Below are 72,089 nucleotides of genomic sequence, written 5' to 3' on the forward strand. Positions count from 1 at the left end.
AGACAACAATTTCTAAGTTTCTTTATTTTTTATCTATATATTTAATCCGATATTGCCGTTATTTATAGTAAAACATATAGTAAACCACAGTACTTTGAAAATACATATATTTATTGTTATAATATTGTCATTTCATTGTTAATAGTAAAGCAATATATACGATAGTACTTTGAATTTAGAAAACTATATCTGATTCTAATGAGTAGACCGTATTTTTACCTGCGTTGGTGTTCAATATTGAAACAGACTATAACATAACTTCAAAGAACTTCCTACATAACTGCCTTCCTTTGTCTTTACCAGTGTTTGGGGAATGAGCCTTAGTCAGAAGCTAGGTATCAGGTTTAATCCGGTGTCTCCAAAAACTGAAAATCCAGGTATTTTTTTTTAGGGACAAACGGGATTTCTTTACACGGCGGTCTAATTAGACGCCAAAGACCATTATCGCTCTCAACTATTAATACCGAAATCCAGATGCTGTCGACCCATTTTCTGTAAGTTTCGTTATATGAATATCTTATTGTCATACTAATATTAAGAGAAATTTCCATTACTTAACTGAAAAAAATCAAACTGATTTATAAAAAAAAAAAAAAAATCATAAAGCGGAAGCCCTGGAAATTATGCAGTCCGGAACTTCTATTTTTATCAGTCTCTGAGTCTGTTTATTATACAAGGCTAATGTACTTCCGGTATGTTTCACTGGACCTTGTGGCTGTATGTTTCGCAAGGTTTTTTCTCGCATGGACAGAGTGTAAAAGGAATGCGATGCTGGTATGGGTTTAATTTTTCTTGAAATAGTGTTTGTAGTACATATAAATTGTTAAACTGCAATCGAAATAGCATGGTACTTGTGAATTGCAATGTAGATGTACTGACATGAATCAAGTTATCTCCCCTATCAATATTAATTGCTATTATCTCCCCTGTTAGGCACAATCTTGTAACTTGAAAGATTAGACACTCAAAGTAGGTCAAAATTCCACTCAGATAATACAAGTTGTAGCAATGACCAGTCTCAAATTATATATCTAGGGGAATTATTTTTATCCCCATTTCTTTAAGACAGAATCGGACATTAGAGTCTATATATATATTCAGGTAACGTTAACGTTATATGGTTTAAGCTTGACTGGTAAATGACGGTGTTTTAAAAAAAAAAAGACATGTTATATAGGCCTAGTACTAGAACGCACGCAGCACAAATAAATAAGAACGGTATCGCTAAGTGTTTTGCGATACATTTAAAGTAAATATTTCTAATTTCATCCTTCTTGAACATAACTGGATGTTGAAAATGTACCCCTGATTGTGTAAATAACTGTATACATGTATATATCTGTATATATTCCTTTTCCATGTTTTTTTCCCTTCCAGTTTCTGTCGATGTTCAATTGTTTATATGCATGACAAATTGACAATACAAAAAAAAAGTGTCTCCCAGCTATCATTCTTACCGTTGAAATTCACCATATATATAAATACAAGTAACATAATGAAAAAAAACCAATGCATGTATATATATATACATGTATATATATGCATTTAAAATGGTGTACTTTCTCCATCTTTTGTAGCTTTCCACGTTTTTATGTGAAATTATAAACCTTATATACATTGTATGTGTAGGAGCCATAAACTCATGTAGAAGTATATACGTAATAATTGTGAAAAAGTCATGATTTGGGACTTTTAGTGACACAGATCAATTCCCATATTTGACTGCATGTATTCATGTAAGCATCACTTAAACAGCTTTTAGAGATCTAGAGATGTTGGAGTTGTTTTAGTATATAGCCTTTCTCATATGGTGCCCCTGTACACATGTACATAATATTAATGTACATAGCTATCTTCTTTTATAATTCACAATGAAATACATTCTGCACTAACAGAAACATATACTAAATATATATTCCAGTCTTTAAGTAAATCAGCTTATAATTAGTGTACATTCCTGAGAAAAAAACGGGCAGTATTAGTTTTAAAATATGTAAAGGTACATAAATTTGCATGTATATATATATATACATTCATTTCTATACATGTCTGAATAACAACACAAGAAAGATGTTGAAATTGTATCATTGATTTGTCGACTTTAAGTATTAATACATATATATAGGTACAGTTTTTATACTTAACAGCTTATTCTAACTCTTCTTGATCATGAGTGAGAGAAACTGGTAACTATTAATTTTACATTGTAATCATACATGTATGATAGTATAGCTTGTTATAAAGACAAATCCCTTACTGCATAAGGTAGTTTCATTGAAAGCATAAAAATTCTCCTCTAAACTTATTGTATGTCTTCCACTCTGCATACCATGTAACTACTGGTATATATGCAGGTATATTGCTTTTTTTTTCTTTACCATACTTTTTTGTATGGCATGTATTAATATCGTTCAAATAAATAAGACTGAGTTAACTCTCTTCATCCTTTTTTCCTTCCTTTCATAAATTTGTGGATGCTACTTTAATTTATACATTATTTAGAAAACAGTCGTAGGTCCACAACTCTGGACAAACACTTTGTTATCACCAATTCTTAACATACCTTATAAGATGTGAATTTGAATAGTGGTGTAAAAGGGTACTTCCTCTATGTTATTATATTCTACATTTAAATTCAGTTTTGATAATAAAAACTAAAAGAAGACACTTCCACTTCAAAGTAACAAACGTAGCTAAGGATATTTGTTTTCAAACATGATATACCTATACAAACTGGATTGTATATACTATTTTGTAAAAGTCCCTTATGACTTTTCATTTGTCTTTTCTGTATATATATAGATATGACTATATATATAGCTATTAGTTCAGATTTTTTAATTTGTTTACATCAATTTTTTTCCGAGTATACAGTTGAATTAAGCCTAACATACAGTGCATAACACAAGAGTATAAGGATTGCACATATACTTAAATAATATAAATACTGTAGCATGTATAGCTTTACTGTAAGGCTTAGTATATACTGTTTGATATTCTTTGGTTTATACATAAACAGAATTCAGGATTTTTTTTTTTTTTTTCAAGCATAATAAATTTAATTGTTTCATTGTTCACTGTTTAATAGCCAAATCCCATAGAATGTTGAACAATGGCATATTTCATATTTTGTTTAGTTTCCTTTCACTTTTTTTCCTTTTTTTTCAGTCAGTATGGAAAACATTTCCTTCTCTCTCTGCTTTTCTTTCTATCTTTTTTTACCTTTCTCCTTGATCTGTACTCTATTCCTTCGTCATTTCTCTCGAGATTTCTCTTCAGACAAAGTATCGCGATCGGTATTAATACAATTAACAAGCTACCCTGGTAAAATCTTGAAATTATTTGACAATACTTAGGTAGATATCTTAATATATATAAAGAATAACAGAATAATCTTTAAATGTCTGAACACTTAACAATTGCTTCAGTTAATTGCCAGGGCCTTGGAGACTTTAAAAAAAGAAAGGATGTTTTTATGTATATTAGAGAGAAAAAATATAATATATATTGTCTGCAGGATACACACTTTACATCAAAACTAGAAAATAGGATTAGAACTGAATGGGGATATGAATGTAAATTTAGTAACAATAACTCAAACTCCAGAGGGGTAGCAATATTATTTAATAACAATTTTTCTTACACTATTCATCATACTACATGTGATCCAAATGGTAATTTTATTGTTTTGGACTTAACGATACAAGAGAACAGACTTACTTTAATAACTTGTTATGGTCCAAATACTGATAATCCAAGTTTTTATTCAGAAATAGATGAAATATTATTAAATTTTAACAATGAAAAGAATATTCTTTGTGGAGACTTTAATTTGGTTTTAAATCCATTAATAGACACTTATAATTACAAACATATTAATAATCCAAATGCAAGAGATAAATTACTTGATATTATAAATGAATGTGATTTAGTTGATTCGTATAGAGAATTTCACCCAGATACAAAAAGATTTACATGGAGACGAAAAAATCCTACAAAACAAGCTAGACTAGATTTTTTTCTAACCTCAAGGAATGTCCTATCAAATATATTAAATTGTACTGTTGAATCAAGTTATAAGTCCGACCACTCCATGATTACATTAAAAATAAAATTTCAAGAATTCAAAAGGGGTAAAAGTCTATGGAATTTCAACAATACTTTATTAAACGATATTGAGTATGTACAAACAGTCAAGAAAGTAATAAAAGATGTAAAGAAACAGTATGCAGTGCCAATCTATGATATAAATAACTTGGATAACATAAATGAAAATGAAATACAATTTATTATTGATGACCAGTTATTTTTGGAAACTTTATTGATGGAAATCAGGGGAAAAACAATTTCTTATGCCTCTTTTAAAAAAAAACAATCTTCGAAAATAGAAACAGAGTTGATTACCAAAATTCAGAACTTAGAAGAAAGGGAGGGAATTACAAATAATGATGATATTTATCAATGTAAAAAAGAGTTAGTAGAGATAAAAAATTGAAGGGAAATATGTTTAGATCAAAGGTAAAATGGATAGAAGAAGGGGAAAAACCATCAAAATATTTTTGTAGTTTGGAAAAAAGAAATTTCACAGAAAAAATAATACCAAGGATAGAAACAGAGATGGGAATTATTACGAAGCAGGAGGAAATTTTAGAAGAAACCAGAAAGTACTATGATAGACTCTATAGAAATAATGATAAACCCTCTAATTACTCATGGATTAATGATCTCTCACTTACTGATATCCCTAAATTAACAGTCGATGAAAAAAATAATTTAGAAGGTAATATTAATTATAAGGAAGCAACAGATGTATTAAAAAGTATGAAAAATGATAAAAGTCCTGGGTCAGATGGTTTCACTGTTGAATTTTTTAAATTTTTTTGGAAAAATCTTAATTCATTTATTATTCGATCAGTAAATCGGGGATATGAAACAGGTGAATTATCTGTAACTCAAAAACAAGGAATCATTATTTGTATACCAAAGGGAGATAAACCCCGTCAGTTTTTAAATAATTGGAGACCCATTTCTCTTTTAAATGTTATATATAAAATAGCTTCAGGATGCATCACAAAAAGACTTAAATCAGTTCTAGATAAACTTATACATAGTGATCAAACAGGTTTCATTCCGGGCAGATATATAGCTGATAATACTAGATTAATTTATGATGTAATGGATTATACAGAAGAACAACATATACCAGGCATGCTTCTTTTAATAGACTTCGAAAAAGCTTTTGATTCTGTTTCATGGACATTTATAAATCAAGTTTTAGAATTTTTTAACTTTGGGGACTCAATTAAACATTGGATAAAAACTTTTACAAATAATATTTCTTCTTTTGTAAACCAAGGTGGAAATTTATCTAAACCCATTAAACTAGAAAGAGGCTGTAGACAAGGAGATCCATTATCACCCTATATTTTTCTTCTCTGTGCAGAAATATTAGCAATTAAATTAAGAGCAAATACACACATAAAAGGCATAAAAATTGACACAACAGAACATCTTATATCACAATTCGCTGATGACACTTCTCTTATTCTAGATGGTACTGAAACATCACTTAGGTATGCTTTAAAAGAACTTAATTACTTCTGGGAAATATCGGGACTCAAATTAAACTACACAAAAACACAAGTTATATGGATAGGGAGTAAAATAACTCCGATAGGTAGAGTAACCGTAATAAAAACACTGCTACTACCAATACTTACACACTTATTTATAGGATTACCATCACCTAACCAATCTACTATGAAAGAGATTCAAAATATGTTCAATGAATACCTATGGGGAAGTCCAATAGCAAAGGTCAAAGGAGATATTATTGTGAAATGTTATGAAGAAGGTGGCTTGAAAATGGTTAATATCCAACATTTTGAAATGGCCTTAAAATCAACATGGATTAGAAATATTTGTCTTAAAAGTTCAAATTGGCAGACACTTCTTTTTACAAAAATTAATAGAAATAAGTTTTTAACGTTAGGAAATAGATATATTGAATATAATATCAAAAATGTACTTCATAACAAATTTTGGATTGATGTTTTTAATGCGTGGAATATATTAAGAGGGAAAATTGAAATATTTATGCCAGAACAAATATTATCTCTACCAATTTGGTATAATGATTTAATAAAAATAGGTAATAATACTGTATATTATAAGCAATGGTTTGATAAAGGTGTGATTTTTATAAATGATTTACTTAAAGAAGATGGCAGCTTTCTTCAACAGAATGAATTTAATGAAGCTTTTAATTTAAATACTAACTTCCTTGATTATAATGGTATTAAATTGGCAGTCAAACGATTAGGATGGAATTTTGAAAAAAAACTTACATTACCATTGATACCACTGTATATTGATATTGTTATTAAAAGTAAAAAAGGTACAAGAGATATGTACAATGTATTGAATAAAAATAATGTATTGCCTACAGGCCAAGCAAAGTGGGACACCATATTTGGAAATATACCTATTGAGGAATGGAAAAAAATATACAGATTGCCTTTTGACACAAATAAAAATTCAAAACTACAATGGATGCAATTTAGAACTAATCATCATGTCTTAGCTACAAACAATTATTTGAAAAAGATTCATTTTGTTCAGTCTGATTTGTGTAATTTCTGCTTCATAGAAAAAGAAACAATACAGCATGTACTTTGGGAATGTAATAAAGTCCAAAATTTAATTATGGCTTTCCAAATTTGGTTGCAAGCTACTTGTAATGAGACATTTAATGTATGTAAAAAAGATTTCATTTTTGGTAAAATAGCACAAAACCCACACCAAAATAACAGAGCAGAAAATATTATAATACTAAATATGAAGCACTATATTTATTGTCAAAAGTGTTTAGGTAAAGCTCTGTATTTACCCACTCTAATTAGTAACCTTAAAACTTCATATAACATCGAGAGATACTTAGCAAAAAAATGTGACAAGGAAGCTACTTTTATTGAGGATTTCAGTGCTTACCATTCAGCTTTTAGAAAATAAATATAATTATAACCATTACATTAAGGTAGTGTCTTTCATTATGAAATAGATTTCAATCTACCAACGTAATTAATTTTTATATTTTTTCAATTTGCTTGTGTTTTTGTTGGACTCGTTTCTTTTCCATTAAATGTTTTTATTAGCAATAGTCAGTTATTTTTTTGTCACCCTTTCAGAAATTGCCTTTGCTTTCGTCGGAAATCTCGTTCCCTCTTCTCTTCTTCCTTTTGTTTTCCTTTCTCTCTTATCTTTGTATTTCCTTTTCAAAATCAGCTTCTACTTTTTATCCAAACTATCCCCCAATCCCATTTTTCAATTAGCTCCAGGCAATATATTTATTGGTTGATTGTTTTCAGTTCTACATACACTATACTGCCCAATAATTAAGAATGTAATAGTAGATAAATAGATTTAAAATACACCAAAAATGTAGGAGTATTCATAAAAATTGATTACATGTACATAATTAAGAGAGTTTTGATGTATATGTTTGTCTGGAACTAATAAAAAAAAAAAAAAAAAAAAAAAAAATACCGAAATCCAAGTAAATACTAGTAACAAAGGTAGATATGTGACAATACTATACAAAAATTTATTTAAACTTATATTTTGAGAAGTGAAATTACATGAACATATTAAATTTCATTAAAATTAATCATCAAACATACATGGCAAAATATTTCAAACATATTCCATACACTTTCTGCAAGACGATAGTTCTATAAGCTTATAAGACTGGGATGTCTATATTTTTTTTTTCTCGTGTAAACTTTTTACTCTGCTTCAGCTGGACATAGTAGTATAAAATACATCTCATCTTTTTTACCGATTGTATACGTACACATTCGTTTGCATCTATATATATGAACGACATACAGCGCCCATACTCAATATAAAGAGAATGGGCCTGTAAACAAAAATTTGCTTCATATTTGTTCAGTTTTTGGAATTCAGAGATTTTGTCAGATGGTAGTAAATTTTATATATAAATAAAACGAGGATATATATATGTATTTATTTTTTTTACTTTTGGGAGAAATAGGATGACAGGTAGCACACCTGGCCTGACCAGTTAAGTAACTCAATTAGCATTAAAAGATAGATATTTATACAAATTGCGTTATTTAATCCGATAGCAATGAGGAAAATGGAACTGTACTTATTAATTTAAAAGAAAGACAACTTGTCGAGATGTTATCAAATACATTTAAAATATAACAAGTTTTCAAAGTGAAATTAGACAGCAAAGAAATCCAAAATGTCCAAAAAAGATTCACCATGAAAAGTATACTGTTATTGGTAAACAGATATCTTACCAATATTTTAGTAGAATCAAATATTTAAGATACTATCTTTTCGACACACACTCTACACACAATACATTACGCAATGTGTTTGTTTATAAATCATGTACGTCTATAATGAAACTAATTACATGCGCATAGTTGAAGCGGTCCCTATATTTGTACAAACGTTGTATAGATTAAACGATGTATAGGTCATATGCTGGGCTAACTGGCAGATTACTACGCGAGCGTAAAACGCCATGTGAGGTTTTTGTTTCTGACATAACTAGCTAACTAACATGGGTACACTCTATCCAACATGACAATATATGAGATATGTACCTATTCAATATGTGAATTACCCAAGAAAACTTCTACCAAGCCAAGAAAAAGCAGTTTCGTTAGGAACTTGATTTATGCGAAACAGTAGCTGGTAGTGATTGGCTGATTAGGTAATGCGAGTCAGTAAGGGGAATCCCCTTTGGGTACACATATATATATACGGGAAATCCCCAAGCCAGCTCAGACTAATGGGAGATAATACACAGAATAGTTCATACAAAAACTTAGCGGTACCCGATAGTGAGAAATCTGTTCTAAACAGACCTTTGGTCACTACCCAAACAGGTAAGACGATGAGAGACTTCTAATGTATACAATACACATATGTACTAGATTATAACTTCTAATGTATACTGAACACTCGTGTACTAGATTATTAACTTCTAATATATACTGAACACACGTGTACTAGATTATTAAATGATAATGTATACTGAACACACTTGTACTAGACTATTAATTTATAATGTATACTGAACTTCTAATCTACACTGTACACACGTGTACCAGATTATATATTTCAGTGTATACAGTAGACAGGTGTGCTAGCTTATTAACTTCTTATGTACACTGATTATTTACTTCAAATGTATACAGTAGACACATGTGCTAGATCATTAACTTCTCATGTATACTGAACATGTTTACTAGAATGTAAACTTCTAATCTATACTGTACAAACATGTACTGGATTTTAACTTCTAATGTATACAGTACACACGTGTGCTAGATTATAACTTCTACTGTATACTAAACACACGTGTTCTATATTATTACTTCTAATACATACCAAACACACGTGTGCTAGATTATAACTTCTAATATATACTGTGCACACATATACTATAGTATGAACTTATAATGTATACAGTCCACACATGTACTATATTATAACTTTCAATGTATACTAAACACACGTGTGATATATTATATTATAACTTCTAATGTATACTGTACACACGTGTACTAGATTATAACTTTATATGTAAACGGTACACACGTGTACTATATTATAACTTCTAGTGTATACTGAACACACGTGTGCTTGATTATTAACTTCTTATGTCCTGAAGGGAATCTTCTTCGGGTATTTAATGGAAAATCCCCTTTGGCTTTTTAATGGAAAATCCCCTTTGGCTTTTTAAAGGGGATTCCCCTTTGGTTTCTTAAAAGGGAATCCCCTTTGGGGAAATACCCGAACAAAACAATATCAATGAGCGAGAAAACACAAGATAATTCATACGACAACGACAGTGATATAGCTGTTTTAAACGGACATTTGGACACTACCCACACAGGTAAGGTGAGAAGGTTGCTTGTCTCTCTGAAAAAAAGAAAGAAAAAAGACAGAAATAACAGTCAGACTGTTTCAGTTTTATAGCCATTAATACCTGCCATGTTGCCATCTCCTACGTCCCTCCTGTCAATTTATTTCCATTGTATTTTTTCCGTAGTTAATTTTTCTGAAACTTGAAACTTGAAATATATACATATCATAAACCTAACCCTGATGAATACTAAACGCAGCTTCGTATACACTGCACATATGTACAAGTTTGTTTACTTATAATGTATACTTTACACATGTGTACTAGATTATAAGTTATAATGTATACTGTTTGCATGCCTACTAGATTACATTTTTTTGAAAATGAAGGTTTAGAAATCAGAAGAGAGAGAGAGGGAGAGAGAGAGAGAGAGAGAGAGAGAGAGGCCTGAGCTGTGTACTTTTTCTAGTTACTAGATTAATCAAATGATTTTGTAGATATACATTTACATGTATGTTAGAGATATGTATTGTTATTATTTTAATTATTTTTCCCCCAGAGAACTCTGAGTATAATGATGACATAAGCCATGGGAGGCTGTCGCCTTCCAGTCATGAGAATCATAGAGGAACTGTTCGTACTCATCAAGGTATATGTCTAACCTAACTTCAAATTTGTTTCTTACATAATTTGGAAACAAAATACACAGAAAGCTATTTAGTCATAAAGGTGCAGCTGATCACAAGACATGATCTTAAGTATTCTCAGCCTTTTAAAAGAGCACTAGATTGAAAATAAACTCAATTATAGAATTTGGAACAGTTACGTATTGAATAGATTGTCATGGGTTTAAACAGACAATAATGCATATTTTTCAGAAGACAATAACTTAAAGGACAGGATATTGCGCCCTGGCAGTCAAAGAGATGTCATCCCGCTAAACAATCAGAAAGGTATGTAACTGACCATATACGAGACTCCCCAGTATGCACAGAATATTTTTATATTTAAAATAAGATTTTTTTTTTTAAATATGATTGCAAGTACAGTTTTATATACGTGAAAACGAACATTTAATTCGACCTGTTTTGCAGTCTGAGAATTATGTGGATGTCTCTAAAAGTATTTAATATGGTAGTGTTATTAATTTGTATGACATGAGATTTTCATGTTTCTGAAAATTGATATTTTTTTTTTTTTGTTTCAGCTGAGATATTTAGAGTTTCTCCACCGCAATGTGAATATCAATATAAGTATGTTGTTGTGCTTTTCTGTGCCCTTAAATGCTTTTTTACTATAAGTGTTTGGTAAACTTTTAAGATAATAATTTACTTTTTCCAAAACTGATTCATAATGCATGGAAGTTGGGCCCGAACTATCATGAATGTCACAAGCATAGTTATAATTCCAGGCTTAAGGACAATCCTCTCAAGTACAAATAACATATCGTTAGTAAACTTTTTTTCCTTGGGACATATAATTGATTTAGAAACAGATATAACTCAACAGAGATACATATTTAATCACAACCATGTATGTAAATGTATGTCATTCCCTTTGTAGACCTTTGCCTTCTGATGTTGTTTCCAATACCGCAACTGTAACATTTCATGCTGAGATCAAGGATAGTCAACAATGTATTTCGCCCGTTTTCGACTTAATGGCGTTGGCGGAGAGAAACACATGCTTTACAGGAGTGCGTATCTGTTTCAATCTAGGTAGTCCAAAGGTACGCATGGAGTTGTCTTGGATAATTAATCTGAGCTTAATGGATTAAATAGAAGAATACAACTAGAAACAACAACATAACGAAACATGTCTGAATATTAAATTAAATTAGTAAAAAGTAAAAAAAGAAAACAAGACCAAATCTATAAAGGTGTCTTGTTTTAGGTGTAGAGTAATCCAGATCAGGTGGAGGTTAATACCTATAGACTTCGTGTTTCAGATTCACGTTGGCAAAGACAATATGTACAAGGAAGGCAGGGATTTCGAGAGAGCAGGTACTTTTGAAAAAGGCTCAACCGCAGATGATGTCTTTACGGTGAAAGACAAAATGACAAGGAGTTTACAAGTTGTTAAGCAGGTGAGTCTGAGTTATGTCCCTTTATTGTCACACTAACTGGACTGTTTATCCTGTAAACCGTATTGTTTGTGATTTTTACTGAACATCATTATTAGGCACCCACACAAGCGCCTCATAATATTCATTGTGTCCATCTGTCTGTCAGTCATACAGTACTGTATATACGACCAATTGAAAAGTTATTAAAAGACGAGTGCTGGCTAGCCAAACTCTAACACACGGGTTCAGATGCCCTTGTTCACGGAACACACCAATGTTTGATTATTTTTCTCCCATACTTGCAATCAAAAGAAAGATTTATGATTTTTTTTTCATTGCACCATCTACAATGTTCTTTGTAATAAGGGTCAAAATTAATGACGTCATTATTTCTGACATAGTTACTCAACATAAAATGATGACATTACGTTATTGTGAGCAGAGGCATATAACGTGTGTCTTTCCCCGTGTGTGAGATCGATTTATCTTTTCCCTAGCAACCGCAGGATTATGAAGTATGAAGTATGTGAGAAAACAAAGTTTCACTGTAGTGCATTGCAGTTTCATCATATAATTGATCTTCGCCTTTTTCTTATTTCAGATGGATGTATCCAAATTCAGAAAGGAGGAAATAATAGTGGCATTAGATCTACAAAAGGCCATCCCTGCTCCGGAGCCCTACGTCTTCAGTCTCAGAGATAACGTTGTCCGAATCCATATGGAGCCGATTGAAAATGGTAAGTGGTGCATCAATACAAAATCTACATAACGATGAGTCAACAATGTTTAGCTCACCGGTTATGAATAACCATGAGCTAATGCTGTCACCCGGGCGTCGGCGTCCCACCCAAGTTTTTGGAAAGCTTGTAAGTTCAAATGTATACACCTCATGCCCTTCTTATTTGGTGTATACATTTCTTAGAGGTCTAGGAGTGATGTTATGGCAAAATCATGCAGAAAAAATGTGATTTTTTTTTGCATTTTACCATTTTGTGGCTTTTTGGCAACAAAACTCACTTTAAAAATTGTTGGGGTTAGTTTTGGAAAGATTGTAAGTCCACACCCTTCTTATTTGGTTTATACATCCGTTAGAGGTGTAGGAGTGATATTATATGGCATAACATTTCAAAATGACATGCTTATACATACATACATAAAAAAGGAATGCATGGTGTGATTGCTGCCGCCGTTGAGCTTCCGCAACAAATGATTGCATTGTTAGAATTGTTTGTAGTAAACAATTTTCAAAATTGTTACATGTTTAGCCTACCATCATCCGGTTGTGGGCATTTCAAATTGTCCAGCGTCCATGGTCTGTCTGTTGTCCGTTAACAATCTTGTTTTTGCTATTTCTTGAAAAGTACTGGAGAAATCATTTATGTGTTGACTCCCCTCCGTCTCTGGTTGGACCAATTCAGTTTAGACTTTTGGTCAGGAAACAAAAATGGCCAACAGGTGGCAATCTAGGATATTGATATTGAAGTTTTGTTAAGCTGTTTCTTGAAAAAAAAACTGGTGGTATGTTTCTCAAACGTCATGTAAAGGTTTCCTTATGTACATGTACGTAGTTGTGCCATTTAATTTGTTTTTGTTCATTTTTCATCTGGAAAAGAAAATGGCCGACAAACATCCATATTTGATTTGATAATTAAAGTTTGCCATCTGTATTTCTTGAAAAGTACCAGAGGGATATTTCTCAAAACTACATGTAGATTCCACTTGATCTTGTTATCAGATTATTAAGAGGAAAAGAAAAAAAGGAGAACATTAAAGAGAATATAAATCTGACATAGAACCGATAAAGATCATTAAAACGTGGTCGTAAATATCCCTCTCGTTGTTAATTAAAAAAGAGGAATCACCTATTACTTTTTAAATTGATCAATGCCTTTTGAAAATGTGATTTGATTCCAATTACATTTACAGATTTTATTTGAATAAATCTTTATCAAAATTCAATGATGATTGATATTCAGCTCGACTAATTGAAGTTTGCTTATAGGAATAATCTTGACCTATACTCCATGTCCCAGGAGGTTAATAGACTAAAATCTCTAAACAACGTCATATATAACCAATGAGCCCTGATATCCGATATTGGACTTGCATCATGCTGGAATGATTTGTTATACAATTTATTTAATTTAATAAGCATAATGATTTACATGGAGTTTTGTTTTGCTGTCCTCTTTACAGCGATTACACTGAGGGATGTGATGGATTACAAAATGAATGACATTCGTTTACTGTATCCTGGCCACATTTGGCCATTCTCAAGATTCCTAATCATTAAAATATCAGCTGTTGTCAACGCTATGCATAAACAAAAATGCACACATGGAGATTTGTATGGTAAGTTGGTATAGATTAAAGGTATAGTCATTGACCTGTGATATGGACATCAATACTATAAATTTGACTATCACAACATCATCTGTTGTGCAAGTTAACTTTTCAAGCAGAATTTCAAATATCTTTGCTCTACTGACTTAATTTGCCTGTAATTTCTTTGGTGTATTATACATCTATACTTGTACATACATGTTTCCATTTGTTCTTGACGAAAAGGGATAATTACTGTTTTTGATGCCATATTACAACCACAATCTAATTTTGAATCATTTAATCCAAAGGGTTAGGATGATCTATAATCATCATGCTTCATCCGTCGCCGTGCACTGTCCGCCGATCGCGGTGCGTAAACGTTGTATCAAATTCCAATTGTGGGATTTAGCTGAAATAATCTTGAGATAGTGTTGAAATTTGTCATGTCGGTCAGATATCCAAGATGGCCACCATGGTAGCCATCTTGAAAAACATATTTGAAACTTTTTCTCCAATTCCACAGGTGCCATTGAGCTGGTAATTGGTGAGGATATTAAGGAAGGAGAGCCAACAAAGTGTTGGTATTTTTGGTCTTATAAAAAACTTTGACATGGCAGCCATGGCAGCTATTTTGTAACAAGATTGCGCAATCATGGTTTTCCTAAACAATACCTGTTTTCGATCGTCTTCTTAAATTCTACCTGTGGGTTTAAGCTCTACCTTACCAGAAATGATCCTGAGATAGTCTTGATCAAGTATTGTTATTTTCGGGTTGATTCAAATTCCAAGATGGCCACCATAACCAACGGTGCCACTATTCTCGCTACAGAGAATGCCGACTACAATAGTATAAGGGTCTTTAATTTAGCGTCAGATGACCATTAAGGCCACTGAGCCTCTTGTGTTAACAGGGGACAACGTCTGTCTTCAAAAGCACCCTGATGAAATTATCAGAGTTGTCCTCATTGATTATGGAGATTCAAATAACCATGTGGAAGATCAAGAAGAGTACCAGAAGGACAAGGACGATTTCGCCTTTTTAGTCAGGATGTTAATCGATGCCTGGAAAATGTCTTACAAGATTTGGGAATGTAACCTCAAGGTAATGTTTTAATTTTGGATCCTGGATGTTTGGGGACCTACTTGAATCACTGTCACTCTGTATATCCGTACATCCATCTGTATGTTTATCAACTAGTTGTCTGATAACTTTAAAATATGTATACTTGACATTTACATATTTGTATTAACCCAATCGTAAACATTAAATTACAAATTAGATTAGATGTTAAAACAAATACATGGGTCAAATATCGAGATCAAATGTGAAAGTGAAGGTAGGTGAAAGTGAAGTTTTGGGGTTCTTCACTAAGGGAGATTTTGTTTTAATATGACATTACGAAGCTAAGTTGGTTTGAATTATCAAGATTTTGGGGGGTTTTGCACCGATGGACATATTGTTGCGTCATTAAAAAAATGAGTGTGTTGAAATTAAAACAAAGTCAAGGCTAGTTTGCTGAAATGTAAAATTTCAAGGTTAGTTCAAAGGTTATTGACAAAGTTGGATCTCGGACTAAGACCCCTGATGACTATTTGGGGATATTTTCAGGTTTATATATAAACAAAAGCTTACAAATGAGTGCTATACTGATATATATATTTCAGTTGTGTAGGAAATGTAAAGGTGCAATGACAACAAAAAGGTCATGATAATCCATAGTTCATAGTCAAACCTGTCATATGTGATCTCAAAAAAGGTCACATATGACGTACACCCCATAAAACACTGTACCCCACTAGTCCGAAGTCGACCTTGGCCGTCCGTCCTTAAACAATTATTGTTATTGCTATTTCTAAGAAAAGTACTACATGGGGATCTTTTTCAAATTTCATATGTAAGTTCCCTTTGGTACCTTTTATGCATATTTCATTTTGGGACCAGTCAAAAAACAACATGGCCGACAGGCAGCCATCTTAGATTTTGACAATTTAAGATTGTTATTGCTATTTCAAAGTAAGTACTGAAGGGATCATTCTTAAATTTCAGATAAAGGTTGCCCTTAGTCCCCTCGAAACATTCGAAAAACAACATATCCGACATGCAGCCATCTTAGATTCTGACATTTGAAGTTTGTTATCGCTATTTCTCATAAAGTACATAAGGGATCATTATTAAATTTCAGATGCAGGTTGCCCTTGGTCCCTTCGAAACAGTCGGAAAACAACAGGGCCGACAGCGCACCACTGTTAATGTTGTCCTCCATTTGATAAGGACCTAAACTTTGACACTATTTTGTCCTTGTCTTTATTTCCCTTTTCACAATGTTGTACGTGCTCAATAAGCTTTTAAAATGAAAGTGCAAATTGTCCTCTTTATAACGACAGCCCTCTCAGGTCAGTGACATATTCAATTAGGTCACGTGACTGATAAATACGGTAACATTAACACCGTTGTAGATTTTCGCAAAGTGCAACCTCTAAATCAATTCTTTCAAAGAAGCGTCTTGAATCAATGGAAATGGTATATCGGTATTCATCTGAAAAGTCCTTTGAATCTTATTGATTTTAATGGTTTCCTTCAAAAACTTTGATTTATTGTCAGGGAATGGCCCGACTATGGCATTTTGGCTTAATAATCAAACCCTTCCCTATTTTTCACGGAAATCATCCAGGTTCACAGCAGGATATAAGTGAATAAGTTAATTTCCTATTCAGAAAGTCTCATTTCATATATTTTTGAAGTTTGATACAAGGTTCCACTTTTGGAACAAACTACGATCAATACTAATGTTCATGTCCCGATATTGGAACTCTTCAGTGTTTCAGTGATGAAAGGCAGCATGGAAACGAGCAAACATCACTACACGAATCATAATTATTTAGATACATTATTTGCAGATAATTTTAACAGACATAATGTTCGTTAATAAACGTGTTTAGTTAAACCTACAATTTTGTAGCTTTAATAGCCAAAGCCATGGCCTTCATCTCATCGTTGTCATGGCAGTCGATCCAGGCTTCGATCAGGAATGCGGTGACAAAGTGAAAGTAGAAGTCTAAAGCTTAATTTGCCGTTATCATTCAACTATATCCGTAACTAACATCATTTGATGTTGTACTATATCTCATTAATTCAAACATCGAAAACCAACAAAAACACTGCAAAATGAAAAAGGTAGCCTTTGTGTCAGGCGGTGCAGACACAACGTGGAACCTTTCAACAATGTAACGTCATCGGAATTTTGAAGTTTCAACAAAGTACAACAATGTACATTTTACATGAATACACTAATGATCAACAGAATGGCACCAAACATTAACATTGATGCGAGGCAGCCAAGTTGTTTCCGCTATTTATCAGAAAACACTGAAGGGGTCTTTCTGCAATTTGATAAGTAGGTAGCTCTTGTTCCCTAGTTATACATATTACAGTTTGGGACCAGACGGAAAATAACATGGCCGACATGCATTCATCTTGGTTTTTGACAATTGAAATTTGTTTCGCTATTTCTTAGCAAGTACGGAAGGGATCTTTCTCAAATTTCATATGTAGGTTGCTCTTGATCCAAAGTCGTGCACATTGCATTTTTGGATTGATCAGAAAACAATTACCATTGCCGACAGGCAGCCATCTTCGATGTTAACCCTTGAAGTTTGTTATTTCTCACAAAGTACTGGGGGATCTTTCTGAAATTGAATTTGTCAGTTGTCATGGGTCCCTTGTTATAGATATTTTTTGGGAACAAGTAGGAAAACAACATGGCCAACACACAGACTAAAATTTCATGTAGCATCTTTCACATTTTTCAAAGATAACTTTTCTGGAACAGGATAGAACCATAGGATATGCTATCAAAATATGCAGTGCCTGACTGCAAGTCTTAGGCTGGTAGGTTGATTCTTCTATTGGTACTGGATATGAAATTCTTAAGAGAAAACCACATTAAAATTGAGTTAATTTTGAAATGTAAATTTTAATATCTTGATAAGCTTTGAATTTAAAGTGATGGCTTTTGGTTAATAGCCAAGTATAGAAATCGTGCTACTCAGAAATATAAACAAATAAGATATAGAATAAAGATCAGGGGGAGATAACTCAATGTTATCTCATCCACCCCCTAATTTCTGGTCTTTTTGTAATAAATGAAGAAAAAAAGGTCAGACGAGAAAAAAAAATAGGAGTGGAGCCATTATTTAGATAAAAGAGTCGAAACACAGACACAGAACACGAAACCGGGCAAGTGACAACAAAAAATAACCAGTTATATCACCAAACACTGAACATGGGTATTGGCAACAGAACAACCAAACATATCACCGAATACCGAATCGGGGTAGTGACAACAGAACAACCAGACACACACCCACACATTGAACCGGGGTAGTGCCAGCAGTACAGCCAACATACCACCGTACCCCGAGCCACGATATATACCGTTACAATTGAAATATAGAATGTATGTCCGTATCTGTCCGGTCTATGGTCCTCCTTGTAACACTACATGTGTCATATTTTCATCATCAATCCCCCCTGAATCTCAATTTCTCTCTAAATTCTGCTACAATGCCTCCAAGATGAGAATCCCGTCCGAAAATGTGCTAGTCGGTCCCATCATCTGGTTTCCAGGGACGCTAGATGGCACAAAATGTCATATGCGGTAGCTATATGTAGAGACCAACCAACCAATTGTTTTCCCATAGACCTTAGTGTTAACGTTTTGGATGATTTCATTCAAATTCTTGAATTGAATATGACGATTATGGTTTATAACAAAAGTTCAACGTTCTATACACAGGGGCTGTTTCAAAAATATAATTTTTCAATTGGTTGGTTGTTCCCTATATAGGTTCATCTTGTTTGAAAAGTACTGGAAGTTTCTCAATTTACACAGGTGAATAAGGGGAAGGAAAAATAGAGAGAAGACCAATCTGACATTAAACCTATAAAGATCATTCAATGATTAGCGTCAATATCCCTCTGGGATGCTTCGATAAAGGGCTATCAAAGGTGTGAAAATGAATGAATTTGATGTACTTTAAGGTCAGAGAGGTCATGATATTAGGGCAGTAGTATAGTTTAATAAAAATTCAAAAAGTTTGTTCAATCATATGACCCTGATCTGTACTTCATTGTCACACTGGTCATGTGTAAAATTCTTATTTTAAAAACTTTAAAAAGACTCTTGTTAATAGTTCAAGCTTTTTCTTGAGTTCTGTCAAACAATCCTACGAGAATCCTGACCAAGTGTTGTGTTGTTTGGTGGGAATGTTAAGAATGGAAGACGGTAAAGTGTTATTTTTAGCCTAGTCAGAACCCTTGCAGAAGCCATGTTTTTTTTTTCTGAACACCACCAACATTTCATAAAGATATCATCTTGACAAAAGGGCCTATATCTGCATCCCTCCATTTAGCTGAAACTTGTCATGAATGATCTTGTGATATGTATGAACCAGTATTTTGTTTCTTGGCGATTCAAAATTCAAGATAGCAACTATGGCTCTTACTTTTGAATTACCTCCATCTCCAGTCCAACCATGCAGCAGGGGTTTGTTTGAAATTGGCATGCTTTTTGTAATGCAATCCAAATTCCCAAATAATTGCAAACTGTTCCCGGTGCATACCACTTTGCATTGGCCATACTGCTCATGGCGATATAGCTTGATGTCCTTTAGTGACCATGGATTTCTTTTTTCAGAAAACACTATCCTTCAAACAACTAGATGAATCAGAACAAGCTGAGCAACTAGACAGCATGCAAAGGATCCTAAAGAGTGAACCCCCAGCTGATATACAACCAATCCTGGAGCTACTTCAGAAACAAAAAGATGACAATGACATAGGTAAATTTAAGTTTCTAACTATTTTCTAAGCAACTTCAAGATACATATGCACAAATTATTTTCAACATTCCCTGTATATTGTATATCAGTTGCTCATCTACATACATTTTATATATGCTTGATATTTCGACTAGAGTCTTGAAAAGATTATGTTAAAACTGCTGCAGCTACATGTTTAACCAGAAAAAATCTCTAGCGAACACTTGAAGTGTAGTGTCCTAAGGTTTACTACAGAATATACTAGGTAGATAACATATTCAAGCATCAGTTACTGAATTGCCATTAGACATAATTTAAAATTCGTTAGATTTAGTAGTAATGGATTGCTATTTGATCGTATGCAATTTTGTGTTCTGACTGACCGCCAGTGGCTGATAGTTGAGGCCAAAATGTTTTAAAGCAACTAAAATATATCGCATATAATTTCTAGTTATTATTAAAGGCCGCGTGTCTCTTGTTACTTAGAGGTGAGATGTCAATCTTGGTATAAAACTTTACTTTATTTCATTCCAGACAAGGCCACGATGTTGCAGGATGTCCGTCCTATACTGTTTAGAGAGAATCCTGTCCAAAGACCTGTAAGTTCTAATACAAAGTGCATTCATTCGAATACCCAAATTTCTTTCAGCAAATTCCATATTATGTATTTCATAGGCTTGTTTAATGGGACTCACAATAAATAGGAAATATTTTCACAAATTCTTTAAAGTTCTACATCTTGTTTACAAAGGAGTTGGTCCTATTTGGTTTGAAGTATCTTTTAGTGGAGTGAAACCAGCTTCGTATAGATAATAGTTCTGGCCTCGAGGGTCCTTGGAGTTTGGCAAAATAGGGGAAATTTTACAGATGCTTGAATAGTCTTTTACTGCTAATGGAATGACAAACTTTAACCCAAAGTCTATATAAATCCTCATTGTTTGAAGAAAAAAAATCGATTTTAGGTCGCCTGCATCTTCGCTAGCCAAGGCTTCTGATTACGTTACACTACACGAACCCTTGGCGGATACAGTCGTAAGTTCTGGCCCTCTAGCGGAGATTCGAAATTACCTCCCTATATTCATGAATTTTTCGACCAATCAAAATGAGCGTTACCAATGTACTTCATCGGTGATGTTTACAGACACACATGAAGGCTTGTGTCAATTTCGATGAGATGTGTGATCAATGACTTGTATAAATTGATCAAACACTGTGAATGTTTCCCCAATGATTGTACGTCTCTTAGGTAAAATGCCATGACATTGTCGACAATGTAGTTCTGTGCTGGGTGCCGCAGTTTTTGTTTAATGCGAAACCAAGCCTGAATGTAAAACGCGATTTGATTGGTTGCCCAGGGATTCCAGGGCGCGACGGTTTGAACACGACTATATCCTCCAAGGGTTCGTGTAGTATAACGTAATTAGAAGCATTGGCTAGCGAAGATGGGTCGCCTGATACAAAGTCAAAAGTAACGTATTGTGACCGTCTTTTCTCGGGCATCCTTCGTAAACAATTTACATTTTTGAATTTTTCTCAGAAAACCAAAAGGCCCAAGGTCATGGTATTGATCTAGTAACATCCTTGAATTAAGGGCTTTAAGTGAATTAAGTGTTTTGAAATCAATTACTTTGACCTGTTTTCAAGATCACTGGGGTCAATTATGTTAAGATATCAAACTGACTTCTCGTTTTCAAGAAGGATCAGTCATGATATTGATCAATTATCACACTGGGATGAAGGGCTATCAAATGTGTTTGAATGAATGACATTTATGTACATTTAAGATCACAGAGGTCAAATGTACTGAACCAAAAATCCGATGGTCATGATATTGAAACGGTAGCATGATTCGACAACAAACCGAAAATGAGTTTGACCTTACTTCAAGGTAATATTGGTCATGTGTTAGATTCTTAATTCAAAAGCAAACAAAACATCAACTGTCATTATGTATTTCAGAACTCATGTATCAATTAACGCAAAAGGGGCTCCTGTTAACATTTTAAACAATTTGAGGTCACCTGAATCAAGTGACCTATTCTAATCTCATTTTGTCCGTCGTCGTGCGACAGCCGTCGTCTGTCGTGCGTCCGTAAACAATTTATATTTTGACTTCTCCAAAACCCCTAAACCTAATTCATTGCAATGTGGTAGGAAGCATCTATTGCTAAAGGTCAACCAAAATTGTAAATTATATCCCCCCCCTCCCTAGGGTTCTGAGGGTCGAGGCTTAAAAAGGGTTATTTTTATTGAAATTTCAAGACTGAAATTAGGTAGAATCAAATACTCTTTATAGATTGAATGGTTTTAATGTGCACTACTTAAATTATGAATTTCATGACCCTTGGGTCATACGTTTTCCCCTGGGGAGGGGGTAAACTTTACTATAGTTTATGTAGAGAAATCACATTTTCCCCTTGTATTAGCTCACCTGGTCCGAAATACAAAGGTGAGCTTATCCCATACCGTAGCGTTCGTCGTCCGTCGTCCATCAACAATTGACTTCTTCTTTAATAATCACAAAGCAATTCGACCAAATTTGGTCAGAGGCATACCTATTGGGTGGGGACTCAAAATTGTACAAATGGTTAGGCTGACCCCAAAGGGGCCTGAGGAGCGGTGTCCAAAGGGGTCAGTAGAGCTATATTGATATAAACGACTTCTCTGAAATCGAGCAATGGGTATCGCTCATATTTGCCTTGGAGCATCACTATGAGATGGGGATTTAAAATTGTACCAATTATGGGGCTGACCCCCCAGGGGCCTGAGGGGCGGGGCCAAATGTGGTCAATCAGGCTATATTGATATAAACGACTTCTTCTTTGAGACTGAGCAATACACATTGCTTATATTTACCTGGTAGCATCATTTTTGGGTGGGGATTCAAAATTGTCAAAATGATGGGGCTGACGTACCAGGGGCCTGAGGGGCGAAGCGAAAAGGGATAAATTTGGCTGCATTGACATAAATTACTTCTTTTCTGAAACTGAGCAAATTATATCGCTCATATTTGTCTGATAGCACCACTATTAGGTGGGAATTTCAAATTGTACAGATAATGGGGCTGACCCTCAGGGGCCTGAGGACCAGTGCTAAATGTGGTCAATTTGACTATATTGATATAAACGACTTCTTCTCTGAAAACCAGCTGTGAATATTGTTCATATTTGCCTGGTAGTATCACTATAGGGTGGGAATTCAAAATTGTACAAATGGTGAGGCTGACCCCACGAGGGTCTGCGGGGCGGGGCCAAGAGGAGTCAATTTGGCTAAATTTATATGAACAACTTTTCCTCTGAAGTCTGGGGAAAGATATTACTCATATTTTACTGTGAGCATCCCTTCGATTCAAAATTGTACAAATGGTGTGGTCGACCTCCCTTGGGACGGAGGGGCGGGGCCAAAAGGGGTCAATTTGGCTAAATTAATATAAACAACTTTTTTTCCGAAACTAAGCAATGGATATCGCTAATATTTGCCTAGTAGCAAGCCCCTGGGGTAGGGATTCAAAATTGTACATATGACAGGCTGATCCCCGGGGAGCTAAGAGGCGGGGTCAAAAGGGTTCATTTTGGCAGAATTGATATAAAGAACTTTTTATCTGAAACTAAACAATTGATATCTCTAATATTTGAATGGTAGCATTCTCTTGGATTAAGGATTCAAAATTGTACAAATGACATAGCCAACCCAATCGGGGCTGAGAGGCCGGGCCAAAAGGAGTCAATTTGGTTAAATTGATATAAAATGTAAACATCTTCTTCTCTGAATCTAAGCAATGAATATCACTCACATTTGTATGGTAGCATGGTCATGGGGTTAGGATTCAAAATTTTGCAAATTTTGGGGTTTACCCCCCAGAGGGCTGAGGGGTGGAGCCCAAATGGGTCAATTTAACAATAGTGGCAGCTACCCAGCCAAGTATAGACAAAAATTACGTCACAGCTTCCCTACGGATACACGTATGCAACAGGTTGCACGAGTTACCTCCCCTTCCCGGAGACAAAGTTCCTAGACATCACCGTATCAACCAATCAGCCCGGCAATTGTATAATGCGAAAACCAACGCTGTAACAGCCATCCAGCCCAGCACAGGGCCCGGTGTAAGCATTGAAATTATCCCAAACACTTGCACACTACCAAAACGCGTCAGAAACAAGTCAGAGAGACGACAACCTAAATGGCAAAACCCAAAACGCTTACCTTGCATATCGGGGTCCATGGCCTTTATATCAGGGCCACCCTCACAACTGTTCCCCATTTAGAGTCCACGACGCAACCAATTCCCTGCTGGAAGTCTCTTGCACGCTCACTTTCGCGCGGTTTTATCTTTAGTCTATTTCACACCTTCTATATGTCTGACATAAACGTTATAGTCTGTTTCACAGTTCTACGTATTCATATAGTAAACTAGGATAGACCGTTTCATTAAACTATATAAATATGCAATGGTATAGTCTGTTTCATAACACTCACATGTGTGTGGTAGCATCCCTATGGGGTTTTGCCAAAAGTCAACTTCATTTCATTGATTAATGCATGTTTGGCATAAAAAATTCACGTACCCATATAAAATGCCTATGATATGTTGACATATCAATACCAGTGACAAAATGCTTGATCATCATTGTTGTTTCATATCTCATAAAATCCTTGTAAGCGATAAGCCTTTCTGGGCCTCTTGTTTGTTTTATTTATATTTGAATTCATTCTAATTTGGGAAATATATAATCAGCATTGGGTGACAGTTTGATAGCATGCACATGTTAGCCCTGACTGATCCCGAGGGGGGGGGGGGGGGGGGGGGGGGGGGGGGCTGATAGGAGGTGCTTAAAACGGACAATTGACAGAAATTTCAAAAATCGCCTTCTCTACTCTCAGACATGATGCAATCAAGTACTCTTCATAGATGGAATGGTCTTAGGGTGTTTCACCAAAATTGTGATGTCATGACCCTGGGGTCTCAAGTTGACAGGCGGGGACATAAAGGGTCAATACATTTAACTGAAATATTTCAAATCTGAGGCATAATCTAAATTAAATTCAACTTGTCATGAAATATCTTGGGATATGTAAGAACAAGTGTTGTCAATATTTCCGGGCAATTCAAAATTCACGATAAAATCTTTGGCTGTAATTTTTTTTAATTTTTTTTTTTTAATTCGATCCCAATTCCAAATTCGATTGCAAATGTTTGTCGGTACATACCACTTTACATTGACCGGTCCGCTCATGAGTGAATAGTCGAATGTCCATTAGTGACCATTAATTTCTTATTGCAGGAGTCACCATCCTTCCCACAACTGGGTAAATCTGAACAAGCTAAGCCACAACAAATGCTTGATATCTACAAACAAACAAATGACAATGACAAAGGTAAATTCAAGTTTCTAACTACATCTTTTTTTTTTTGTATTTTCATTAAGCTTCAAGATATAAATGCATTAAAAATTACAACCTTCCCTGTAGATTGTATATAAGTTGCAATGTCATGATCTAGGTAAATTTGAGAAAATAATGCTTCTGATTTTAACTATTGTTTTGAAAAGATGAAACTTGGTTTACTGATACATGTATATTCTAATAAAGTCAGATGAGTTTGACCGTGGGACCTTTTTATTTGAAACTTGAAAGTTTGATCTAAATTTACTACAGAATATATTTGATTTAGTATTATGTAATGGCATTTGCTCGTATGCCCATATATGTTCTGAATGACAACAAGTGGCTGATCTGTGAGGACAAAATAGTGTAAATCTACTGAAATGTATCAGAAGGTGATCGTCATTACAGATCATGTGCCTCCTGTTACTAAGAGGCCAGATGTCTGTCTTTGTTTAAAACTTTATTTCATTCCAGACAAAGACAGGCCGTTGGAGGAAGTCATGTCTAAGCTACCATCACCTCCAGATGATCTTGAGAACATCCAGCCTGTACATGACAGTGCTCAAATTGATTCAGGTTCTAGTGAAATGGTAAGTGCACTCATCTTCCACTTGTTTAGTACAACCACTTTACTTACTTCTACTATATTTACTGTACAAAACAGTATTGGCATTGATTTTTAACTCGTCTGGTCTGAAAGACCATTGACTTGTAGTATGCAATGGCATTTCTATCAATCTACTGATCGCAAACAACTCTCTGAATTTCAAAAAAATGGTCTGAAGCTGATGGTATTATAGGCCCTCTAGGAGGCTGAAGTGTGAGGCCCATATGATACTATAGTCATCGTGCTCCGTCTGTCGCCACCCGCCGTACACAGTCCGCAATTGTTATTGACATCATCAATAATCGAATGACGTAACATTACCGGGTCCCTGACCTCACCGGTACTCTTTATTTGCATACGTGAACTTATACTTTGCCACTATTTCACTAGAACTTACAATGTTGGAAATTTGCTCTGTACAAATAACATGAGTTTGTTTGAATCTGGGGTATAGGCCCTCAAGAGCTAAGCCGAATAGGGGAAACACAGGGAAATTACAATCTGGAGGGCCAAGGTGAGCTTATGCCATACCGTGGCGTCTGGCGTCCGGGCCGTCCGACCGGCTATCAACAATTGACTTCATAATCGCTGATTGAATTTAAGCAAAAATTGACTGGTAGCATTGTTATAGGTCTGAGATTCACAAGTTTACAAATGGTTGGGGTGGTGGCTTGCCTAAAATGGTTTAATTTGGCTGAATGGATATAAACGACTTCTTCTTTAAAAGGAAGCAATGTATATTGCTCATATTTGACTGGAAGCATCACATTGGGTAGGAATTACAAATTGTACAAATGATGGGGCTAACCCCCGGGGTCGGAACGGAGGGGCCGAAAAGGTTTCATTTGGTCGAATTGATTCTTCAATTTATATCAACTACTTCTTCTCTAAAGCTAACCACTGGATATCTTTTAACATTTGTGTGGTAGCATGGTTATTGTGGGTAAGGATTCAAAATTGTACAATAATTGGGACTGACCATTCAGGGGCTAATGGACATGGCCGAAATGTGTCCATTTGGCTGAATTGATATAAACAACTTTATCTCTAGTACTAAGCAATGGATATTGCTCATATTTGACTGGTATATGTAACACCCTATGTGATGGGAATTCATAATTGTTCAATTAGTGAAGTGGCTCCCCCAGGAGCCTGAGAGGCCGAGTAAAAAATGGCTGATTTTGCTTAATTGATATAAACAACTTCTTTTAAACGATAATAGTGATATAAGGATAGTACTCATCTTTGACTGATATCATCCCTATGTGGTGGGGCCAAATGGAATCAATTTCATTTCATAGATCAATCCACTTTTTGTTATAAGAAGCCTCATATATTTTGAATTACAATAAAAACGAAACACATGTACCCATATAAAAAAAATACTGATAATTTATGAGAATAGTAAGATGGGGGACACACACTTATGCATCATTCGAGTTTTGTATCTCATGAAACCAGGTGAGCGATACAGATCCTCTTAAAATTGGTATATGATTGTTTTTAGCAATAGCAAATATAATGATGCTTCTTTTGAAAACAAAAGCTCGTTACCACGGTCCCATAAGAGGTGCGAAGCTATTAGCCTTCGTCTTTCAGTTGTGGCTTGTAATGATAACCTAATACTCAAAATTGATTTTTCATACTAATAGGTTCCTTGCGAGGCCTCGACAACCTACACTTCTTCCAATTGGGCAACTTCGTCGTCTACGCTAGTACTGAGGGAGCCAGAAATCGAACTGTCGACGTCTATAGCAAGCAGCCAAAGTCAAGCACCTAAATGTTCATGGGGTAATAAAATCAATACCACTAATGACCAGGAGCAAAATCACGGCACCCCTCCAGCCCCAAGAACAAATATCGAGAGGGTTCTGAAAACAGGTTGTATGCCTTTATTGCCGCCAGCAAGAAGAGCTTGGGGAGAAAAGCAGGTGGACATAGGCTTAATACATTGGCCACCACAGGACTGGCAGACACTGACTGGAAAAAAGAAGCTTGATAAATTGGTGTATGCCGCCATAACATTGGATGGAGGAGATGCTGCCACAACAAAACCAAACATCCCTTTCCTCCTGGACAAATACAACATGCTCCGTTTACCAGGAACAGAAATCCCCGATATGAATATTGATGCAGGAAAGCCCAGCGATATGGCGAGCATTGCAAAGATGTCCAGGTACTCCACCTTCCACATAATAAGAGAAATGTGTCGTTCCGAAAGTCATTCAACAAACCAACTGAACCTACTGAAGCAGGTGGAAGCTGCCTGGTCTGTCAGGGATAAAACAACAGATGATATCACCAGTCGTCTGGATTCAGCTGGTGTGGATCTACAATTGGAGGATATTTAAAACAGTCAAACAACTGACATAAGTTTGGCAAAAAAACAACCAACCACAGTTTAATTTTACATCAAACGAACATTCCAGTTCAGAAGAGATTGTAATATCCGTGCATCATATGGGAACCACGGAACCAAATGATTTCCCATGAACAATAATGTTAACGTTAACCACTGTCCTGCTTAAATGGAGTTTTCAACACTGGTCCACTAGCCATAATTTTGAAGAATGTCATCTCGGAAACCTGTAAATAGAATGATTGAAAATTCTACTAATTTTAACTTTTTTACATGGGGACCACAATCTTGTATTGAATTCAGCACCAAAAATTCACATTATTTACAACAAAATACACTATTTATAAACTCCCTCTGACAATTACAGGGTAGTCTTTTATATATATTTCACATCCATATGTATTGCCCAGCCCACACATAAAACTTTGGAAACCTCTCACCTAAATATCCAATCAGTAGGCCCCGATGCATTCACCTTCCTATTAGATATTCTGTCCAAACGGGGAAAACCCGCAATCTATTTTTTATTTTGTTCTGTGGTCCCTATAGATATATTGTCTGAAATTTGATTATTTTCTTTTCATTTGCGTTTTTAATATGTTTTAATCTAGATAGAAGAGTTCCACTGATTTCTGAGAGTTCAAGTATCCAGTTATTCTGATTGTATTGCTTTTTTGTATTTTGTGTTGTAGATATTTCGTTCCAGACATGTTTTATCTTTGTTCTTTTAAAGTAAGACGACTATTCTTGAAAAATACATCATGATTCTCAAATAGGTTCTGCATGTGGACATCTGATGAGCTTGTTGGTTAAATGGTCCGGATATTTCCTCCTTTTTTTGACCGATCTTTGGTATTTAGAAAACATTTTAGAAACCATATTTTGATACAAAGTTGTGTTTTTTGTTTGGATTTTTTTTATGGCAAAAAATACCCTTTGTGGTTTTTTTTCTACATTGAACAAAAAACTGATCGGAACAAGGTAGGCTTTATAATGATGATATGTGGTGTTTACTCTAAACAATAATTTCAATTCGAAATTTTTTTTTCAAAACCACTTACCCTTTGTTTATCTTATTTTTTTCTGAAAATTTCCTACTTTCTTTTTGACATTTTTTATTTAGTTTTTTTTATATCAAGAATTAAAAAGAGTCGCAATATAAAGTTACTTTTCCCAAAAACATTCTGATTTAACTGTTTTTCAAGACATTTTGCTATCAACTTTTTATTTTGAAGATTTTAGTTCCTGATTAACTTAACATGTCATAGAATTAAATGATGACCTAGTAGTAAAAACATGTCATGGAATTAAATGATGACCTGGTGGTAAAAAAAAAATAGATTTATAACGTGTCAGAGTATAAAGGTGATGTAAATCATACATGTATTTTAATTCAATGTAACTAGTAACGATGGAGTTCGACGGGCGTAGATTGTTCCGCCTCTCAGAATCAATGGACGGTATCCATCCTTAAACAAATGTATGTTTTTTATTCTTAGAGACACTTTAACCAGTTAAATGACATTTCTCAGAAACTTTCCATGACCTAATAAGCAACAAAGTAATAAACGGTATGGTTACTCCATGGGCTTGAGATAGATTCGCTGATATATTATAAGTCTTCTTCTAATATTTTGATCTTATGTAGGATGTTTAGGTCCTTCATAAGAAATGTAATAAATTTGCAAAGAAAACAAAAATAATACATTTTAGTATACATGACAGATTTTGATTTAATTGGGGAAAATTACAACGAAATACCCTCTCACGACAAAGTTGGGGTAATGATATAGCGTTATGTTTATGTGTGATTTATGAATTACCTGTATTTGTATTACTTTCATAGGCTTATGATTTGCCATGCTCTGGCAAGTCAATATTGAACTAATATCAATCATACTTCACACAATGTTCATTAACCGCGAACGAGTTTGTGTTCGCATGGTGCAAAGTAAATGAAACGTCACCATTACTGTTGATAAAAAACGTTTTTTTAAGATTTCGACCAAGCTTCATATATTGGACAAGTATGATAATTCCTTGAACGAGTTCGTGTTTAAGGCCGAGAAGATCAAGGACATTATCACAGTTACTTTAAGTGTGATTTCTCTGCCAGCCCTCACATATAAAACAATTAAAGTTGGATAAAATTGATAGTGTATCAAAAACGTATTAATTTTATTGAAAATAATCATTTTGATATAAAAAAATGATATACCACAACTGTCAATAATTCATGCTAATTAATAAATACTGCTTCTATATCCATATCATGTTTATTTATTTTGTTGTAAATGTATCTAGATATGTGCAGCACTTGCTAATTGCATAATCACAATGTACTTCATAAAATGGCCAATGGCATTCATTTACATGTATAGCTACAACGAGTTATATACGTACAATGTATGTTTGATAGACACGCCCTGTTGAAATTCATCAAAACCATAACGTTCGGTACTAAGTAAGGAAAATGAAAAGTGTTTACATCCATGAATGATTTTTTTTTTTCGGTTTTGGTGACTTTATCAGAGAACAAGATTCCTTTGTTATTTTCTCCCTTTCAGTTTCATAATGTACTAAAGACGAATCTGTTTGCTTCTGAGCGCTGACGTTTAACACAATTGTAAACTATTTTCACCAAATAAGATTATGAGTCACTGTCACTTTACCTTTCTTTATTTCACCTTTTCGGAACACCCAACACAAACTATGTGGGATCATTCATATTTGTTTCCGATTTGGCTGACATTCCTTCAAATCTGAAGATACATCAACACGAATATTGTCATATTACATATATGTCATATCAGGAATAATCTTTTTGAAGTACCCTGCTGGCATTTTTTCATGAGCTGATCATAAACTGGCACCAATCAAACAAAATATATATCTCAACTGCTGTTGATTCATAATGCATGTTCAGAGATATCTTGCAGGGCCATAATTCAAACATTCTATAGCATACCAAACTTTCGGATAGCACGAGGACAATGACGGAAAATATGCTTGGCAAAGTTGTTGCCAATAATGTAATGCAAGAACACAATCGACATTGTCTTCCACTAAATACGTAAACTATGTAAACAAACCTTCAGTATGTTCCAGCGAGCTTACTTTTCCGATCATGTGATTTTCAGCTAAGGCTATTTGCAACAAACATGCTTGGTATTGCTAAAGCAATACATGTCCTTTACCTCCGTACAGCTAACACTTCAGCACTTCTCATTAAACCTGAGCATGCAAATAAACACATTGTTAACATTCTTTGATTATATAATGTTTTCCTATCAAAACACTTGTCATATACATTATTCAAAATAGTAACTGTGATAGGTTCCTTCTTCCTAACAGGTTTCGCCAATAATCGCGTAGCTCCCTCAAAAAATATTTTTTTATACATGTAAATACCGTAAGATCAGTTAAAATAGACGAACTTGTCACCGAAAAAACGGTACAGAATCGATCAAACCAATCATGCGAAAAACTAAAAACCGAAAGTCGGTATATATACAGTACATGTATGTCTGTCAAAACACCGAAACCATTATAAGGATATACAATTACCATAACTGTCTATCATGACACCGAAAAACGGTATAATAACACCAAAAACCGGTAACACCGCAAAACGGTATGTATAATACAGTTATCATAACTGTCTGTTATAACACCGAAAACCGGTATATATACAATTATCATAACTGTCATAACACCAAAAACCGGTATATATAGAGGATCTGTCATGAGTTTCCCTTCATATTAGATTTATGATACGAGTTTTGAATTTTTTTATTTTTGCGAGCCTCTAGCGATCAAAATTAAAAAATTCTAAACGAGTATCATAAATCTAATATGAAGGGAAACGAATGACAGATTCTTTTTATCAAATGACGTTTTCTTTCATCGTTCCCCATCAAAAACTGATTTTCTCTTTTGCCTTGAATCGTCACATCTCAACCAAATCACCCGAACCTTCGAAGTAGGTCAATTATACCGACGAGAGAAGAAATAGTTCTAACACAACTGACTCTTGAAAAGGATTAATTTTATTAAATACACGTCTCAAAACAAAATTTCAGAATTTTTTCATTTAATCTATAATAGATAAATTGTCCTTGGTGTTTGAAACAATGAGGAAAATATTTTAGTTTGAAAGTTCATGAGCGACTGTTTTTGATGTGACGAAGCCGTGACGTCACTTGGCGCGATAATGGAGGCTTCGTTGTACAAATGTCTATTCGCTGTCGCTGTCGTACAGAACCATTGTACGGTGCCTTTTCACTGCTTTGTGTTTATCCTCGTCCACGCGGGAGTTTATGGAGATGTGAAATGTTCCACCGTGAATATTCCCACTGAACATTGTGTTCAGACTGCCGTGAAAAGCGACTTTGGATGCCGATTTGTTGGCAGTGTTGTTTGTTTTGACATTACACGTGTTTGTCGACGACAGTGTCAGCATGTTATTCTGAGTAACCGTTGAAGGCAAGTTGTAACAAACTACATTGCCGTTTTTCATGAGAATTTTATTAAATAATGTTATTATTTGTTTATTTGAAAAGAATCTAGACTAGATATGTCTGATCATCGGACAACGCAACCGCAATTTTCTATCGGAGTTGAAATATGTTACTAGACTAGGGGTCATGAAATAGATGTTTGCCAGGCCTAATTTAACATCTTATAGTATAAATATAATTAAAAAACTTAGGATGTTTACATCTTGGATTTTATCTTTGATAGTAAAATATGTTATGTTAATAGACCAATTTGTCGTTCAGTTGATTTTTTTTCAAAGTTTATAAGCACTAGTCGCCATTTTTACGAGTCGTAGTAAAAAGAAGTAGGTTGTTCCCACGCGTATGAATACAGTTCTCACGGAACCAGCCAATCAGCGTAGCGAAAGGTGTCATTACACTAGTGTCATAAAGAAAATTTATGTGATGGGTTTATGACACCGTATATAACGGTAGTCATATGATAAATGTTGATATACCGAACTAAAATATCCTGTTTTGTCCTTCTGAGAGTACACAGGCAAAATATGTGGAGGTCAATTGAGGTCAGACATGAACAAATATTGACCTGAAATTTGACACGAATTGACCTGAATTGACATGACGACATTTTTCCTGTGTAAGATTGTGAAAATGAAATGAAAATGAATGGCGTCCGACAGTTATTAGTCCTACAAGTGCGAAACAGTTCATTATGTCCCTATACTCAGTGATGAGTCCTTGAAGGAGGTGATATAGATTCCTTACGGCTGTCTGGCGTTCTTGCCAGTGCCAGTGAATGAATGATAGGAATATCATGCAACTATTACTTTATTGTAGGACTCGTCAGTGATGCTTGATATATAAAACTATTTCTTCCTCATATGACTCGTCTGTGATATTAAGACGCCTAACACGTATATTCCCCTTCTTTGACTAGTCAGTGATGTCATGGAAACCATGCACATCTTGCGACCTTCGAGGACTCATCAATGGTGATATGGACATTACACAACTGTTTCCTCCTATAACACATCAGTGATTATGGGGATACCATAACATCGTTTTCTACTTTTCATTTATTATCACACAGGGACGTCACGAAACATCGTTGACCTGCGATGACCCCTCAAAGAATATAAGAACATTAATTGATTCCTCTTCGTAATATATGTTATTAATAGTATCGGTGCCATGCAGCTGTTTCTTCCTGATAAGACTGATCAATTATGAAAGGGACACCACTCAGCTGTTTCTTCCTGATAGGACTGATCAATTATGAAAGGGACACCACTCAGCTGTTTCTTCCTGATAAGACTGGTCAATTATGAAAGGGACACCACTCAGCTGTTTCGTCCTGATAAGACTAGTCAATTATGAAAGGGACACCACTCAGCTGTGTCGTTCTTCTATGACTCGTCAGTAATGGTATGGTAAATGTCTATGCCGTGAATTTAAAGGCCGAAATGAGATATATAAGGAAGAAACATAGTATATAGATGAAACCTACTAGGAACAGGAAAGATCAGGAGATCGCATTTCACGTCATTAACATAATTATAGGGAGTTAGGAAGATAGTAAGTTATGCAGGATTTAATGGGCATTATTAATGGATCATAACAAAATAACATCAGTTATGCATCATTACGTCCGGTGTACACAAGAATATTATATAACTACTTCATCAATAAGTGACACCTAATAAAGTAAGCAATCTCAATAAAAACACCATTTAAAGAAAATTGATACTTTGTGGCAGTGTCAGTGTGATCGGTACATTTTTTTTTATTCTGGGGTGGTTGCATAGATATTTAAATGAAAGCGTAATATAAGTAAATGCACGCAAGTGTACTAATTTACCACTGTAACGCAGCATTGTACTAATGTAAAATAAGGAAACACAACTTATAGTAAATTTTGTTCTAGTTTAGAAGGGCTTACAGCGTTTGTACGAGACGATATTATATACCTATGTTATGTGGCTGTATAGCGACCTCAACAATAGATGTTCTGTCGTGTATATCTTTTTTTGTGAAATGTGAACCTGGTATAATGTAGATTACTATTATCGTATATCTTTAAAGGGCAACGCGTCGTCATGTGTTGCAAACTAGGACAAACGTTACAGTTGTTGCCTCGGTGTTATACACACATCTTTATGTATTGAGCAAAACCTTATTTACTTTGTGAATGAACATCTGATTATTTTACAGGTGGCGTCCTTTAATTATCTTAAGAGACGGGCTGACCTACTGTTAATAGTTTGCTGTCCTGTCACGTTTTGAGCAGCATTTCCCAGTTGTAATTTCATTCATGATTTGACACTAAATGCATCTAGATTGATGTATTGAAACAAACAAATACACATATAGTGTGGACATGTAACAGACATATACACCTGTAGTATAGACATGTAACAGACAGATACACATGTAGTATTGACATGTAACATATACACCTGTAGTATAGACATGTAACAGACAGATACACATGTAGTAGGGAAATGTAACAAACATATATATCTGTAGTATAAACATGTAACATAGAGATACATCTAAAGTATATACATGTAACAGACAGACACACCTGTATTATATACAGGTAACAGACAGATACACCTGTAGTATAGACATGTAACAGACAGATACACCTGTAGTATAGACAGGTAACAGACAGACACACCTGTAGTATATACATGTAACAGACATGTACACCTGTAGTATAGACATGTAACAGACATATACATCTATAGTATATACATGTAACAGACAAATACAACTGTAGTATAGACATGTAACAGACAGATACATCTATAGTATATACATGTAACAGACAGATACACCTGTAGTATGGACATGTAACAGATAGATACACCTGGAGTATACACATGTAACAGACAGACACACCTGTAGTATATACAGGTAACAGACAGATACACCTGTAGTATGGACATGTAACATACATATACACCTGTAGTAAAATCTTGTAACACACAGATACACCTTTAGTAAAGACATGTTTACAGACAGATACACCTGTAGTATACACATGTAACAGACAGATACACCTTTAGTAAAGACATGTTTACAGACAGATACACCTGTATTATACACATGTAACAGACAGATACACCTGTCGCATTGACATGTAACATACAGCTACATCTGTATTATAGACGTGTAACAGATAGATACACCTGTAGTATAGACATGTTACAGACAGATACACATGTAGTATATACATGTAACAGACAGATACACCTGTATTATAGAGGTGTAAAAGATAGATACACCTGTAGTATACACATGTGACATACAGATACACCTGTAGTATGGACATGTAACAGACAGATACACCTGTAGTATACACATGTAACAGACAGATACACCTGTAGTATATACATGTAACAGACATGTACACCTGTAGTATAGACATGTAACAGACAGATACACCTGTAGTATAGACATATAACAGACAGATACATCTGTATTATTGACTTGTAACATACAGATACTCCTGTAGTATACACATGTAACAGACAGATACACCTGTAGTATAGATATGTAACAGACAGATACACCTGTAGTATAGACATATTACAGACAGATACACCTGTAGTATACACATGTAACAGACAGATACACCTGTAGTATAGATATGTAACAGACAGATACACCTGTAGTATGGACATGTAACAGACAGATACACCTGTAGTATACACATGTAACAGACAGATACACCTGTAGTATACACATGTAACAGACAGATACACCTGTAGTATAGACATGTAACAGACAGATACACCTGTAGTATAGACATATAACATACAGATACTCCTGTAGTATACACATGTAACAGACAGATACACCTGTAGTATACACATATAACAGACAGATACACCTGTAGTATGGACATGTAACAGACAGATACACCTGTAGTATACACATGTAACAGACAGATACACCTGTAGTATATACATGTAACAGACATGTACACCTGTAGTATAGACATGTAACAGACAGATACACCTGTAGTATAGACATATAACAGACAGATACATCTGTATTATTGACTTGTAACATACAGATACTCCTGTAGTATACACATGTAACAGACAGATACACCTGTAGTATAGATATGTAACAGACAGATACATCTGTATTATTGACTTGTAACATACAGATACTCCTGTAGTATACACATGTAACAGACAGATACACCTGTAGTATATACATGTAACATACAGACACACCTGTAGTATAGACATGTAACAGACAGATACATCTATAGTATATACATGTAACATACAGACACACCTGTAGTATAGACATGTAACAGACAGATACACCTGTAGTATAGACATGTAACAGACAGATACACCTGTAGTATAGACATGTAACATACAGATACACCTGTAGTATACACATGTAACAGACAGATACACCTGTAGTATAGACATGTAACAGACAGATACATCTATAGTATATACATGTAACAGACAGATACACCTGTAGTATAGACATGTAACAGACAGATACACCTGTAGTATAGACATGTAACAGACAGATACACCTGTAGTATAGACATGTAACAGACAGATACACCTGTAGTATAGACATGTAACAGACATATACACCTGTAGTATAGACATGTAACAGACAGATACACCTGTAGTATAGACATGTAACAGACAGATACACCTGTAGTATAGACATGTAACAGACAGATACACCTGTAGTATAGACATGTAACAGACAGATACATCTGTAGTATAGACATGTAACAGACAGATAGATCCGTAGTATAGACATGTAACAGACAGATACACCTGTAGTATAGACATGTAACATACAGATACACCTGTAGTATAGACATGTAACATACAGATACACCTGTAGTATAGACATGTAACAGACAGACACACCTGTAGTATAGACATGTAACAGACAGATACACCTGTAGTATAGACATGTAACAGACAGATACACCTGTAGTATAGACATGTAACAGACAGATACACCTGTAGTATGGACATGTAACAGACAGATACACCTGTAGTATAGACATGTAACAGACAGATACACCTGTAGTATAGACATGTAACATACATATACACCTGTAGTATAGACATATACAGACAGATACACCTGTAGTATAGACATGTAACATACAGATACAGCTGTAGTATAGACATGTAACAGACAGATACACCTGTAGTATGGACATGTAACAGACAGATACACCTGTAGTATAGACATGTAACAGACAGATACACCTGTAGTATAGACATGTAACAGACAGATACACCTGTAGTATATACATGTAACAGACAGATACACCTGTAGTATAGACATGTAACAGACAGATACACCTGTAGTATAGACATGTAACAGACAAATACACCTGTAGTATAGACATGTAACAGACAGATACACCTGTAGTATAGACATGTAACAGACAGATACACCTGTAGTATAGACATGTAACAGACAGATACACCTGTAGTATAGACATGTAACAGACAGATACGCACCTGTAGTATAGGACAATATAACAGACAGATTACACCTGTAGTATACACATGTAACGACTAATACACCTGTAGTATAGACATGTAAACGACAGATACACATGTAGTATAGACATGTAACAGACAGATACCCTGTAGTATAGACATGTAAACGACAGATACACCTGTAGTATAGGACATGGAACAGACAGATACACCTTGTATATAGACATGTAACAGACAGATACACCTGTAGTATAGACATGTAACAGACAGATACACATGTAGTATAGACATGTAACAGACATATACACCTGTAGTATAGACATGTAACAGACAGATACACCTGTAGTATAGACATGTACACACAGATACACCTGTAGTATAGACATGTAACAGACAGATACACCTGTAGTATAGACATGTAACATACAGATACACCTGTAGTATAGACATGTACAGACAGATACACCTGTAGTATAGACATGTAACAGACAGATACACCTGTAGTATAGACATGTAACAGACAGATACACCTGTAGTATAGACATGTAACAGACAGATACACCTGTAGTATAGACATGTAACAGACAGATACTACTGTAGTATACACATGTAACAGACAAATACACCTGTAGTATAGACATGTAACAGACAGATACACCTGTAGTATAGACATGTAACAGACAGATACACCTGTAGTATAGACATGTAACAGACAGATACACCTGTAGTATAGACATGTAACAGACAGATACACCTGTAGTATAGACATGTAACAGACAGATACACCTGTAGTATAGACATATAACAGACAGATACACCTGTAGTATAGACATGTAACAGACAGATACATCTATAGTATATACATGTAACAGACAGATACATCTATAGTATATACATGTAACAGACAAATACAACTGTAGTATAGACATGTAACAGACAGATACATCTATAGTATATACATGTAACAGACAGATACACCTGTAGTATGGACATGTAACAGATAGATACACCTGTAGTATACACATGTAACAGACAGACACACCTGTAGTATATACATGTAACAGACAGATACACCTGGAGTATAGACATGTAACAGACAGATACACCTGTAGTATATACATGTAACAGACAGATACACCTGTAGTATGGACATGTTTACAGACAGATACACCTGTAGTATACACATGTAACAGACAGATACACCTGTAGTATAGACATGTACAGACAGATACACCTGTAGTATAGACATGTAACAGACAGATACACCTGTAGTATAGACATGTAACATACAGCTACATCTGTAGTATAGACATGTAACAGATAGATACACCTGTAGTATAGACATGTAACAGACAGATACACCTGTAGTATAGACATGTAACAGACAGATACACCTGTAGTATAGACATGTAACAGACAGATACACCTGTAGTATAGACATGTAACAGACAGATACACCTGTAGTATAGACATGTAACAGACAGATACACCTGTAGTATAGACATGTAACAGACAGATACACCTGTAGTATAGACATGTAACAGACAGATACACCTGTAGTATAGACATGTAACAGACAGATACACCTGTAGTATAGACATGTAACAGACAGATACACCTGTAGTATAGACATGTAACAGACAGATACACCTGTAGTATAGACATGTAACAGACAGATACACCTGTAGTATAGACATGTAACAGACAGATACACCTGTAGTATAGACATGTAACAGACAGATACACCTGTAGTATAGACATGTAACAGACAGATACACCTGTAGTATAGACATGTAACAGACAGATACACCTGTAGTATAGACATGTAACAGACATATACACCTGTAGTATAGACATGTAACAGACAGATACACCTGTAGTATAGACATGTAACAGACAGATACACCTGTAGTATAGACATGTAACAGACAGATACACCTGTAGTATAGACATGTAACAGACAGATACACCTGTAGTATAGACATGTAACAGACAGATACACCTGTAGTATAGACATGTAACAGACAGATACACCTGTAGTATAGACATGTAACAGACAGATACACCTGTAGTATAGACATGTAACAGACAGATACACCTGTAGTATAGACATGTAACAGACAGATACACCTGTAGTATAGACATGTAACAGACAGATACACCTGTAGTATAGACATGTAACAGACAGATACACCTGTAGTATAGACATGTAACAGACAGATACACCTGTAGTATAGACATGTAACAGACAGATACACCTGTAGTATAGACATATAACAGACAGATACACCTGTAGTATAGACATGTAACAGACAGATACACCTGTAGTATAGACAGGTAACAGACAGATACACCTGTAGTATATACATGTAACAGACAGATACACCTGTAGTATGGACATGTAACAGATAGATACACCTGGAGTATACACATGTAACAGACAGACACACCTGTAGTATATACAGGTAACAGACAGATACGCCTGTAGTATGGACATGTAACATACATATACACCTGTAGTAAAATCTTGTAACACACAGATACACCTTTAGTAAAGACATGTTTACAGACAGATACACCTGTAGTATACACATGTAACAGACAGATACACCTTTAGTAAAGACATGTTTACAGACAGATACACCTGTGTTATACACATGTAACAGACAGATACACCTGTCGCATTGACATGTAACATACAGCTACATCTGTATTATAGACGTGTAACAGATAGATACACCTGTATTATAGACATGTTACAGACAGATACACATGTAGTATACACATGTAACAGACAGATACACCTGTATTATAGAGGTGTAAAAGATAGATACACCTGTAGTATAGACATGTAACAGACAGATACACCTGTAGTATAGACATGTAACAGACAGATACACCTGTAGTATAGACATGTAACAGACAGATACACCTGTAGTATAGACATGTAACAGACAGATACACCTGTAGTATAGACATGTAACAGACAGATACACCTGTAGTATAGACATGTAACAGACAGATACACCTGTAGTATAGACATGTAACAGACAGATACACCTGTAGTATAGACATGTAACAGACAGATACACCTGTAGTATAGACATGTAACAGACAGATACACCTGTAGTATAGACATGTAACAGACAGATACACCTGTAGTATAGACATGTAACAGACAGATACACCTGTAGTATAGACATGTAACAGACAGATACACCTGTAGTATAGACATGTAACAGACAGATACACCTGTAGTATAGACATGTAACAGACAGATACACCTGTAGTATAGACATGTAACAGACAGATACACCTGTAGTATAGACATGTAACAGACAGATACACCTGTAGTATAGACATGTAACAGACAGATACACCTGTAGTATAGACATGTAACAGACAGATACACTGTAGTATAGACATGTAACAGACAGATACACCTGTAGTATAGACATGTAACAGACAGATACACCTGTAGTATGACATGTAACAGACAGATACACCTGTAGTATATGGACATGTAACAGACAGATACACCTGTAGTATAGACATGTAACAGACAGATACACCTGTAGTATAGACATGTAACAGACAGATACACCTGTAGTATAGACATGTAACAGACAGATACACCTGTAGTATAGACATGTAACAGACAGATACACCTGTAGTATAGACATGTAACAGACAGATACACCTGTAGTATAGACATGTAACAGACAGATACACCTGTAGTATAGAAATGTAACAGACAGATACACCTGTAGTATAGACATGTAACAGACAGATACACCTGTAGTATAGACATGTAACAGACAGATACACCTGTAGTATAGACATGTAACAGACAGATACACCTGTAGTATGGACATGTAACAGACAGATACACCTGTAGTATACACATGTAACAGACGGATACACCTGTAGTATGGACATGTAACAGACAGATACACCTGTGGTATAAACATATAACAGACGGATACACCTGTAATATAGACATGTAACAGACGGATACACCTGAAGTATGGACATGTAACTGACAGATACAACTGTAGTATAGACGTGTAACAGACAGATTATAAGACTCTTTCATATGTGTATATGTAGGATAGGGATATTCCACCCGAGGGGTCACAAAATGTGGTGAAACCCGAGGCTTGCCTCGGGTGGAATATCCCTATCCTACATACACACATAATGAAAGAGTCTTTTTCTCTCATATCATTACCGAATTTCTGGCGAAAGTGTCCCTCAGCCATCCATTTTCTTCAATTTTTTAATTTCTTTATTTGACGTTTTTACTAAATATACTTGTGATATTCTGAAAGATCATACCCTATATTGGCAAACAATGTTTGCCCCCAATTTTCATTCATTTTGTAGTTACGTGATGAACGAATGAACAATTCGCCGATAAAAATTACCGTAACTTGACCGACTTTTACGTGGCCGTGATCAAATTGTCAACATCCGAGAAAAAGAAGTTCTATCAACAATACTGAAAGCCAACGCTGAAATGAGTTTTCCAACTTCACATATAATTTGATTTGCACCTCGACATATTTAATCATTTCACAGAACACACTGTACTTTTAAATGTCAAGTCAAATTTTTTTTATAAAATACTACGTCACTGCATGACGTCACGACTGTCATTGGAATTCCATTCATAGTTCAAGGATATTGAGAGTGATGTCGATCTCGATCGTCATGACGCGGCGATGTTTCGTGGCTGGTAATTTGAAATTCACTGTGATTTTGGCAACTTCGTGTGTGAACCAGCGAACAGTGACTCTATACGAGTATTCGATCTTTTCTGTGACATAGGATTATATGTGTTTAACCGGTTGTCTTGATGGAATGACGAAGGTACGTCAGTCGATAGGCTAACGATGATCATATTGAAAGGCTAGGATGGCAGTTAGTTTTCATGGTTACTCTACACAAATATTGACGCTGAGTTACAATTAAAATAAATATTTTTATATGAACATCGAGGGGTGTCATTTTTACCGAATGTTCGTTCATTTAAGAGCCAATTCCCAACTTCCAAATACACAGGTTACTGAGTAGGCCTAACAGGTTACTGACAGTACAGTAGAGTAAACAAATTCCAGGGCCCCCTGCTGACGCAAACGGAACCATTTCATAGGTTGTGACGTTTGACATTTTCTTTTTTATATTTTTTTGATGTATGGCTTTTGTTTTACTTCCTGTCATTGCCAGGTTATTGTGTGTGTTTACATGTTTTTAATGACAAATGACAAATCTGTCGGGTAGGCAAGTCTGTAAGTTGTTCTGTAACTGTTACAACAGGCCTGTAGGCGTAGTCTAACTGTTTGTTACAGTAACGGAGTTATATGTTCGCTCAGACGAAATGTCTAATCGTTTAACCGTGTAGCCCTATTGATTTACTGCTGATATGATATATATTTATCTAAGAATGTATGTATTTTTATAGTTAAGTCCAAGTTTCAAAACCGACACCGACGATAAGGATTGTCGGATGTGAACACAAGCAGACGACGTTTTGAGAGTTGTCCCCCTTGAACGCAGATTAATCCGCGCGCGTGAAATGCTATGTAAGATTATAAGACTCTTTTATATGTGTATATGTAGGATAGGGATATTCCACCCGAGGGGTCACAAAATGTGGTGAAACCCGAGGCTTGCCGAGGGTTTTACCACATTTTGTGATCCCGAGGGTGGAATATCCCTATCCTACATACACACATAATGAAAGAGTCTTTTTCTCTCATATCATTACCGAATTTCTGGCGAAAGTGTCCCTCAGCCATCCATTTTCTTCAATTTTTTAATTTCTTTATTTGACGTTTTTACTAAATATACTTATGATATTCTGAAAGATCATACCCTATTTTTGGCAAGCAATGTTTGCACACAAATTTTCATTCATTTTGTGGTTAAGTGATGAACGAATGAACAATTCGCCGATAAAAATTACCGTAACTTGACCGACTTTTACGTGGCCGTGATCAAATTGTCAACATCCGAGAAAAAGAAGTTCTATCAACAATACTGAAAGCCAACGCTGAAATGAGTTTCCCAACTTCACATATAATTTGATTTGCACCTCGACATATTTAATCATTTCACAGAACACACTGTACTTTTAAATGTCAAGTCAAATTTTTTTTTATAAAATACTACGTCACTGCATGACGTCACGACTGTCATTGGAATTCCATTCATAGTTCAATGAGAGTGATGTCGATCTCGATCGCCATGACGCGGCGATGTTTCGTGGCTGGTAATTTTAAATTCACTGTGATTTGGGCAACTTCGTGTGTGAACCAGCGAACAGTGACTCTATACGAGTATTCGATCTTTACTGTGACATAGGATTATATGTGTTTAACCGGTTGTCTTGATGGAATGACGAAGGTAGGTCAGTCGATAGGCTAACGATGATCATATTGAAAGGCTAGGATGGCAGTTAGTTTTCATGGTTACTCTACACAAATATAGACTCTGAGTTACAATTAAAATAAATATTTTTTATATGAACATCGAGGGGTGTCATTGTTACCGAATGTTCGTTCATTTAAGAGCCAATTCCCAACTTCCAAATACACAGGTTACTGAGTAGGCCTAACAGTTACTGACAGTACCGTAGAGTAAACAAATTCCAGGGCCCCCTGCTGACGCAAACGGAACCATTTCATAGGTTGTGACGTTTGACATTTTCTTTTTTATATTTTTTTGATGTATGGCTTTTATTTTACTTCCTGTCATTGCCAGGTGATTGTGTGTGTTTACATGTTTTTAATGACAAATGACAAATCTGTCGGGTAGGCAAGTCTGTATTGTACTGTAACTGTTACAACAGGCCTGTAGGCGTAGTCTAACTGTTTGTTACAGTAACGGAGTTATATGTTCGCTCAGATGAAATGTCTAATCGTTTAACCGTGTAGCCCTATTGATTTACTGCTGATATGATATATATTTATCTAAGAATGTATGTATTTTTATAGTTAAGTCCAACGTTTCAAAACCGACACCGACGATAAGGACTGTCGGATGTGAACACAAGCAGACGACGTTGTGAGAGTTGTCCCCCTTGAACGCAGATTAATCCGCGCGCGTGAAATGCTATGTAAGATAGATTTATCTTACATAGCTATCTTACATGGGCAAACTCTATCCAACATGGCGAGATATGAGAGAAAGATTTATCTTACATAGCTATCTTATATGGGCAAACTCTATCCAACATGGCGAGATATGAGAGAAACAACTGTAGTATAGACATGTAACAGACGGTTACACCTGTAGTATAGACATGTAACAGACAGATACACCTGTAGTATAAACATGTGACAGACAGATACACGTGTAGTATAGATATGTAACATATACACCTGTAGTATAGACATGTAACAGACGGTTACACCTGTAGTATGGACATGTAACAGACAGATACACCTGTAGTATAAACATGTAACATACAGATACAACTGTAGTATAGACATGTAACAGACAGATACACATGTAGTATGAGCATGTAACAAACAGATACACCTGTAGTATAGACCAGAAACAGAAAAATACACCTGTTATAAAAATGTCTTTGACGTGAAAATTGAGCTAACAGAAAACGATAATATGTTCCTTAAAATACAGAATTGGTAAAACTATGTGCTCGAAGTTCAGTACTTTCAACATGTACATAGAAAACAATGTGATCAATCATTTATGTGCATGCGCTTCAATGTTTAGTTAAAAGAGTGCCCACTTTTTACATCGAAGGTAGGCTTCCACGTGTATGAATTATCACACTAAGATTAATATTAGTGCTTCACACGTTTTATATCCTCATATCTTACCGCAATGTTACTATACAACTAAACAATATAACAGCGATCGTAATACCGGTACCACTATATGAGACCTACTTCAGCATTAAGATACCATAATCCAGTAGTAAACCAAAGATTTTATGACAGCAATTGTAATACAGGTTTTTCAGTACAGATTAAATATTTGTTTACACTTCCCTCTATTGATAATAAAAAACCAAAATAAATCTGATTATTACTTTTTTTCCCATTGTCTCCTTTAATAATCAAATCCTGTGCATTTTCTAATCAGAACGGTACATGGACATTTGAGTAATACTTTAAAAGTTACTTTGATTTGGTAGTTCAGTGTAATCAAGCAATTCAAACATGTCTTTAGGATAATATTCATACTGATAGTGGCATACGATACACCGCGGTGATGTCGTCGAGTATTTTTATCATTGTGCTATGGATAACCAGTTTTTTTCTGTGTAAACGTAGACGAATCACCTATTTGAACGTTTTTATAATTGAGTGCGATTATCCGACTATCTATTATTGACGATGTCCTACTAAACATCGACTTTATTTTGAGAGCTTGCATATGGCATATCTAACGTTTCACCTGGCTGCACCAGCAAAAATGAAATGTAAACAATATTCACTTTAGCTCGATCAGTTCAGTATACACAAAAGATGCTTGATTGCTATCAGAGGCAATGTATTGATTAATAAATTTCACTACACTGAGGCCCGTGTAAGAAATAATGAACTGTACTTTGATTTATTTTTAGCGTCCTATTAACAGCCAGGATCATCTCAGGACGTGCCAGTATTTGAAGGTGGAGGGAAGCCGGAGTACCCGGAGAAAAATCACCGGGCGGCTTGCGGTCAGTACCTGGCAACTGCTCATGTGGCCTTCGAAATCGCAACCCAGAGGCGGGGAGCTCGAGTGTCGGACAACCTTACCCATTCGACCACCGGGGCCTCTCTGAACTCAAATGTCGATGGGCATTACTGTTGTATAGAAAAAACTGGAGCAATGACAAGTTATGTTAGGCTTGTAAATACTAACCCAATATACCACTCACCAAGACAACATCTTTGCATCTCAATAGAATGCTAGTACTGACATTAAAATAAACAATAAGCTCTTTTCCATCATTATGACAGATTTTATTCAATGTCGATATATGCTTTGGTGTTAGAAACCGTGTTTTATCTACGTATAATGGAGGTATGAATGTGTTTTGACATTATTTCTATCCTTGTCTCTACGGTAGCACACAGTGAATAAGAAGGCTTGACCTGTGACATTTTGTTCGTTTTTAAATTACTAAACATAAAATGGGGTAGGGGCATTTAAAATAAATAGCTATCCTTCATGTGGCAATGATGTACTTTCAATCTGATTATAGTTTCAGTGTTTTTAGTTCTGCAACTTGAAATTATAATTCAAAATTTTAGAAAAAAAATTATTTCAAGTTGTCTGTGGTAGACATGTGAATATATGTTTTAATTTGAGATCTGACATGGGTTGCGCTTTGCTTCCTTTACTCCTTTTCATATAAACGGTTTTAATTTTCTATCTTCGATTATATGACCGAATCTGATCATGTGACAGCCTTCAAGCAATACACGTTTTCTTTTATCATTGATTTCAATGTCCGACCTTTTTATGGCTTACTTTACAAATCCAGTTGCGATTCAAAAGCGCATTCCCTTTGGCTTTCCAGAGAACAAAAGAGTATAAGTCTTCAATAATCGGACATTATTGAATCTAAGTCATACATCTAGGAAAACGCTAACATGTGCAAATACAATTTATTCGAATAAGAACCACGAATGAAAAGGAAATATCAAGATATTTAAAAACATTGCCGTTTGATAGCGGCGTTACATGGGCTAATTAATTTCTCATCGCAAAGTATATTAAAACACAGCTTGAAATATTTAACGATATATAAACGTGATGCAAACCAAGTTAAAGTTAATCCTTTGCCTATTAGTTTATTAAAATTATGACAAAAAGTACTGAAAAATAGTGACAGAACAATTTTTTTTTTATTACAATCACATCATAATTTCAAAATAAGTATATAAACTTTCTGTTCTCGTCATCAGCTTACATATCTTTTCAAATATCCATTTAGTTCGTTTCAATACCGACCTTCAATTATTAAGGTATTCCGGTATATACATTTACATATATACATGACTGAAATGCATTGACAATCTCGTAAAAGATACAGTTCAGTATTCGGAAATCACTAACATCTTGTATTATTCAGTTGAACAACTGCATTACCCACAATCTCGATTCGCCAAACAGCGAAAGCTACATATGATCGTTGGATAAATTTGGTTCTAGTTGGTGGTATGGTCAGTCGTCATTTACTGCGCTGCAAAATAAGGAGGAAATAAAGTTGAAAATGATTTTTTTCCCGAAATTTTCATTTCAATGATATATTGATGACCCGATAGGTGAAGGATCTAGTGTCGATTTTTAAAAAAAATAACAATAATAGTATAGTTAATCCTCAACGCTCAATTTACAGTTTCAATAATGATTCGTTTGATATTGCTATCATATGTACTGTTTTGAGTTACAAATGACATCTTAGGATTTGTGACCGTATTTATGTAAACCGTAGACATCTGATGACATTTGATTTAATTATTAATCAAAGTAATTGATTCGAATTAGAAATCATATTTCTGTTTCTGTGAATCAAATAAACATTTTCTTTTTATATTCATATTTGGAGTATGCATATCATTATCTTTTAATCAAGGTTAAAGGTTTTCCTTTTTTGACGTCTCAAAAAATTAACATTTTTAAAAGAAAAACAAAATATATCAAAGTAATATTTTGCCAAAGCGATTATACCCCGACTCATTTTGCAAGTAATACAGTCTGTTTCTCAGCAGCACTATGAGTATATTAACTTTTATTGCATTTTTACCAGTGAAATATCAAAAATTATTCATTCTATAAAAGCGATATTTTTTATTGGTGAAAAATATAAATTTTGGTGACTTGACCAATCAAATTAATGATTAGAACATATCAAAATTATTGACCAATCAGAAAGCCCGACATATATATGTCAGCACCTGGAAAGTGGGAACTACTTTTTATGGAACTGTAGGCCTTGTTAGCATACGGGATAGGTTTTTCGTTGATAAAAAATGTAATAAACATAATATCTAACAGTGTCTTCAATAATAACAAATGTATTTCGCTCGTGTTGCTAATATTTTGATATTTTTCACTCGTGCTGCGCAATAATGAAAAAAAAAAAAAAAATAGTATCCCCACTCGTGAAATAAATTTGATATTACTGAAGACACTGTTAAAAATCCTCTATTTATGGACTTTAATTCATTTGATTCATTGTGTAATCATGTGTTGCACAAGTTAACCTTAAATTATATCAGACGAAAACAGTACACATTTCACTGTTACAGCCACTATACAATCCTCTAGAACTTTCTTTAATATTGTTACAGTTGAAGTATACATCTAAATGGACAAAACTATAATTTTATCATTGAATATACGAATTATCATTGTTGCTACCGACATAAAAATAAGTGACTTTTAAAACACCGAGAAAACGTCATGAAATAAGAACCCGTATATCAGGCATGACATTTTCATTATGACGTTATCAATCGATTTCTTTTTTCATTTTTTCAACAGTGGATGTACCGATCATATAAAATTTCGAGTAGATATAATTGTGTATTACCTCATCTTTAGCTTACCATATTGATCTGTTGCAGAACCAAACGTTTGGAAGAACTATTGAATACAAGAACAATGCATATCTTAATGAAGTAGTTGTTTCATCGATTTAACGAATGCAATATTTATATGCTATATTGGCTTGTTTATATTTGTTATTTTCATATGTATTGATAATATTTGATTAACTTGTCGGGATATATTTATCACAAAATATTATTGAAATGTCACTTAATAGACTGTATTTAAAGTATCTTCTTTGCAAGCAAACACTTATATTTAATTTTAATCTCAATCAGCAAGTGTTGTGCAATTGATTTGTATTTTGTCAAAAAATACAAATTCGTGCAAAATAAATTATTAGAGTTGTATGTACCTGTTCCACCTTTCCTACGTAGTGATGCTAAAAAACAAGACAGTAATAATAAAACAGAATAAGTCAATTATATATCGTATAATAAGCATAACAAACCTATGCAATCGACTTAAGTGTCACAGAAGATGCAAAAATTGATAATGTTGAACATTCCAACAGCGCGAATAAACGTTTATGTACATTTAAATGTATTTATTATCTGGGTATCATTTTTATCATCTGTTTTCTTTCCATATAGATAGATGGATATTCAATTTCTTAATTTTAAGCAAAACAAAAAACTGAACAAAACATAATAAAAAACGTTTGTCTTAAAACATCTGGTTAAAAATGACTGCATTTGTTCTTATTTCAATGAATGCGTAAGGAGATACTAACCACCATTAAAAATACACCAAGCATACCCTGAAAAAGAAATTGGTAAACGAATTGTTCGTCAAACCGATGTCAAAATATATTTCCATTGCTGTGACCTGTCAGTTTGCAGTCTCAGCTTAAACAATATCACACATGTCATTCAGTGGTGTGCTATAGGTTTCTTATTTCATATTAAAGTTAACAACACGAGACAAAAGACATGTGGACGAAACTTTACTGCGCATTAACTGAAAGGGATGCATTGTAACTAATGCCAACATTTATGACGCCATATTTTTTGGCGCTGCGTTCCTATCCATCTCAAATTCAACATCTGAGTTTTGTTTAATACAAATGAACAGCAGGGAAGTAGACATTCTTAAGACGGGTATTGCAATACAGTATGTGACAAAGGAAATCTTTAATATTTTACTTGTAAAGCTAATGATTCCCTTTTTATCCTCTTTCTGTTTTTGCGTGCTATAAATGTATCTAGATAATACATTATCCACTACTGAATGTCAAGTATATTAAATTTGTCTACTTGCTTTTCTGACGGGTGCAATGTGTATGTTTCGTTAAATCTCGTTGTTATTGAGATTAGAGAGGTTATTAAGTTAGAGTTGTTAATCAGCTATGCGTGTACGTATACGTATATGCAACACGTACCCTTTGCATTATCTGCACCGTCGTTAAACGACGTTACGACATTATAATATACATTTAAGAAGTTATGTTTTATTTCGTTGCGAAAATCCGTCATTCATGCACAATTGTCTACACGTTTGTACTTATTTGTAAATATCACACTACACATTATTGCTTGTGTACAATTGTAGCAGATGCAAATCCAAATAAATCTATAACGTCCTTCACATTACATTTTGAGGATTATTTTATCTAAATGTACATTTACATATAAATTTTCTTAACCTCTCTATAATTGCAAGAAAAAACGTAATGTATTTATTTATTCTTTCATTTAATATGTCAACTGAATACTTTACTCACGCCAAGGAAAGCAGCCAGAAACTGGAAAAAAAATACAAAAAAGTTTCAATCTCTAAAAGAATCTTTGTTATGATGTAAATTGAAGGGACCAACATAAATCCCTCATCTGATAATTAGCTATGGATCATTAATCATGATATGACTTGATGTTTTGTTGGTCTAGACCTTTCCCACAGGCCTGACAAAATGCGATCTCAGCCTGAAAATGGCGAAATCATGCACGAGACGTTTACATCCCAGATCGACATACTGTGTCAATAGTTATATTAAACTTTGGTATTACATTAAAAACAGTAGTTTCATATAATATAAGAATTATTGAATGTCACTTTTTAAGGTTTACAATTTTCTGTATTAACCTAAATTGTTGTTTTTTTTCATCATTAAGTATTTCGCTGTTGTTAATTGGATATTATATTACGGTATTCGTGATTTATAGATGTTCGCTCAATGCATATAACCGTGAGTGATGTTTTTTTAACTTTTATCGTCAGGATGAACCATATACCCCCGATGTAGATATTGAGGTCAAGTGAGGTCAAGATCACGCATTATCTCAGGTCCTCGTATCGTAAACAAGATGGCTGTGTATCTGTTCAACATCTCTGTTCCCAGCTGATAACGTCAAAACTTATTGAACAATTGAAATGGAATGTTGATATGTTGAGATCACCAAGGTGAAATAAAAATGTCAAACGTAAAAAAAAAAAAATGAATTGAAAGGCCAATATTGAGAATTATTTATTCGTATTGATACATTTAACGAGGTCACGTTTGTTAGAATTAAAGAATGATACAACTGGACAAATATCAAGCTCAAAAGTCAAATGAAGTGGGTCAAAGTGTTAAAGATCAAGTTAATATTTGTATGTTTTTTCCGTCAGATATTGTGTTATAATATTACGAAGCAAAGTTTGGTTTTCAACAATGAATCATCGTACCAAATATCAAGTTGTTGTGTCTTAGTTCAAAGTAAAATGTGGTGTGTTTACCCTTTATGGAAAGTTTTGACATCATGAAACAAAATTGATAAAAATCAAGAAAGTAGTTAACCGATAAAATCTAGGTCACCTGGTCAATGAGGTTCGGGAAGAATCACTGTCAAAGGTCAGGGTCAAAATTCGTAACTTTGAACAATCGGATTACTTTATTGAATAAGCTGAAATAGGTCTACGTGCAAAGTATTTTATACTTATCTTAATTTTTTTTAATATTTTACAGCAAAACGAGAAGTTAATTGATCAAAGATCATGCTACTAGGTAAAAAGGTCGAGATCAGGTGGATTTACAGATCAAGGTAATGGTGTACAATGTATCATAATCAATCAGGACGATTACGGATACATATCCCAACGTCGGGGCCCTTTCACTTTATAAAGATAATACATGGTTAGTATCTTACAATATGTTAATAAACCTTGTATTGAAAAATATTAACCATGTATTCTGTTTATCCTGCAACAATTTTCTACGAGTTGCCGACATTCAAACGAGCAAATTCGCTGTTTTATTTGCCTTTCGTGTGTATCAGTTAAACAGGAGTGTCGTGAACTACGTGCGTATGTATTTACTACCACGAAACTACCAATGCGCCATTGAAAAATAGTTCCACGCTCTATATATAAATCTGAGTTCAGTTTCTGTTAAACATGTGTGTTTGTTTGCGTTAACGTTACTAATTAAGGTCAAAGCTCAATGTCAAGTTGAAAATAATCCCGTCAGATGTTGAACATGTCACGTGAATCGCATTGACCGATAAAGCATATGCTAATCCGTCAGTAGTTATCAGTCAGTGTTTGTGACAGTTGCAGGATAAAGTTATATATTCGATTAAAAAAGACTGATATGTGCCTTTTTCTTTTTTATTTCCTATGTTCAAGCTTTAAAAAAAATATGATTAACATGATAATTCAAAGTTTGAATCCTAGTTATCTATGTTTTCATATATATTGTAATATAATTTGTACTTACTTTCGTGTGCATAAATCATTTGAGAACCTACCAATCTCTGGTTAAAAATGTTCGATATAAACTGTTATACACGTTTTCATACAAAACGTGCAGTACATTAGCGAATTATTTCGCTTTACCTGGGCTTTATGAAACATTCAATATAAACGGTCATGTTATCATCTACACTGCCCTCCAAAAGTCCTGTGCCAATTATTACGTAAAACACAACTAAGTTAATCTCGAAGTTTTTATGACAATTTGTTAGAATCGTGATTTCTTATGATGCTTTTGTTCATAATTTCATATGTTCATCTTCATTTTTCAACAGTGCAGATGTCTTCTTACAATGTAAATCCTCAAAATGCAACATTCTGGAAGTTTTTCTATTTTTATATAGATTTCAAAAATGTATTTTTTACATTTTTTATTGTTTGTCATTTAAACAATTACTTTTATTTGTGTCAGTAAAAACACCCATATTTTATTTAATTTTTAAGCATTATGGAAAATAGAACCCTCCATTCCCTCTGCCTGCAACTTCAAAGAAATGAGGTATTTCAAAATATTTGTAATCGTCACTTACAAATACATACCGTACGGATATTATAACATTTTTTTTCTCAAAATTTGTGTGCTAGTCATTCGATTTAAATGTTCCAAGTGTAACAGAACTTTTTAAGGTCAGTGTATAAAATCATGATAAGAATCAGGACATTGCTTATTATCATTCAGCAGGACAATTAAGGATACATACCCAATCGTCGGAGCCCTAACATTATTATTGTTATATATTCGATTAAGAATGACAGATTTGTGGTTTTGTCTTTTAAATCTTTTAAGATTTCATTTTTTTTTTTCGAAAAAAATATATGTTCCGATTCATATTGTTTCGCATATTGCTTAATGCTTTTATTTAAGTACTTGTGTATATATCGTTAGTAAATCTGCCCATTCCATGATAAAGACATGTTACGACTGATCTATTGGACACCTTTTTTTATACCAAACGTACAATACATTTTCGAATTACTTTGCTATACACGGTCAATGAAACAAAACAAAAAGTAGTATACACGGTCATGTTATACATAAAAACAGGAATAAATCTTACTTACATAAAATAGTCCACCAACTATCGTTGGCAACAAGGAATATACCACAGCAAATATTGCCGAAAATATATAATATATTCCAGCAAAGATTGTTGATAGCCCAGGATATACCACACCACATATTTCCGTTGACACATAATATATCCCAGCAGATATCGTCGATAAATCCATTTGGATCTAAGACACACAAACGTAAGTATATAAAAAAATATATATATAAGTGTGTATACATTTGTTTAATAATCTACTTAATATGAAGCGATAATGTATATTTATTGCTATACTTGACTTGGTAATACAGATCATGCCTATAATGAGATCATCAAACGTTAACTACTAAATTGGCTCCGGGGTCTTTTTTGAACTATAGAATTATAGCACCAGATTTGTCCTGATTTCCATCCTTTACACAATGCAATACGTACGGTGTCTGACAACCAGAGTGTTGTTTTCTGGTTTTGCCCACGACGATTTTAATAGAAAATTTAATTTTGTTATCATAATTGTCTAATGTTTTGTGTAGTAGTCATGAAAGCCTGAATTATATATCTTGACAATGTTGAACTGATGCTATAGCCAGAGTCAATAAACTGATTCTTAAAATCTGTGTTTTTCTGTCCGGTTTTGGAGCTGATGGCTGTTCCCCGGGAAACCAATTAAGCTGTCACTCTCGTTACCTGACATGCACATTTTAACAAAATGCCTGCCATTTCCTGGCCTCTTATTGGTCCAAATTTAGATATTGTCTTATTTTGATGTAATTCTGATTGGTGGAACCTTTCGATATTGTCTAATTTCAAAGAAAATTCAAATACAGGGGTTTATAGGGATGCCGACCATGGTACAACTAAGGGGTCGTTTGTGGACTTCTGCGATGATACCCCATTAAAATCAGTACTCAGTGAGTTCGGAACTATATTTTGCCACGTTTAGCATGGAACACGGTCGGAATATTTTGGAATACGAAAACCTTAATACTGGAGTCCGTTTCAACGTTGAATAAAGAACCAGGTCAAATATATAAAAAGGAAATGGTTAGATGGTGTCTTTTCATTTAGTTTAAACGTTTCGTGTAGACATGAAGTAATTTCTGTTTAAAGTAAGTAACAAATGTATCAATAAACGATAGCCTTGAAATATGCCTCTATGGTCTACATCTTGTAGGGTAATTAGGATGATCGTATAGCGTGTAATATTTCGGGGTTCATTTTCAACGTTAGTTAAGGAACCGAGTCAAAGTACATTAGATGTTGTATATTGGAATCAGATTCCGAATCTAGGTAGTGTCAATTTTCAATATAGAATGCGTGGTTGTCACCTTTAAGGATTTCCAATATTGTCGATGAATTTCATGCTGTTTTTATAGATATATAATTCATATGGGTATCGCAACAGGACATGTGGTTAAAGATCTGCACCTCTCGTTTTCAACGGATTCCTAAACATATCTGGTTCATGTTTCTCGTTCATTTTGAACATTCAAAACGGATTAAAATTTTTTGATATACATTTGACATGTTTTAAATATTTATCTTTATTTTATATTTGAGGAGATCTTGTCCATTTGAAATACTGAATCACATTTTTCTCTTTTAGAACCTATTTTGGGAAACATGTACACCCATTGATGATTTTTGTTGATTCATAAAGTTGTTCCCATGATATTTCAATGGAACATGTGGTAAAAAATTGATTGCACTCGTATTCAACTGATGGCAAAATTAGCATGTCGGACTCCTTTTTCGGGTTAATTTCATACGTTTAAAACGGGCCCAATTTAGTATTTTGACGAGGTTTCAATGTGAACGTTACGCCGGTCGACCGAACATAAATTTCCCATCTATGTCACAATTGTTGCTTTGAGTTTTTCTGTGGTCATTGGAGTGTGATTGGCAATGATCAAACGCATACAATTAACACGGTCAAGATGAGTATAGTGAAGGGCGTTATAAGTGATATTTGGCAGGGTATATCAGGTATCATGAAAATGAAAAAAAAAGGAAGTTCGAATTTAGAACGGATGCCTTGCGGGGAAAGATTTTATAGTTTACACGAGAATGAATGAAGCTATTGTGCCAAACGTGGTTGAGGTGATTAAGTGTTTCATATGAGAGGTCAGTATGCTATCTCGGAGAGTAAGATATCAATTAAATCTACATTGAAAAAGGACATTTGTTTTAATACGTAGGAAATGGAGTAGTGAGTAATACATGGGACTGACAGATATCACAGATAAATCAAAGTGATACTTAAAAAGGCAAGGTATATGTTGATAAGAGGGGAGATGTAAGTTATCCTGGGAGGGAACGTATAAATTATGCCTGGTAGGGGAGGTATAACTTACGCCTGGGGGGAGAGGCATTAGTTACGCATGGGAGGGTAGGTATTTATTACGCATGGGAGGAGAGGTATTAGTTACGCCATGGAGGGGAGGTATTAGTTATGCATGGGAAGTTAGGTTAAGTTATGCCTGGGAGGGAAGGTATTAGTTATGCCTGGGAGGGAAGGTATTAGTTACGCATGGGAGGGGAGGTATCAGTTACGCATGGGAAGGTAGGTTAAGTTATGCCTGGGAGAGAAGGTATTAGTTATGCCTGGGAGGGAAGGTATTAGTTACGCATGGGAGGGGAGGTATTAGTTACGCATGGGAAGGTAGGTTAAGTTATGCCTGGGAGGGTAGGTTAAGTTATGCTTGGGAGGGAAGGTATTAGTTATGCCTGGGAGGGAAGGTATTAGTTACGCATGGGAGGAGAGGTATTAGTCACGCATGAGAGGTGAGTTATTAGTTACGCATGGGATGGTAGGTTAAGCTATGTCTAGGAGGGAAGGTATTAGTTATGCCTGGGAGGGAAGGTATTAGTTACACATGGGAGGGTAAGTATTAGTTACGCATGGGAGGGTAGGTAAAGTTATGCCTGGGAGGGAAGGTATTAGTTATGCCTGGGAGGGAAGGTATTAGTTACGCATGGGAGGGTAGGTTAAGTTATGCCTGGGAGGGAAGGTATTAGTTACGCATGGGAGGAGAGGTATTAGTTACGCATGGGAGGGTAGGTTAAGTTATGCCTGGGAGGGTAGGTATTAGTTATGCCTGTGAGGGAAGGTATTAGTTATGCATGGGAGGAGAGGTATTAGTTACGCCTGGGAGGGTAGGTTAAGCTTTGTCTGGGAGGGAAAGTATTAGTTATGCCTGGGAGGGAAGGTATTAGTTATGCTTGGGAGGGAAGGTATTAGTTACACATGGGAGGGTAGGTTAAGTTATGCCTGGGAGAGAAGGTATTAGTTATGCCTGGGAGGGAAGGGATTAGTTACGCATGGGGGGAGGTATTAGTTACGCATGGGAGGGTAGCTTAAGCTATGTCTGGGAGGGAAGGTATTATTTATGCCTGGGAGGGAAGGTATTAGTTACGCATGGGAGGGTAGGTTAAGTTATGCCTGGAAGGGAAGGTATTAGTTATGCCTGGGAGGGAAGGTATCAGTTACGCATGGGAGGGTAGGTTATGTTATGCCTGGGAGGGAAGGTATTAGTTACGCATGGGAGGAGAGGTATTAGTTACGCCTGGGAGGGGAGGTTAACTTATGCCTGGGAGGGAAGGTATTAGTTATGCTTGGGAGGGAAGGTATTAGTTACGCATGGGAAGGTAGGTTAAGTTATGCCTGGGAGGGAAGGTATTAGTTATGCCTGGGAGGGGAGGTATTAGTTATGCCAGGGAGGGGAGGTATTAGTTATGCCAGGGAATCGAATTATTAGCTATGCCAGGGAGGGGGGAGTATCATTCATGCCTTGGAGGGGAGAGGAACAAGTTGTGCCTGGGAGGAGATATATAAGTGACAACTCGGAAGATGTATATATGATACGTGTGAAGAGAAGTATAAGTCATACATGTGAAAGAAGCGTTGAGTGATAACTAGGTAGGTCACTTGATACAAAGGAGGGGAGTATACGTGATACCTTGGAGAAGTAGTATTCAAAAATGGAATAAGGAGGTTAAACTGGTATCTGGTAAGGAAGGTAAATTCACTGTTTTAGTAATACCTGGGAGGTGATGTATAAATGATATCTTTGATTGGAAGCATTGGGAGGGGGTATAAATGATACATGGAAGGAGAAGTATAATTGATTACTGGGATGGGGAAGGGAGTACATCGAAGAGGGAGGCACATATGATACCTGGGGGGGGGGGGGGGGGGGCAGACATAAGTGATACCTGGGAATGGGATGTATAAATAATATCTGGGAGGGGGCGGTATATAAGTGATACCTGGGAGGGGGAGGTGTAACTGACACCTAGGAGGGAGAGGTATAAGTGATACCTGGGAGGGGGTGTGAGTAATATCTGGGAGGAGAGGTGTAAGCGATACCTGTGAAATGCTTTGGATCTGATACAAATACCTTCAATATTTTCACCGACGTTATATGACTGTCTCCGAGTTTGAAGTTGATGCTTTCTGATAAAAGAATTCTTCCAGTTTGTCAGTAGCTATAACGTTTGTACGAGACGATTTCATACAATTATGTAACAATATAACGCTCTCAACAACAGATATGGTATCATTTATTTATTTTTTTGTGATATGTGTACCTGGTACTAAGGATATGATTAAGGTTAATGTTATCATAAACATATGCACTCTTAAGCAGGACGTGTGACGTCATGTGTTGTATATCATGTCAAATGTTACAGTTATATCTAAATCGTACATGTGTTCTTTATCTGATATACATTTAGTTACTTTAAATAAGTATATTTACATATTTTGTTTAGTAGATGGCGTACGTTCATTCATTCGAAGACGGCCTAACCAAAATTTGTCTTAAGGCTGATAACTGATATAAAGTTGTGGTGTTTTGAAAATAGCAGACAGATTTTTCAAAATAGTGTTGACAGTATGCAATTTGCAAATTTTCCAAAATTTGGAAATACAAAAGAAAGAAAATAAAAAAAACTTTATGTAATAGTGTGAAGGATATTATCTAAACTCGTTGGACGATAAGTACGCCCGTTTCAGCTCTAAAATAAGTAGCCAAACAAACACCGCCATACATACTAAACGTCATTAGTCTTGGAACATATTTTGAACATACTTTCAAACCACTATCAATGACACCGGTTATGTTTCAATATCGGTTCATATCTACCTTCTGGTGTCCATTTTGTTCATATGTCGTTAACAAACCAAATTGTACTTATGACACTATAAACTACCAATGCTAGCACTTAGTTACATAAGCCACCACTAGAAGAAATTGCTTCACAAGTTATAACAGTAACATGTAGAGAATTTCATGGGACATCCTGAATTGAAATGTTCTTAAATTCAAATCATCCGTAATAAAAAAAATGCTTTAAATTAGTATTCTAAAGACATTTAGTTAAGCATTGAACTGTTACCAAATGGTAGTATACAGTCGATATGAATACAATTTGGGTGACAGATAAATAGAATGTCGCCCGTAAGGTAACAGTTCAATGCTTATATTTACATTCATAATTTTGTTTTATTTACTGTAGCTTAAGACGCTTTTAAATTTGCCGCTTCTCCTATCACTGACGTCATCAAGTTTAAATACCGGAACAGCCGAAAATTCCAGAAGGAATAATATAGTCCCGCATGTCGTTATCAATAGCAATCACATGAAATGTTTTTTGCACAATTTTGCTTTATATTATATTTTATAAACGTTTGTAGATATCTTCAAATTGTTCACAATTGCAAAATTGTTGATTGTTTAAAAATAGACCAGTTTTTCGGCGCATGATTTACGGTTAACATTTAGAAGTGATGCGGCGTTGAATGGGTACTGCACAGGACAGACTCGATTCCTCGGAAACACTTATGTTTATATCGACTGGATTTACGTATTTTAAGAAGAATAACATCTCTTAAATTCTAAATGAACGTCGTCTTGACAGTAGGTGAAAACGATTCCAAGGGTATTTCATTAGAAACAGTATACAGTCTAACCGGTCACATAAGTGTTAAGTGTCGCTAACTTAGCAGACGATGTTCAACTTCACAGGGGCTCTGATTTTGGAGTAAGGTAGGCCTTTGACATCAGTGAATAACCACATAACTATAATTCAGTATGCATACACAACCAAAAACCATGTCGATACTGCCCATTTTTCGCAAGATTTAAAAAAAATGCTGGAATTTAAATGTTGTCGTGTCTAGCATTTCTGACAATTCGACAACGAGCCCCTGTGTGACGACAGTGACAAATTAATTACTTCCAATAGATTAGGAATAGAGCTTATGATAATTTTGTGTCGAGTCGGTCGACTTCATTTTTTCTATTATTAAATTTTGCTCTCATAACTTGCGTTGCTTTTTTTGTGGTGGTTTATGTAGATAAATGCTAGCATTCGAAATCTCTCCTGGCCGAATGTAACTGGGGACCACTGTTTTGACCAGCAACACATGGGGCTGTATCCCTACTCTGACCGAATCACTGTAAATTGTAGTATACAGTCTTATGAATACAATTTGGTTTACTAACGACATATAGGCAAATGCAACACAGAATGTAAATATTCCCTTATATATCATTCCACTCGTCTATAGTTTGAGCGGAAGAAAATACATGTTCACTTACTGCATTTTCTTTTGTCTTAAAAGCACACATGATTTTTTTTAATTATGTCAGGGTTTTATATACCAATAAGGTTTATAATGTGTTTCCAAACTCTTGAAATAACCATCAATATCCCTTGATATGATACAAAATTGGTATTCATTTTTAATGTTTGCTTAAATTTTATGATGTATGAAAACCAATAAACCCCTTTGTATCCACTTATAATACATAACATGTTGACTATTTATTAATATCTTGCCATTTAAAAAAAAAACGGTTGACCTAATATATCATCCCAGAATTTGGAAGGTAAATGTGAACACGAGCCCCATATGTAATTACGTTATTCCAAATGGCATTCAATTTCCAATTTTCAATGGACCTCCTCTTAATGTTTTTAAGGCGGAGAGAAAAAAAGTTTAATTCTTAATTATTATTGCCTTCCCTAATGTAAATAAAATTTCAAAAAGATCAGACATGTACACATGTAGTTATTTATTGACGAATACAAGTTGTTCTGCAAAATTATAAAATTATAAAATCCTCTGTACAAACTTCAAAAAAGAAATTCCGGGCAGTTTAAATTCCCCACTATGATTCCAATGGAGCCCCATGTAAAAATTTAATAAATATACTAGCTTCTCCATTGGAGATATTTGATCCCACCATAGGTTGTCATGTTGTTGCATTAAAAAATGTTATGCTCTTTCTTCTAAGTTAGTCTATATCTATGAAATTCACTATTGGCTAAACAAAACTCAGATGATATAGATGATATGTCTTGACATATGATGTTGGTTGGTCACATCACTGCGCAAATACGGCTCTGTTGATTCTGGAAAAAAATAAGTAAGTTAAACACGTAGTTCCATTAAACAAATGTATCTATCAATATTTGATAGGTATACTCACAGAGTATATCCTGTTAGGAGTATATATACTTAATATTAACAAACTAAGTTCTAGGATTTTATTCATTTATTTTATTATTATTTTTTTTATTGTTTTTGAATTACTGTACTATTTGCTAACCATTTATTAAACGAGGGCAACTGAAGGAGTCACTCATGTGACAAGTAACTACTTTTCTAAGAAAAGTGAAATAAGCACCAACATTACCTTGGCTTCAGATGCCCTTTTCAGCTCCTCATTCTGTATATCATAAAAAGTAGATTACATTTCTCTGTTTTCAAACAATGTTAATGTCACATAACTAACATCTGATATCCTCTTAACACTTTCTGTTTCTATGTAGAACCTTAAAGAGGCTTGCCCGCAGAGAGATAAGAACAATTGGCTAATAGAAAAAGATTTTTTACACATGACAGATTGTTGGAATTGTTGAGTTTTTCATTTTATTTTCCTTTTAAACGCTGAAAAGTGATATCAAAACCTCATTTTTTAAATATTATTTATTTAATCGCAACCCGCAAATAAGTCCCCGCTATAAAGTGGAGTCTAATTTGATTGACATATCAAAGAAACAATCACGTGCACAGTGCCGCACAGTGATAACTTCAAAGGCAGCGGCGATTTACAAAGAAGATTTGCCGTTATATTCCATACATTTCCCTCTCAGGTTGAGTTTTAAAACGTCTTTTAAATACATAGTCTGTAATTGTTTTCAAGAAATAAAGTCGGAAAGCCTCTAATTTTGTCACATAGAAACGTGTACTGAAGTTTATTTAGTGATCGGAGATGTGCCGTTTACCGGTCCGTCTGCGGATAAGCCTTTTTGACATTTATTAGACTTTATGTAATATGTTCTTATGATCGCCTGTATGTCATCTTAACAATAATGTCATGGTTTCAATAAGGCAAATATGATGAGTGATTAATCTTTTCTGTAACTTAATGCTACTATCATTATGAAAAAAGATAATTTATTTGTAGTTGTATATATAAAGACATAATGCTAGTACATGGGCATTATGTATGTTCTTGTTATTGAGATCTTAAGATATGTTATTGCATACTACCTCGGATTTAAGTCTCTGTATTTCTCGCTCTTTCTGTAAATAAAATAATCAAGCATAGTATATAGGTTATCTTTGTTAATATTTATTATTTTACAATGTCAATGTATCCATTAATTTTGTAGTTTTCTGTAAAATAGAAGTCATTATTCAAAAATACATTACAGTGATATGTTTACAAGTGGATAAAAATATGTTAAGTCCATTGCAATTTTAAAATTTATCAACAACGCCATCAAGTGTTTTATCAGAAAGTTTTTTTTTCAGATATAAACGATATATATATATATATATATATATATATATATATATATATAATCACTACAGTGAGCATGCGTCAGTATTATATCGTGATTTAAATTAAATAATTTTCAATATATTTATATCTTTTTTTCCCAATTTTGCATCGATGCAGTTGTTAGGACATCGCAAATGGTGGCTTGATAACATTGTTTGTTACAGTATCTGTTCACTGAAGCGATATCCTGCATATGGTACAACATTCATCGTTGATATACATTCAAAAACTATTTCTCTTAACATTTTGTTTCATAATAGATATTGGTAAGTGGTAATATAAAATAAGATCGCAATCGCAAAAGTGAGCAGCTTGTATTTAAAACTTCGTAAATGAGGGATTTTTCCTGTGATTATATGACAACATATAAACAGTTTCTAAATCATTTCATATCCGAGTGAAGAGAATGTTGCTTGGCTTTTGATTATTAATAATAAAAGGTAAATTCAGTGCATTATATGTATTACCAGTTCGTCATGACTCTTTCTCAGCTGTTGATTCTGTACATAAAACAAGAACAAGATTACTTTTTTGACTTTTTGAAAAAAAAGCGTTTATAATAATATACTCATTCTTTTGGTATTAGGAACATAAAACGGTTGCTATTATAAAGCAATGCTTCATTAATTGAATTGAACAAAACGATTTATTCCATGAAAGCGCCAAGAATGTTGGGTTTTGCTTTACGTTATATCTTTGTAATTGGTATAGTTAGCGGTAGGTAATCATAATTATAACTATCATTTGGCATTTTGAATATTCCATATTTTGATGGTACTAAAATTACATTAACGTGAAGGTGTTTTCTAAGAAAGAACCGAAGTCACTGGTTTTATTTCCTGTTGCAGGTAAGCTACACTTACAGCAAACAACAGATACAACCAAATATGATGACTTTTTTTCTGATGAAATAATTATAAGTACATTTCTCAGACTAGAACAAAACTGTGTATAGATCTCATTATTTGAACCTCACCACTCTTCAACTAGGTAAGTGATCTTAACCCACTGCCACCAGACTATCTCCTATTATCAGCAAAAGTTGTACGTCAACATGGACGGGAAGTCCTCAATAAGGTAAGAGAAGTAGTTAAATGGAAACAACTCGTACCTAAATATAAAACTCTTGCACGCTTATATGTAAATATATTATTTTTGGATCATCTTGGAGAGAGATGTGTCGTACTATTTTGTTTAAAAGTGTTTATTGACAAGTGGTTGTTTACAAGACGTGCGTTGGAGAATTCTATGTGAAAATGGCCGGGTAATGTACTTGGCAGTATCCCGTAAATGACAGGAAAAACAAATTGTTATTCAGAATTGGTTTTCAATTGTGAAGTAGAACTATATGAATTAAGTCGGATTATCACTTGCCGGATACTGCTTTTCAACCGTTATGAAGACTATTTATTTGATAAATTACGTTGGATTATTAATTCCTGTGACTGTGAACTGTGGGATTTATAAACATGCTTAATTCTGGAGAAAAGGATAGGAAAGGATTACTTAAGGACAACTGTTATGTAAGATTTAATTAATACATCATCTTGTACACCACCTATTGTGAATTATCTCTGTAATTTGCTTAGATTTGTATATATCATCAAATTGGACTTTGGACATAGCTGCTGGGTTTCATCGTTCTGTTTTTTATCACGTAATATCATAGGATTCATTTTTGGCTGCAATTACTACCAACTATGACAACGAGCATGTTATGGAATATCTAAACATTACTATTGTAGCTAATATATACATTAAGTACTTTCAAATGCAAGCTCTGAACTATCCTAAGAATTTTCCACCAATGTGGTATGTATGAGCATGATACCTTCGCCAGACTACATGGATATAATGTAGAACGCTTTTCTAAACCCTTAAATTAAATTGACCAACATAGCATATTTACACCAGATCAAGAATAAAACTGTTTTACCGTTTTTAAATACGTGTATATATCAAAATGATGATTATTCTAGCAAAATTAATTGACTGAATTTTTATTGAAAACCAACTCGCAGCGACCACTGTTTGAACTTTGACTCCAATGCAACTCGAAAGTTCAGTAGTAAGAAGCATTTTAACATCAGGTTCATAAACTTTTTACTGATGAGTACGACAAAAAGACTCTGAGAGGTTGAACATAATAAAAAGGTATTTCGTTCCAATGGCTGCTCTGAATGATCCTTAAAATTTCGATAAAAAGATAGGAAACAAGAACATAACAAACCCGTTAAAAATGCCGGGTCATTTTAAAACTTTTTTGGTTTAACCCATGCAATAATAACTCAGTGAACGGGAGGCAAGACCTGGCCATCAGAGGAAATAAAGACACAATCTAATTTATAGGTTCGGAGGAGCACTTAGCTGAATGCAAAACGAAAGAAGCTATCGAAATAAAACGACGACCATCTTGGCACAGCGATTAGGGGCTCCAGCTCCCGCAATTGTACCATCAGCTCCTATTGCTATATGACCACCCGATGTCAAGTGACAGTAAGTGAGTTAAGTCACTCACTGAGCTCAAGATAGCCAAGTGATCAGGTCGAAATATGCTAAGGTATATAAAAAGTTTTTTTCTAGTTCGAGAAATATACATGGCAATACAAAAAAACTGTAATCGATATACTTAAGAAAAATCTAAATTATATTGTGTATGGGTGTGTATGTGCGTGTGTGTGTGTGGTTTTTTTTTATATTTTTTTTTATATTTTTTTTAATGTATAATGTTCTGAGAGTCATGATACTTGGTCAGGATAAATATTCAATAAGGGAAATACTCTATAACAATGCATGTGTTAGCTTACTCTGGGCTAAAGCCTTAATTTGATTACGCTGTTTGCTTATTCGTGTTTTCTCTGTGATACATGAACATGGAAAATAACGGACATATCATCAAATAACATCTTAAAAAGTAAGGGTCTTTTTAAATTATATAGTGTATGCAGTTTCCCACAGTTACTCTGAGCAAAAACGTAGAAACTTGAAACTGCTTCATGTATTTAAGATGTGAATCGTGGTTGTGATAGTGATTGTTTTTAAAGATGCAACGGTTTGTCATTGATATATTTGTTATTAAGTATTACCTCTTTTCTGAGTCTCCTTATCTCTTCCTCATCCTGTACATCAAAATTTAAATTTATTACAAAAACTGGTTTTACGTGAAAAATAATGTAGGAATAAATCAGAATATCAGTAAATATTTACGAACCTGTATATTGTTTTTTATCTAGAAATATAGTTAAATTCACAGATGCCATGGCAAAAATTTAATGATGGTAATTTGATAATCGAGTTTGGGACTATCTTGCCTTTCAGATTATAGATTAACCTAAATAAACAAAAACAACTAAACTTTATGCTATAATAAAATCGTTACAACTGAATCGATGTAAACGACGTGCAAATACCAAAAACAAGTGTTGGTCATAGGAATAATTTCTCCTTTTATGTTATCGTAGTGTAATCTTTTACTTACTGTTCAAATAATTTTTATGGATAATTACCTGCTCTCTCAATCTTTTTTCTTCCTCCCATTTCTGTAGAAGAGAAAACACCAATGATAATTTTCTGTGCAAATTATAATGAGAATAATATTTCTTTTTTTTCCAGAATGTAATCATTTATTTTATTTAATGTTTTTAGTGCAAGTAAATATGTAAATCCAACTATAGTATGTGTCAATTCAAAATTAAAACATTTCTTTAAAAATGAACATTAAACAAATTATTTTAATTATAAAAAGAAAAGAAGTAGACTAAATCATTTTCGAAACATCATGCTACTGATTAAAAGTTTGATGGCATGCTTTAAAAGTTTAATGTTTATTTTGAAATAATTTCACAATTTACATTTGTGACATTTAAAAGTTAATAGATGATTAAATACGATTATCACCGTACTTGTTTTAATTTCAAAAAATAAATCCTAAAGACAAGATCTTACCTCTCTTTCAATTCTTTCATTCTTGAAATAAAACAACAAATAGCAAGTCAGAATATCATTTCATAACACCTTATATTGAAATAAAAAAATAAAATAAAAAAAAATAGTAACGTCTTGTTTCGTTGCAAGCATATCATGTTTTAGTACTGTTTCCCCGTAGGGATTAAAGGTATTTTTTTGTGATTTTGCCCGTAGAGAGATGTTCGAGTTAGCATATACACGTGAAAGGTGGATACTCCACCAAAACACTCAAATCAACTTCATATATTAATTCTATATTTGCCAAAAATACGAAAAACAATTATCCTGTACAACCACACATAAATAAATAAGTCCTACTTTGCATAGACTTGCGTTTTAATTTTGAAATGTGTGTTTGTGGTTCTCGTATTACCTGCTCTTTTAATTGCTTTTCTGTTTCCCGTTTCTGTAATTTAAAATGAAAACAGTTATAATTGTATGTGCATATAATACGAAAAGGACTGTTTTTTTCTCTTAATTCCTCTCTAGGGAAAGATGTATGTAGTCATTCAAATCAAATTTAAATTTCCACGTCATTTTTTTCGCTGCAAGTGAATAACTAAATTCAGCTATATCAATATGTTGTTTCTTTTTATTTAATAATTTTTCATATAATATAATAGTTTGCAATTGTGACATTAAAATGGATTTGCTGATTAAACATCATTATCAGTGTATTTGGTTCAATTTAATTTCATTCCCGGTTTATTACAGAGAGCCCTCAAATGCCTCCATGTGGACCAACGGAAGTGATTTATATCAGTATATATATCCTGCCAAGCATTTGTTGTAACTCGTTAATCTTTATCTTACCTCTCTTTTCATTCGTTCGATCTGTAAATCAATCATAAAATCATGTTAGGATCATATTTCGTAACATCACATTTTAAAATAATACATATAAGTCTTTAGTTCCACACTTGTTCTTTGCGGTACATTATGTGTTTTTTTTTGCATTTGTTCATTGTTCTTTTAAACTGAAGGTAATTTCCTAGGTGCAGTTTGAGCAAGCATAGAAACATACACGGCTTTAACACTTCCAACATTAAGACTTACTTGAAATAACAACCTTATGTAGGCCAAAACATATGAAACGTTATAAATGTTTTAAAATAGATAATTAGATTAATCCTACGGTGTATAAACTTGCGTTTTAATGTTCAAAAAGATGTTATTACCTGCTCTCTTAATATTCTTTCTTCCTCTCGTTTCTGTAGATGAAAAGGAAAGCAGTATTAATTGTCTACGTAAATGATCAGACGAACTCTATTTGATTGTCTATTTATTAATTATTTTTACATTTGTTTTTCTTGTGTAAGATGATACAAAACATGTAGTTATTCAATTGTAATTGTCATGTTTTCATTAAAGGTAAAATAGATAGTAGATGTTTTGTCAATATTTAACATTCCTAATATATGTAATGAATACATTATAATATTCCATTATCAAGAAAGATATATATCTATATATTAGTGCCCAGATATAGGCTCTAAATTGTTAAATCTTGTTACTTTACCTAACCTACTCATTTACAGAACTAGATATATTAATCAATACAAGTGCCCATTCAATCATCAGATATATTACACATACACGTTCACAATCTAGGGTAATCTTCACATAGACATACAAACAAACACCTACATACAAACAAACACCCACATACAAACAAACACCCACATACACAAACAAACACCACATACAAAAAAACACTCACATACACAAACAAACACCCACATACAAACAAACACCCACAAACAAACAAACACCCACATACAAACAAACTCCCATATACAAACACCAACATACATACACATACAAACAAACACCCACAAACAAACAAACACCCACATACAAACAAACACCAGCATCCACATACAAACAAACACCTAAATACAAACACCACGACCCCCCTCAGAGAACACGATACAAACAAACAGAGACCAAGCAGACACCTACATGACAACAAACACCCACAAACAAAACACCCACACACAAACAAACAAACACATACATACAAACAAACACCAACAGACAAACAAACACCCAAATACCAAATACAGTCCACATGCCTAATACCACCCACATTCAAACAAACACCCATGTACACATACAAACAAACACCCACGTACACATACAAACAAACACCCACATGCAAACAAACACCCACATACACATAAAAACACCCATATCCACATACAAACAGACAACCACATACAAATTCACCAACATACAAACAAACACATACAAAAAAACACCCAAATACAAACAAACACCCACATACAAACACCCACACACAAACAAACAAACACATACATACAAACAAACACCCACATACAAACAAACACCAACATACAAACAAACACCCAAATACAAAATACATCCACATACTAATAAACACCCACATTCAAACAAACACCCATGTACACATACAAACAAACACCCACGTACACATACAAACAAACACCCACATGCAAACAAACACCCACATACACATAAAAACAAACAACCACATACAAAATACACCAACATACAAACAAACACATACAAACAAACACCCAAATACAAACAAACACCCACATACACATACAAACAAACACATACAAGCAAGCACCCACATACAAACAAACACCCACATACAAACACAAACACACACATTCAAACAAACACCCACATACAAACAAACACCCACAAACAAACACCCCACATACAAAATACACACACATACAAACAAACACCCACATACAAAAAAACACCCACGTACACATACAAACAAACACCCATGTACACATACAAATAAAACACTCACATGCAAACAAACATCCACATACAAAATACACCCACATACACATAAAAACACCCATATCTACATACAAACAAACAACCCACATACAAACAAACACCCACATACAAACAAACACCCACATACACATACAAATCAACACATACAAGCAAGCACCCACATACAAACAAAGACCCACATACAAACACACACAAATAAACACCCACGTACACATTCAAACAAACACCCACATACAAACAAACACCCACATACAAACAAACAGCCACAAACAAACACCCACATACAAATACACACACATACAAATAAACACCCACATACAAACACCCACGTACACATACAAACAAACACCCACGTACACATACAATAAAACACTCACATGCAAACAAACACCCACATATAAAATACACCCACATACACATAAAAACACCCATATCAACATACAAACAAACACCCACATACAAACAAACACCCACATACAAACAAATACCCACATACACATACAAACAAACACATACAAGCAAGCACCCACATACAAACAAACACCCACATACAAACACAAACACACACATTCAAACAAACACCCACATACAAACAAACACCCACATACAAAATACACACACATACAAACAAACACCCACATACAAACAAACACCCACGTACACATACAAACAAACACCCATGTACACATACAAACAAACAACCACATACAAAATACACCAACATACAAACAAACACATACAAACAAACACCCAAATACAAACAAACACCCACATACACATACAAATAAACACATACAAATAAAACACTCACATGCAAACAAACATCCACATACAAAATACACCCACATACACATAAAAACACCCATATCTACATACAAACAAACAACCACATACAAACAAACAACCACATACAAACAAACACCCACATACACATACAAATAAACACATACAAGCAAGCACCCACATACAAACAAAGACCCACATACAAACACACACAAACAAACACCCACGTACACATTCAAACAAACACCCACATACAAACAAACAGCCACAAACAAACACCCACATACAAAATACACACACATACAAATAAACACCCACATACAAACACCCACGTACACATACAAATAAAACACTCACATGCGAACAAACACCCACATACAAAATACGCCCACATACACATAAAAACACCCATATCAACATACAAACAAACAACCACATACAAACAAACACCCACATACAAACACCCACATACAAAACACACAAACATACAAACAAACGCATACATACACCCCCATACACATACAAATACCCACATGCACATACAAAATACACCCGCATACAAATAAGCATCCACATACAAACAAACACCCACGTACACATACAAACAAACACCCATATTCACATACAAACAAACACCCACATACAAAATACACCAACATACAAACACATACAAACAACCCCATAAACATACAAACAAATACCCACATACACATACAAACAAACACCAATATACAAACAAACACCGACATACAAACACCCACCCACATGCAAACAAACACCCACATACATATACAAGCAAACACATACAAGCAAACACCCGCATACAAACAACCCCCACA

At 34.5% G+C, this 72,089-nt stretch overlaps 1 protein-coding gene and 1 long non-coding RNA gene across 5 annotated transcripts; one reads left to right on the top strand and one right to left on the bottom strand.

The window, feature by feature from the left end:
* Positions 1-680: 680 nt before the first annotated feature.
* On the top strand, positions 681-30,736 carry LOC117315076. Of its 4 annotated transcripts, none has more exons than XM_033869218.1 (14): positions 681-774; positions 10,467-10,556; positions 10,786-10,860; positions 11,115-11,160; positions 11,471-11,636; positions 11,856-11,993; positions 12,574-12,709; positions 14,169-14,324; positions 15,209-15,399; positions 19,994-20,138; positions 20,652-20,716; positions 25,400-25,493; positions 25,977-26,092; positions 27,762-30,736. In XM_033869218.1, the coding sequence occupies exons 5-14, from the start codon at positions 11,568-11,570 to the stop codon at positions 28,458-28,460; spliced, it is 1,809 nt and encodes a 602-aa protein (XP_033725109.1). In that variant the 5' UTR covers positions 681-774; positions 10,467-10,556; positions 10,786-10,860; positions 11,115-11,160; positions 11,471-11,567; the 3' UTR covers positions 28,461-30,736. The 4 variants fall into 4 exon arrangements, with proteins under 4 accessions (XP_033725109.1, XP_033725107.1, XP_033725106.1 ...); XM_033869216.1 differs by lacking the exon at positions 681-774 and adding an exon at positions 8,803-8,924 and having other exon boundaries at positions 11,471-11,603; XM_033869215.1 differs by lacking the exon at positions 681-774 and adding an exon at positions 8,804-8,924.
* A 17,668-nt stretch (positions 30,737-48,404) lies between these two features.
* LOC117315077 lies at positions 48,405-50,857 on the bottom strand. The gene is made up of 4 exons (XR_004529680.1): positions 50,791-50,857; positions 50,413-50,439; positions 50,057-50,093; positions 48,405-48,687 (listed from the first exon to the last, which is right to left on the bottom strand). It is a non-coding gene; the product is annotated as an uncharacterized LOC117315077 (long non-coding RNA).
* Between the last annotated feature and the right edge of the window lie 21,232 nt (positions 50,858-72,089).

The sequence above is a fragment of the Pecten maximus genome, chromosome 17, assembly GCF_902652985.1.
Source record: "Pecten maximus chromosome 17, xPecMax1.1, whole genome shotgun sequence".
NCBI lineage: Eukaryota > Metazoa > Mollusca > Bivalvia > Pectinida > Pectinidae > Pecten > Pecten maximus.

Bases quoted from the DNA above. Each gene is read 5' to 3' on its own strand.
- LOC117315076 (XM_033869215.1), top strand. From the start codon at position 8,828: ATGGGAGATAATACACAGAATAGTTCATACAAAAACTTAGCGGTACCC. The intron at 10,557-10,785 runs GTATATGTCTAA...CATATTTTTCAG, and splicing joins AACTGTTCGTACTCATCAAG to AAGACAATAACTTAAAGGAC. The intron at 15,400-19,993 runs GTAATGTTTTAA...TTCTTTTTTCAG, and splicing joins TTTGGGAATGTAACCTCAAG to AAAACACTATCCTTCAAACA.